Source organism: Apium graveolens, chromosome 10 (genome assembly GCF_009905375.1).
Source record: "Apium graveolens cultivar Ventura chromosome 10, ASM990537v1, whole genome shotgun sequence".
Taxonomy (NCBI): domain Eukaryota; kingdom Viridiplantae; phylum Streptophyta; class Magnoliopsida; order Apiales; family Apiaceae; genus Apium; species Apium graveolens.
This window is the reverse complement of record NC_133656.1, coordinates 6,753,563-6,825,651: the sequence shown is the minus strand read 5'-3', so window position 1 is coordinate 6,825,651 and position 72,089 is coordinate 6,753,563. Positions and strand designations below refer to the sequence as shown.

At 38.8% G+C, this 72,089-nt stretch overlaps 1 long non-coding RNA gene across 1 annotated transcript; it reads left to right on the top strand.

The window, feature by feature from the left end:
* The first annotated feature begins 33,061 nt into the window (after window positions 1-33,061).
* LOC141692377 (uncharacterized) lies at window positions 33,062-34,415 on the top strand. Its single transcript, XR_012562812.1, has 2 exons — window positions 33,062-33,310; window positions 33,397-34,415. It is a non-coding gene; the product is annotated as an uncharacterized LOC141692377 (long non-coding RNA).
* Window positions 34,416-72,089: the final 37,674 nt, after the last annotated feature.

Genomic DNA, 72,089 nt, shown 5'->3' with positions numbered 1-72,089 from the left:
TCTGGATCAGACCATTCATGCCTAGTCTTTGGAACTGATGGTTCATTCCCTGTAGTAGCTCTCATAGGGACATGAGGACCTCTTTCAATGCAGTCCACATAAGATTCATCTTGAGAGAGAAGATGTAGGTGCATTTTCACCTTCCAGTGGTGATAGTTGTCTTTGCCTAGAAATGTAATCTTTAATCCAACATCCTTCTTGTTCATCTTATTGATTTGTTGTGATCTTTACACTCTTTGTGCTTCAAAAGCTTGCTCTGATACCAATTATTATTCCCAAACAATACAACAAGAATTACAGAATGGGGGGTTAAATGTAATTCTTGCTACTTTTTGAGATTTTAAAAATGTTCTAACTTAATATATATAACAGTGTTTGATTTGCAGTAATGCGGAATAGAAGAATAATAGAAATTAAAACCCTAAGTAATAAAACACAAAGCTTTAAAACTTTCTTGTGGATTTGAATGTATCCACCAGATATATATATATATATATATATATATCAGATTGAGAACTCTGTGATGCTTTAAATAGCACACAACTGCTTTACAAGTGAACAAACAAACTACATAGAAATTCTTAACAAGTACAGCTTTATCTATCTCTTTGAAAAATATGCTTGCTTAGTTATTTGTTCTACTTGCTACTCTTGGTTTATATATCACCAAGTTATATGATAATAATACAAGACAATAAAATAAAATGAATCTAGTCTAATATCATGCTGCAACATTACTCTATCCAGCATCTTTGAATATCTTCACATTTGCATGGAAATGATAATGCTTCTTTATTCTCAAAATCCTGCTTAACAGGCTGCCACATTCCTTTCACAAACACCCGACACATGTGACTGTATTGTTACTATCAACAGCTATTTTGAATATGATCATCCGTCAAGATTATGTTAAACATCCGTCGGGAATATGTTGATCATCCGTCGAAAGCCTTATAGATCATCCGGTAGGAGTCTATCTGTCACTTGACTCCATTTCACTTATACAAAATTACAAGATATCTCATATTTACAATTAGTCAGCCTATTCTATATATCAATCTAGTAATCAACATGACATCGAGAATCCTACAAAATCTACTAAACTAAAACTTTGTTGTTTGTAGAAATGTGCTACAATACTTATTGTTACATAAGCTACACTCTCGATGGATGTTCAGTTGTCATCCGTTGTGACTGTAAAGTTCATCCGTCGGGACTTCAATAAAACATCCGTCGAGAGCTACAAAATTCACTAAGTTAAATCTACTAAGGTGTTTTGTTTAACTTATCATCAAGTTCACAACATATTCCTAACAAGTTGCCCTTATCATAAAGCTGACTGATACTCAACAAATTGTGCTTGAGTCCATCTACTAGGGCAACTTTCTCAATGATGATATTATCCTTTGAAATCAAGCCATATCCCACAGTATAACCCTTGTTGTCATCTCCAAAAGTGATACTTGGGCCAGCTCTCTCCTTAAACTCAGTGAGCAGGGTAGAATCTCCAGTCATGTGCCTTGAGTACCCACTATCCAAATACCAAAGATTCTTTATATTTCCCTGCACACAATAAAATCAAATCAAGTTGATTTTGGTACCCAAGTTTCCTTGGGTCCTGTTTGGTTAGCCTTTTTCTAAGATTTCTTAGGCTTGTCCTCATTTGACTTAGACATTTGAAGTTCATCCTTAGTCAGTTGAGTAGAGTCCTTAAAACCATTCATCATTGCAGAATTATCATGCACAGGTTGATTAACATGGAAAGTCATATTCTGTGCAAACATGTTATTCCAGTATGGCATGCTAAATAGAATTTGTGGCATACTAAATGCAGCATAGTAAGGATTTTGAGGAAATTGCATATTAGCAAATTGTGCATTCAAATTATGTGCAGGAATAACATTTACAGGTATTGTAGGCATGCTGAGAAATGAAGGTGGTGCAGACATAGCAAGTTTGCAATTAACAGACAAGTGATTAACACTAGCACACTTAACAAAAAATTTTCTTGGTGCATATTTATCATATGTGTAGTTGTTATGTTTGTTAATTCCAACTTTCCCATTTCTATTTTTTTCTTTTTAGATTCTGCTCTTACTTCAATTTTCACCAATCTGTCATTCAATTGCTTGATACACAGATGCCCTACATTGACTCTCTTATTCTTGTTCACTTGACTTGTTTCTCCTGGAACAAAGTACTTAGAAACTGATCCATATTTCTCATTTAGCTTAGCTAGTTTAGCTTTACTAATTGGCTTTTTCTCACTCAACGGATGTAATTCCTTGTCTTTCGACGGATGATCCTTTAGGTATTTCGAAGGATGACATTCATCATCCGTCGAATCCGCATCCGTAGAAAGTCCATCTACCAAATTAGAATCTAGTTTCTCCTTGCTCTTTTTCCTGGTTTCATCACAGAAGGATTCTAGACCTTGAACTTTAGTAACTTGAGCATGGACATCTCTAGATGATTTCCATGCCTTAATTATTTCATGTTCTTGTTCAAGCTGCTTTCTTAAAATCTCCTCTTTCTTTAAGGATTCAATTTGTTCATCTTTAGCAATCTTCATTCTATCTTTATTTTTTCAAACTCAACAAATTGAGTTTTTAACACAATATTTCTTTCACTTAAAAACAGATTGTTCTCTTTAAGTTTAGTGTTTTATTTAGTGAGAGACTTGAGTGCAACACGCAGATGATATAATTCAGTAGACGTGTCACTTATGTCATCATTACACTCAGCTTTAGATAAATGTTCTAGGTTAGTGGTGATTACCTGAATACTTGATAAACTGACCTCTGTTTCATATGATTTGGCCATAAGTTGTAGATTAACATAGCTTGTATCTTCATCCTCATCAAATCCATCTGCAGCCCAGTCATTTTCTTGTGTGATGAAAGCCCTTAAATTTTGTTTGAGCAACTCAAAGTATTTCTATTTGTAATCAAGAGACTCAAACTTCTTTTTACCATAATCAGACTTTCTGCAGTCACTATCAAAATGACCTGCCAAGCCACACTTGAAACATTTGATTCTAGACTTATCAACCATGTTTCTGTTTGACTTGGATGCTCCAAAATTCTTCTTGAATTTGAGCTTGGAAAATCTCCTTGATAGAAAAGCAAGATGCTCATCTATGTCATCCATGTCATCTGGACTAAGATTTTCTTTATGTTCAGCTACTAGCCCTTTTCCCTAGCCTTCACAAACTCTATGGTTTGGTGCATATTAAACAGCTTCAACCCTTGTCTCCTTCTCCTTTTCTTGCTCAACAACTAATGCAATGGATCCTCTTTTCTTTCTTCCTTTGTCCAGCTTCTCATATTTCTCTATTTCAAGCTCATAGTTCTTTAGAATCCCATACAGTCTATTCAAGGTGAATTCCTTGCAATCTTGAGAATTTCTCAATGGGACTGTCATAGGCTTCCATTCCTCTAGAAGGGATCTAAGGAAATTGAGGTTTGAGTTTATTATTCCCAAACAATCTAATCAAAAATTACAGAAGGGGGGTTTAATGGAATTTTGGCTTCTTTTAGATTTCAAGAACAGCTCTTCTACAAATAAATAATTGTATTTGATTTTGCAATAGTGCGGAATGAAAGTAAAGTAGAAATTAAAACACAAAGCATTTAAATACAAGTATTTAAAAACTTTCTGGTGGATTGAACTTTTTCACCAGAGATATATATTAAGTAGAGAACTCTATGTTATAAAATTGTACACAGCTGCTTACAAGTTGAAAAATAAGAACAGAGAAATTCTTTACAGATATTGCCTTATCTATTTCTCTGGTAAATGCTTAATAACTTGGATACTATTCAACTTGCTACCCTTGGTTTATATATCACCAAGTTACATGACTAAAAGACAAGACAATAAGATAAACTATATCTAGTCTAATTTCATACTGCTACACTTCTCTTTCCAGCATCTTTGAATATCTTCTGTTTAGCATGGAAATGGAAATGCTTTTTTTATTTTCTAAAACCTAAATTAGGCTGCCACATTCCATAGTCATACAATTAACGCATGTGACTGTCAAGTCACTATCAACTACTCTTTTGAATCTGATCATTCATTGAAACTTTGGTTGATCATCCGTTGAAACTATGTTTGATCATCCGTCGAGACTTATGTTGATCATCCGTTGAAGCTTTGTGAATCATCCGTTGAGACTGTCTTCTTGGCAGTTAACTCTATTTCATTTATACAAGATTACATGGCATCTAATATTTACAATTAACCATCCTATCTTGCATATCAATCTAGTAGACAAGATGACTTAAACATTCTACAACATCTAGTTCACTAAGCCATTTAAGTATGCAGAAATGTGCTACTAAATTTATTGTTACATAAGCTACTCTTTCAATGGATGTTGAAATGATCATCCGTTGAAAGCTACAAAATCACTTAACTAAAATCTACTAAGTGTTTTGTTCAAGTTATCATCAAGTACACAACATATTCCTAACAATCTCCCCCAATTTATGTCTACTGGAATTGTAGCCATAAATTAAGAGAAAGTTGATGATAACAAAACACTCTATGAATACATAATGAAATACAGTAAATTAATAATTTACAAGTGCTGTAGTTTATTGAAGAATCACACAAAGAAAGATTTGTAGAATGTCTTACAGATCATTTTCAAGGTGCTCCTCTAGATTGAGCAAATTTAGATCATTTCCTTGATTGCCTTGACTTCTTTCCCAGCTTCACATTATTTTCCTCAAATTGATTTTGGAGTTGTCTATAAAATTCAGATTCATCCTCATTTGTCTGATCCATCATTTCTTGCATCTCCATAAGAGTTTCATTGCTTGCAATCTTTAGCTGATCTTCCAATCTGAAGAATCTTCTAATGTTCTTTTCATCCTTGAACTCCATAATCCAGTATGGCCTCAAATGCACCCTATCTCCAGGAAAAGGAATTGTCAATACTCTTGGGAGTGCATTTGGTCCTCTCCAGTTATTCCTTATCTCCTCAATCTTGTTTAGTACCATTTTCTTGGCAACTATATTAAATCTAAAGTTTTTCTTGATTGTAGAGACAATGGTCACCAAAGTGGAATAACCTTCATTGAGAATTCTGTGAAGTGCCATGTAATCTCTTTACCACCCTTGTACCTGAAGGCTAGTCTCTCTGGAAGGTGCTTGTAGGCATCAATAGATCTAACTTCTTCTAGCTCATCCAGATAGAGGTTTATGTCTGAAAATTCTTTGATGTCACATATGTAGAGTTGATCTCCCTTGTTGACATTAGGTTTGGGTTTGGCCACTTGCTTGGATTTAAGCTTGACAGGCTTGACTCTTTTGACTACTCTTTCTTTTATCTTCCTTTGTTTGGAAAAGATTGGAAGATTTATATCAGGAAGAGGCAAGTTGTCCCAATCTATAGGTTCATCCTTGGGAATCACAGGTTCACCATAAAAGGTGATGTTAGGATCAACCTTGAATTCATCCCCCTTCATTGTACGTATGGCTAGTTGACTTGAAGTTGTAGATTTGACAGGCATGTAGTCTTCTTTTATCATTATTAAAATCTATCTTCCTCTTTGCATGGATCTTGTATCTAAACTTCCTCTTTGTCTGCTTTGGTTCTTCTTTCTTTCCTTCATCCAGATTTTCAGATGTCTCGGTTGGCAATACAGCTTCTGTGATTGCAGGATTCTTAGCTTGGTTCTTGGCATCTAAAGCAGCTTGCTTTTGGTGTTATTTGAGCCTCACCGTTTCTTCTTTCTTAGCCTCTGCAAACTGTGGATTTCCAGCCACAACAGAGATCAGTTTACCATTTCTGTAGATTTTAGAAATCCTTTTCTTTAGTACTGAGTCTCTGGGATCCTTGAAGAAAGCTATGGACCTTCCAAGCAGCTTCTTTTCATCTGGCTTAGGGGTTTCATATGATAGATCCAGTGGATTTTTGTCTGAGATCTTTGGATAATTTCTTTTTGGTTTAAAAATCACACTGGACTTTGGAGATTTGATTTTTGAGGGTTGACCCCTTTCTAAGTTCCCTAGGCTTATTTCATTAGCTGAAATTTGTCTCAATTGGCAGAAGTAAGAAAAGAACTTGTTTTGCTTCTCAATTGGACCAAATTTTTTCTTGATATTTTCATCAAGCTTCTTCCATTTTGCATCCAGCTCTTGCTCAACTGCTGCAACATCAAGTTTTTAAAATTTTTCATTGGATTTCAACTTAGCAGCTGTTATCTTGATCATATCACTGCTATTCAAGGCTGGTGGCTTAGTAAAAGAAATTGATGGAACAATCACCTTGCTAACTTGTATATTTAGCACTTTCTCCCCCTCACTTGTTGACTCCCCCTGGATAAATGAAACAATTGAGTCTTTCTCCCCCTTTTTGTTAGCATCAAGTTGAGTGGAGGTTGAAGTTTGTGCAGCCACCAGTTTCTGAAGTTGATAGGGACAAATAAATTATGATTGTATAATTAAATACTGCATTAATTGTACAAGCTGTGGGCTGCTAGGCCCAATAAAAATATATATGATACTCAGACCAGATAGGTTAAGCCTGATGGACCAGATCAGGCCTGATGGAATAAAAAAGGCCCAAAAGCCCTAATTATTAATTAATTTCGTAATTAATTAATAAGGGAAAAATCAGCCATTGAGAAGAGTCCCGATAAGGATATAAATCCTTATAGATTAGCCTCAAGGGGACCTAAAAGGATAAGGAATCAGCTTCCTACTTCCTAGGACTCCTAAGTCCATTCCTAATTATGAGGACTTGTCCACCAAGTCTCCTATACCAAGTCCAATTCAAGGACTCCCACATCTATATAAGGGGCCTCACCCCACAGCTCAGAACTACATTTTTTGGCTTGATTCTCTAATTCACAGAGATACGTAGGCATCTCGTAAAGGCAGAATTAAGCTTCTACACACGAGAGCAGCCATTAAAGGCCTTGAGCTCCCGAATCTTAGTAATAAATACAACAAATAATAACCTAGGCTTTTTATCCATAACATTTGGCGCCGTCTGTGGGAAGCACAACAACAACCATGGCGAGAACACGGAGAACAATTGGAGCTCTAGAGGAAGGAACACCATCAGAGACAACCCAGGTGATTTCATCAACCGTGGAGGTTCCTCCCCATTCAACTTATGCATCTACTCAGGAGGAAGCCCAGACAGGGGCAACTCAACCCCAGCTACAAGGGACAACTCCCCCGATTCAAGGTACGAATCCTCAAGTTCAACAAATACATATACCTGTGAATTCTCGACCCATCGGGTATGAATATTCAACTATTGTTACTACTAACCCCCCTTATGGGATGCCCCTTCACCCTGAGGTTGGAGGAAGCGGATATGCTGGGCGAAGCGAAGCACGAGGGCGGTCGCCCCCCTATATACGAGGTTTGGGTCCTATCCCTGAGGATCGGGAATTTTCTGGTCCATACACTGAGAGAGACTCCGAATCTTCGGATGATGAAGTGGCCCCGAGAAGGAGGCGTCCTGGAAAAGAGCCAATGGCCGATGGAAAGCAACGCCCCCAGAGCACCCCAGGGGCGAATCCCCAAGAAGTGCAGGAAAGGATCAGGGCTCATGAGGCTGAAATCCAAAGGCTGAGGCGTGATTTGGAGGCTCACCAGGCCACCAGACCCCAGATACCTCCTAGGGGGAGAAATCCTCCTCCTGTCATAGACCTGGATGGTCCGGTAAGAAGAAGGGCTGCTGTCCCAAGAACAGATCCAAGCAATCTCCTTCCCCTTGGAGATCCTGATGATCCAACTCCACCCTTCACAGAAGAGATAATGAAGCCCATATCTCGAGGAAATTCAAGATGCCCACTATCAAAGCCTATGATGGCATGGGAGATCCCGCTAATCATGTTAGGACATTCTCTAATGCACTGCTGCTGCAACCCGTGAATGATGCTATAAAGTGTCGGGCCTTCCCTCAAACCCTGTCGGGTATGGCTCAAAGATGGTACAGTCTCCTGCCCCCAAATTCTATTGGATCGTTCAGAGAATTAAGTCAGGCTTTTATTAAGCAATTCATCAGTGGAAGAGTCCATGAGAAAAGTTCAGCATCTCTTATGAGTCTTGTGCAGGGAGCTAAGGAATCCTTGAGAGATTACCTGAATCGTTTTACAAAGGAGGCTTTAAAAGTCCCAGACCTTGATGATAAGGTAGCCATGATAGCACTGCAACAAGGAACTAGGGATGAGTTTTTCAAGATGTCCTTGGCCAAACGTCCCCCTGAAAATATGTTGCAACTCCAAGAGAGGGCAGGGAAGTATATCAAGGTTGAAGAAAGCATGAGGAAGACCGTAGTGAGTAATGAGCCCACTGGAGGCAAGAAGCGAAAAACTGATCTGGAGTATATCGCTAAGGACAAATATCCTAGACCCGAACAAAACCCTGATTCAACCTCCAAGAAGGGAGGACCTGGGCAAAAGTTCACTGAATACGCTAAGCTGAGTGCTCCTAGAAGTCAGATTTTGATGGAGATTGAGAAAGATAGAGATATTCGCTGGCCTAAGCCCTTGAAGGCTGATCCCGCCAAGCTAGATAAGAGCAAGTATTGCAGGTTTCACAAGGATGTTGGCCATGACACCGATGAGTGTAGGCAATTGAAAGATGAAATTGAGTTTTTAATTCGAAAAGGAAGGTTGAACAAGTATACTGGAGATGGAGGGGACAGAAATAATAATGGAAGAAAGAATTTTAAAGATCGTAGGAGGGACCAAGATGATCAGGGGCGGAATCTCCAACCTAGAGGGCCGGTTATAAATGCAATTTTTGGAGGACCGCGACGCCCTCGAGGGCCAGAGATAAACACGATCTTTGGAGGTCCAACTGCTGCTGGATTGTCCAAAAATTCCAGAAAGGCATATACTAGGGAGGTTATGCATATTGTTGGAGAAGCCCCGAAGAGGGCCAGGACAGAAGTAACATTGGCTTTTGATGATTCCGACCTAGAGGGTGTGAAGTTTCCCCATGACGACCCGCTGGTCATAACACCGATAATAGGAAATAGCCCGGTTAAGAGGGTCTTTGTGGATAATGGTGCTTCTGTGGATATCTTGCTCCACGACACCTTTCTAAGAATGGGATATAACGACTCCCAGTTGACACCAACCGACATGCCGATATATGGATTTGCTGGAGTAGAATGTCCTGTGGAAGGGATAATCAAATTGCCAACCACCATAGGTACGGAACCAAGGCAAGCAACGCAGATGCTGGATTTCGTGGTGGTAAAGGCTAGTTCAACTTATAATGCTATCATGGGGAGAACAGGGATACATGCCTTCAAGGCAGTCCCCTCTTCCTACCATTCAGTCATGAAGTTTCCCACCCGAAACGGGATTGGAGAAGAGAGGAGTTCAAAAAATGGCTAGAAGCTGTTATGTGGCCTCTTTGAGGGCAGATGGAGTCGGGGGGCAGGTTCTTCCTATTGAAGATATGGATGTTCGAGAAAATGATGAGAATAGAGGAAGGCCAGCAGAAGAATTGGTTTCGGTTCCTTTAGACCCCGAGAATCCTGAGAGGATGACTTTCATTGGAGCCACATTAGAGGAGCCTCTTAGAGGGAAGTTAGTGAAATTTTTACAAGAAAATAGTGATGTGTTTGCATGGTCAGCAGCTGATATGCCAGGCATAGACCCGGAGTTAATTACTCACAAGCTAAACGTGGATCCAAGCCGGAAGACAGTGAAACAAAAGAAAAGAAATTTTGCCCTGGAAAGACAAGAGGCTATAAAATAGGAAGTAGAAAAGCTCTTAGAGGCTGGTTTCATTGAGGAGATTCAATTTCTGGAGTGGTTAGCAAACCCTGTAATGGTGAAGAAGGCTAATGGAAAGTGGAGGATGTGTATAGACTTCACTGATCTGAATGATGCATGCCCCAAAGACTGTTTCCCGCTGCCTAGAATTGATACTTTGATTGATGCCACTGCTGGACATGAGATGCTGAGTTTCATGGATGGATTTAGCGGATACAATCAGATCAAAATGCATAAGGATGACATTCCAAAGGTATCATTTATCACTGAATTTGGTGTTTATTGTTATCTTGTTATGGCGTTTGGTCTCAAGAATGCAGGAGCCACCTATCAGAGATTGGTGAATAAAATTTTTAAGGATCTTATTGGGAAGACTATGGAAGTCTATGTTGATGACATGCTAGTCAAGAGTCTAGTAAAGACTAATCATATAACCCATTTGAGGGAAGCTTTTGAGGTCCTAAGGTACCACAAGATGATGTTGAATCCAACGAAGTGTGCTTTCGGAGTAGGATCTGGAAAATTCTTGGGATTGATGGTCTCAAAGAGGGGAATTGAGGCCAACCCCGATAAAATAAAGGCAATCTTGGATATGGAACCACCAAAAACTGTCAAGGATGTACAGAAGCTCACAGGAAGGGTTGCGGCGCTAGGACGATTCATCTCCAAGTCAGGAGACAAGTGCTTGTCATTCTTCAAGTCATTAAAGAACATTAAAGACTTTGTATGGAGTGAGGAAAATTAGAAGGCATTTGAAGAGTTAAAGAAGTATATGGGCCAGGCCCCGTTGTTGGCCAAGCCAGTTCTGAGTGAAGTTTTATTCTTGTACTTGGCTGTTTCAGAGAGCGCCTTGAGCGCGGTGTTGGTTAAGGAGGAACTGAAAGTCCAGAAACCCGTATACTATGTCAGCAAAATCTTGCATGGTGCAGAGTTGAATTATTCAACTATTGAGAAATTCGCTTTAGCCTTGGTAATGGCTTCAAGAAAGCTGCGTCCTTATTTTCAAGCTCACCAGATTGAAGTGCTAACAAATCAGCCACTGAGAAACATCATTCACAGTCCCAAGGCAAGTGGGAGACTGATTAAGTGGGCAATAGAGTTGGGAGAGTTCGATCTCAAGTATAAGCCACGTACGGCCATAAAAGCCCAGGCACTAGCTGACTTCATGGTGGAATGTACCATACCCAACCAAGAAGTCGGGGGGCAGGAAGATACCATACCTCAAGACAAGGGAGTCGACAATGGGGACAAGGAGAAAGAATATTGGGTTCTCTATTTTGATGGAGCATCAAAAACAAATTCCAGTGGAGCAGGGTTGATTTTGCAAAGCCCTGATGGATTCTTAATTGAGTATGCTATGAAGCTAGACTTCCCAACCACAAACAATGAGGCAGAGTATGAAGCCCTGATTGCTGGCCTTGGTCTAGCTAGGACACTTAGAGTCAAAAACTTAAAGGTCCGTGGAGACTCGAAGCTGATCATATCCCAGGTAAAGGGAGAATTTGAGGCAAGGGATGATATGATGGCTAAGTATGTTCGCCTAGTAAGGGCAGTGATGACCCAATTTAATGAATGCCATGTTGAACACATTCCAAGGGAAGAAAATGCTAAAGCAGATGCGCTATCAAAGATTGCTTCATCTGAGATTGAAGAAAGTTCAGGAAGTGTGTACTTCCGTGTTTTGAAGACACGAAGCATAGATGTTAAGCTTGTGGCTCCCATAGGCTTAGGGACGTCATGGATTGATCCCATTAAGGCTCATATTCAGACCGGTTGGTTGCCAAGTGATGCAACTGAGGCACGGAAGTTAACTATTCGAGCACTAAGGTACTCCTTGATAGATGGAATTCTGTATAAGAGATCTTTCGTGGTTCCTTACTTGAGGTGTCTCAGGCCCGACGAGGCACGCTTGGCTCTTGAGGAAGTGCATGAAGGTATTTGTGGGCAACACTTGGGGGGCAGGGCCTTGGCTCATAAAATAACCCGTTTAGGCTTCTATTGGCCAGAAATGATGGCTGATGCCAAAGAATATGTGAAGAAGTGTGATCGCTGTCAGAAGCATGCACCAGTTGTTAGACAACCCCCCGAGATGCTGACCTCTATCAACTCGCCTATTCCCTTTGCCATGTGGGGGATGGATATTCTAGGGCCTTTTCCTATGGCCACGGCACAAAGGAAATTTCTGTTTGTAGCCATTGATTATTTCACCAAGTGGATCGAAGCCAAACCCTTGGCCAAAATCACAACTAAGCAGGTTGCACAATTCCTGTGGGAAAATATTATGTGCCGATATGGAATTCCCCGTATCCTCGTCACTGACAATGGAGCACAATTCAACAATGAGGAATTCAAGAAGTATTGTGAAGAAAATGAAATTGAATTACGATTCACCTCTGTGGCTCACCCGCAAGCCAATGGGCAAGCAGAAGTAGCAAATCGGATAATCCTGGATGGACTAAAGAAGAGGATCGAGAAGTCAAGAAATAATTGGGTGGATGAGATACTTCCCATATTATGGGCCTATAGGACTACCTGTAGAGTCACGACAGGAGCAACTCCTTTCATGTTGGCATATGGGGCAGAAGCAGTAGTTCCCGTGGAGATATCACATTCCTCTCCAAGGATTCAGGCTTTCAACGCAGAAGAAAATGAGGAAGGGTAGAGGTTAGCCCTGGATCTGATCGATGAAGTGCGAGATAAGGCACATGCAAAGATAGTAGAATATCAAAAAAAAGGCTTCATTCTACTACAACCTAAGGGTTAAAGAAAGGTTTTTTAAACAAGGCAATCTAGTCTTGAGGAAGATAGAAGCATCTGGTGTAGGACAAAAAGGGAAGCTTGCCCCAAATTGGGAAGGGCCGTACAGAGTCAAGAGTGTTCAAGGTAGAGGAACCTACAAGCTAGAGACTATGGATGGATTTGAAGTCCCGAGAACTTGGCATGCACAAAACCTGAAGGTTTACTATGTGTAGGGCAGCCAGATACGATTCTCACTCGTCAGGATGGCGAGTAGGTTGAAAAGCACCTTGAAGCTTTGCTTGCTTAGGATTTATATGTTTTAGTTTTATTACGAAGTTTATTATTACTTGTGTAAGGGACGAATCCCACACAATTTTACGAAATTCATGAGTTCTTCAAAGTATGTTTGTGGCCTAACAAATAAAAATCAAATGCATGGATGCAAGCATAGAAGGTGATAAATGAAATAGATCTGATAGATATTACAAAAATTCGATAAACAAAGTCTCGAAAATAGGATAAAAAACAACAAGCCACGCAGGGCTGAAAAAGCTCTAAGGAGCTGAAGTACCCTCGGCATCCATATCATCGTCCTCTCCGCTCTCGCTGGATGTCTCTGTCGTCTCGGAGGAGGAGGAAGAGCTATCGTCCTCAGCTGGTCTGGAAGAAGACTCCGGAGGAGGAAGGAGTGGATCCTGAGGAACATGGTCCGAGACAACTACTCGGGTACGAAATCTCTGTAGCAAAGCCTCGTCATCAGGGCAGATGTAGTCCGCCGGGTTAATATCAGGACAAGCCTCATTCACGGTCCCAAGGGCCGTGTCCCAACCAGTCCTAAAAAACCCGGGAAAGACTGAATCATCCCTAATCCTCATGGATTGGGCAAACTCCTCCGAGTCCAGATAGTTGTCTATAGCTTTATCCTTCTCCGCCCGAAGTACCACCAGCTCGGCGTTAGACTCTCCGAGTTCTTCCTCCTTGCGCTTGAGCTTTTTCTCCAGGGTAGCATACTTCTTCTGTTGCCTCCTGAGGGCATTATCGGCCTTATCAGAAGCCCGCTTCCATGATTCGGCTTGCCTCACAGCGCCTTGAAAGTAGGCATTAGACTGAAACAAAGCAATTAACAAAGTATAAGGCAAGAAAATGCTACAAGAACGAAAAATAAGTTCAAAAAAGAGAAGGCATACCAAAGCCAGAGACTGAGCTCCCATGAGCTTAATCCTCTCAAGATCAGGGGTGGCCACCACATCAGTAAAGTCCTTGGGAGTCACGCTATGGTAGGACCAATCCCAAGCATGTTTCGTGGAACCAACTACGGTGTCCCCTCGGCGAAATCCCCAGAGAGGCTGAAAGGCGCCTGTGGCAGCAGCAGTAGGGGCAGCAGCAGTGATAGGAGCACCGTGGCCTCCAACTCCTTCAGTTGAAGCCTCCCCTATAGGCTCTTTGTGCTTCTTCAAAAAGATAGGCTCCGTGGCCTTTCCCCGGGTGTCTAGGCCTGCGAGCCGAGCTTTCTTCATCCTAGCTGTTTCCTCAACCAAAGGAACATTGTCCTCGTTAATCTCCTTAGCAGCTGAAACAAAGCAAAGGATAAAATAAGTGATGTTAATAATGCATGAAATGAAGTAAGATTGAGAAGGGAAGAAAAATACCCTGTTGAGAAACAGAGGATAGTCCCACATGAATCAGGGAAAACTCCTCTAAGAGAGTCCAGCTGGTGGTGGTGCCATCATCCTGAGTAAGCCCATTATAAATAATAGTTTCTTCAGGAGTTAAGTGAATGGATTTGAGGCTACCATCACTGACCTTCCCGAAGGAAGATCGAAAAAGTGTGCCCCAGTCACCATTCTCCCAACGTAACCCAACGAAACTATTCCTCCAATTTTGATTATTATCAGGAATAGAGGCGCTGTTAAAGATATGTTTGCTTTTGGGCCTTTGCTTGACATAGACCCAGCCACAGATATTGGAAGAACTATTATAACACTGAAAGACCTTCCTAAAAACAGCTACAGAAAGAGGAAAGCCCTCCCTAAGACAACAAACCATAAAATATAGAATGTTCCTCCAGGCGTTTGGAGGAAGCTGACACGGGTTGATTTGTAAATCAGCCAAAAGATGAGGAATAAAAGGATGAAAAGGAAACCTAAGCCCAGCATTAAGGGCATCTGTGTAAATGAAGAGAGTGTCGGGTCTCCAGTGGCAAGTACGGTCACCACCAGAGACTGGAACTAATCTAAAAGGAGGAAGGACGTTATAACGAGCATTTAGTTTATTGAAATCAATGTTGTGCCAAGTGTTACAATGATTAAAAGAATCGAGATGTGCAGTAGAGGGATATTCATCCCCCTAGTGTTAATCATATCGATTAAAGACATGTACGAAGAACGGATCTCGATATCCTTACCTCGTTTTGAAGCCGAGGCAATCTTCGCCGCTCTCTCGGAATTCTTGTCAGCCATTAGTAAAGCCTAGAAAACCTGAAAGTCTTGAAGGGAGGAGTGGCCAAAAAAAAACCAAAGGAAGAGAAGAGGGAGAAATTTGTAGGATGAGTGGAGAAGTGAAATGAGAGGTGTGAGGAATCACACTCTCATCCCACCTTTTTATAGCCAAGAAGAAGGGGATTTGGGCCTCAAAAAAGCCCATATGGGCCCAAAAATGGAAGGATCTGGAATGTTCCAGATTATTTTAGAAAAATCTTAGAAAAATATGGAAAAATCTGGAATGATATAGAAATTCCAGAATATTCTGGAAGTCAGGCTTAAGAGTTAAAGCCCAATCCAAGTTTGAATGGGCTTTGGATATTAAAGCATGATAAAGGCCCAGGCCAAGAAAGCCCAGAAAGAGGGCCCAATTAGTTGACAGACAAAATCCCAGATTTAAGAAATGGGCCCTGGATGAAGACCCATTAAGAGGGTGGCCCAAGAAATCCAGGCCCAAATCAAGGACCCAAGAGAGTCCACCCCAGATGTATGGCCCAACTTCAAGGTAAAAAAAAAAGGGGGGAGCCTGACCCAATTCGATCAGAGCCTGCACCAAGATCCTAGTCGATTGCATTGAGGTCGATTTTCCTTCGACCAAGGCTGAAAAAAGGGGCTATTTCGGTCAAGAGAAGGATCCTGACCAGAAATTCCTGGTTGAAAAGGGGAAATGACTGTTTCATTCAACCAGAATGCCAGAACGTTTTTTGACCCTGTCGACCAGGAAGCAAAGTAAAATCCTGATCGAATGGACCCTGCCCGAATTTACGTCGACCTGGGCAACAAAAGATGGCTAATTCGGTCAAAAAGCATGAAATCCTGACCGAAATGAAATCCTGGTCGAAAAATTCTGCTTGAAATAAAAAAAATGGGGGAAAAATCCTGGCCGAAATTCGACCAGGATTCCTGATCGAAACCATCCTACCCGAAATCCTGTCGACCAGGGCAATATGAAGGTTAATTCGACCAGGATCCTGGTCGAATGGATTCCTGATCGAAATCTGTATAAAAAAAAGGAGAGAAAAGGAAGAAAAAAGAAGAAAAATGAGGGAAAAATTCCTGGAAAATTACAGAAAAATAAGGAAATTCCTTAAATAATTTCTGAAAAATACTAATATTTTCAGGAATAAGGAATAAATCCAGAAAATAAAGGATAAATCCCAGAAAATTAGGGAAAAATCCAGAAATTAAGGATAAATCCCAGAAAATTAAGGGAAAAATCCAGAAAATAAAGGATAAATCCCAGAAAATTAGGGAAAAATCCAGAAATTAAGGATAAATCCCATAAAATTAGGGAAAAATCCAGAAAATTAGGGAAAATCCCAGAAAATTAGGGAAAAATTCCTGGAAATTAAGATAATTCCTGAATAAAAGGAAGATTCATTGTAAATGTGTAGGTCGCTCCACACTTTACGGAAAAACGAAACCCTGTAAGGGAACGAATAAACTTAACTTCTACGAAACCTAATCAATGTTTCCCAAAAGTTGGGGGGCAAATGATAGGGATAAATAAATTATGATTGTATAATTAAATACTGCATTAATTGTACAAGTTGTGGGCTGCTAGGCCCAATAAAAAGATATATGATACTCAGACCAGAAAGGTTAAGCTTGATGGACCAGATCAGGCCTGATGGAATAAAAAAGGCCCAAAAGCCCTAATTATTAATTAATTTCATAATTAATTAATAAGGGAAAAATCAGCAATTGAGAAAAGTCCCGATAAGGATATAAATCCTTATAGATTAGCCTCAAGGGGACCTAAAAGGATAAGAAATCAACTTCCTACTTCCTAGGACTCCTAAGTCTATCCTAATTCAGAGGCTTGTCCACCAAGTCTCCTATACCAAGTCCAATTCAAGGACTCCCACATCTATATAAGGGGCCTCACCCCATAAATCAGAACTACGTTTTTTGGCTTGATTCTCTAATTCACAGAGATACGTAGGCATCTCGTAAAGGCAGAATTAAGCTACTACACACGAGAGCAGCCATTAAAGGCCTTGAGCTCCCGAATCTTAGTAATAAATACAGCAAATAATAACCTTAGCTTTTTATCCATAACAAATGGTAATCATTAATAATATTTGATCGTATGTAAAGTCTTAAATGAATCTTCGTAATAATATTCACTTACTATATAAAACTATCGAATAAATCTTATTCGGTTATTAGTTTTCGAAATTATACGTAACATACTCGGGAACATCGTCTCCCGGTTTAGAAGTACTATGCTCAAACTTGTATTCCCTATACTAAAGATATTCATAAAACATAACTTATCACAAGCATATGTATTATATAGGTCTTATGCTCAACTTTAAACAATCATACTTTAATATTGAAATATCATGATTTCGAAACAATATGCAAGCATATATATCATAGGAATTTAACTTCAAATCATACATGCATTTATATCACAAGATTTCATTTTCAAAACATTCATGCATTTATCTCAAGATATTGCATATACTTGTCACAACAACAATAATAGCGTTTCAAAACTTGCTTTATAAGAATCAATTATATTTTGATAAGCAAGATATAGTTGTAATAAATTTGCATATACAACAATAGTATATTTTATGATGTAAAATATAGGGTTAGGAAACTTGCATAACATACTTACATCTTATATTCAAAACAAAGATATAATATTTTGAAAATAGAGTACAAGGTTGGAAAACCTTTCCTGGAGTCCAGCTATATAGTCTCAAGGGTTCTCACAGTCCTTAATGTCCACAGAGCTCCACTCACTGCGGCTGGTTATATCAACGGATATAATAATCTAAGTTAGCTTCAATAGCTCCTAAACAACTAAGAAATATAATTAACTCCATTAACTCATTACTTGCCAAGACCTCGATACTAATCCATAAACTTATATCGAGTCCAGTAAACACAAGTACAACTTATACTTAATCCATGGTATTTACTCTCAATCTCTACACTAATATGTAGTCATGATAATCCTCAACAATTTCCATGTTTTAACTGATTCTAGACTACCCTTTTATCTTGGTCAGAACGGATGGTCAAAGTAGTGCCTCTATAGTTAACTAACCTGAGAATTACTATTAAATGACTCGCACTCTAACAATTTTAAGAAATCAAGGAACTCATATTTAAATACGAAACCACTTCCAAAATCTTCTTGGGTATTTGTAATATTTATCATAAAAGCTTTCATTTCAAAAATAAGAGTTTAACTATATGAAAAACATTTTAAAAGTTGTCTCCTACGGAGTTTTACTATTTGTGCCGCTTTTACTAAAACGACTGTTTCTCCTAAACCGTAAATCATCTTGACACAATATTTATATGGTTACAATCTACAAGACAATATATTTAGATTCATGACCGGTGGTTCTTGAAAATATGCAGTTTATAGTTTGGAAAGTGACAAAATACCCTAAAATGGATAACATTACGCGGACATTACGACGACTATAAATGGGACGTTTTCCATTTCTAAATTACTCTATAATCAATAAAAATCAATAACAAACTCAACATCCACCTATAATACCTCCACTCAGTCAAATTCTCCATTAAAACGCAAGAAAAATTCAAAATTCATCCTCCAAAACTCAACAACAACTCATCTTTAACATAAAACAACTAACTATAACATATACTAACATGGATGTTTTCATTTGCAATCATAAATAAAAACTCCATGAAAATTACTATTCATAAGCTCCTTTAACTTGATAAAAGATCATTATAGAGATGGTGGGTGTTGGAGAGGTTACCTTTAAAAGAAAGGGCTCGAGAAGACCTTCATTTCGAGTACTAGAACAGAAGAAATGATCATGCCTAGCTCCATCTTCTTCCTCCTCTTTTCTTTTCTTTCCTTCTTTCTTTCTTTCTTCTCTTCAAAAATTGGGAGGGGGCTGCTGATTGTGATTTGATAAGGTGGGGGTGTGTTTGGTTTTTATTTAGTTTAACAACTTTGCCAAATTGCAAGTTAACCCCTCGAGTTTGTTTAAGTTACAAAGTCTCCTAATCCCAATTCTATTGCATTCTCTTTTATCAATCATTCCTTTAATCCTTGCATTCATTTCCAATTTTTAATTGCCCAATTAATAACCATTTATAATTCTGGAACTTTTGCTGAAATATGGGATCGATCGGAGACCAATTTTTTTATTATTCATCGGGTACTATTCATCATATTTTTCAACTTGCTCATTTCCGAATTATGACGAACCCAACATACATTTATTTAATTCCTAGATTAAGAATATCTCTTTGTAAATCCATTTTTGAGGAATTAAATGTTTCTACACTTTTTAGGTTACCGAAACAGTTCGAGTTTTGGTCAAAATACAAGTTGCGAACCTTTGAGATCTGGCATGATTTACATACACTTATTTATAGCATGGATCACTAATACGGATTCTGAATTTCCTTTCGAGTCTTACAACATAGGTGGCACGATATATATTTACTTATACTGTAAAGTTACTATTCATTAACTTTACACCAGAAAAGACTCATCCTCAATTACCGATAAAATACGCATTCATTCGAATCCCTAGTTTTAACACCAATTGTTTAAAATCCTTAAAGCATTAATAGTACTGTGAATACAACTTCTATCTCCTTTATAATCCTTGGATTTAACTCCTTCAATCTTAATGCTTTATACTTAATTCCTTTGGTGTCTGGTCGATTTTCGGGAAAAATCAAAGTGCTCGTCTTCAACTTCTGACGACTTTTACATACACTCAAATTCATTACTGGACACTACTATGGACTCGGAATTCCAATAACAAAATATCTATATATGGTCGTCCGAAAGTATTCCAAATTATCAAAAACACTATTCATCAAAAGTTTTAAATTAATCCAAAATTTCAGGTTATTATAATTTCCTCACAGTGCAAGTGTGTGATTTCTGTTTAGTGATCTCACAATATGTTTCACTCTACTCTACACTTAAGTGTTTGTCACTCAGTCTCACAGTGTGTCACTCACTCAGAGATCCAAATATCCAAGTGCACCTGCAAGAAAATCCTTTTCATAGAAAAGTTGCCTTCCACCTTCAAGGATGACAACTCACAGTCAAGAGATTCAGAAATGTTCCTTCGAAGAGGGGAAATTTGGTTTCTTTTAAGTGGCAGAATTCCTGATATCCCCCAACTTCAATGAAGAAGTATACCTTATAAACTCATCAGATAATATCTGAGTCCTCATTTACAAGTTGCAATTTTGACAAAGTCAAAATCATTTCCAGATTTGAATTCTGGGAAGATAATCAATGATCAATGATATGCCATTAGGGATCAAATATTTCTTCTAAAGTTTGTGAAGACTTATCAAAGTTAACAATCCAGGAACATAAATCCATATTCATTATCAAGACATAGATAAATGTACCTAAGATCTTAAGATTTTTACCTTAATCCAAAACTCAAAGTATGAAGCTGGTAAAACCAGGATTTGAGGATTAAGATACAACTAAGTCCCGGAACATATTAGAATTAGTGTGAAGACTTCAAGAATTTTAAGTATAGCTGAATGGATATTATAGAAGACTTAACAGATGATTTTAGAGTTCATACTATGAAGGTCTGAGAGCGAAACTAGTCAATCTCTGAACCAAACCAATTGCACTAGGCGTTAGTGATCCGTGAAAGGAAACTAAGTATTATTCTCAGAAGAATTGTTAAGTGGTAAACATAATCTAGATTAATGTCAAAATATTTAATTATAAAGACCCGATGATTAGAAGATTAGAAGACAGAAGATTGAAGACTTGGAGATAACGAGAACTACATCTCAAGGTACATAAAAAGGAATTAAAGTCTTAATATTCAAAATACAAGTTCCTAGACTTTTATTATCGATTTCTAGAAATAAGATGGGTCTATTACTAGCCTTGCTTGGTTATATTGTTGATTTTTGCTTTCTAGGATATGTCTTATCACTATCAAGCACATGGGGGATGAGTGGACTAGAACTATATCTCCTTGTCTATTTTAGGGGATTAAAGCTTTTATTCTCGATTTGCAACACCCTTTGGTTGAGTAGTACATCCATTCAAGTCTACATGGTCGATTTTTACATGCAAAAGAAGAATTAAGTCGATTAGTAGCTTCAAGGGACCCATGTGATCGATTACTAGCCGTTAAAGAGGTCTACCGTGTCGTCATCCCAATCCGGGGTCTATATTGGGGAGTCAATACAATATTTACATACATATCATGGATATATCAATATAAATATTCAACCCCTTTTTAACCACAAGGATCTTAAACATGTTATGCTATGAAATAATTTACAACTACTAACGAACAATATAAATTTATTACAAACCCTTAATAAATAGCCATGGTTATAACTCTGACATGGAATTGTACAAAACAAACCCAATGGTACTGATAATATGATTTACATCAACATAGCTTACTCCCAACTACTATTCAAGCATGTCCCTTACAAGAGCTGGTATAACAATTCCAACAGTACGGAGGACCACTATTCTTAACAGTCGTGCCTAAGCCTGGCCATCTTCCTCATGCTTAACTGTCACGGTTTGATAAATAAAAAAATGAGCTACAAAAGCTCAAGTAAGATTAAATTATTTAACTGAATAAGATAGAGGCCAAGGTTACAAGGGTCTTAAAAGAGGTTCAAGAATATGTTCATTACAAGGTAATCATTTTAAAAACCAATACTTCATAAAATTTCTTTTCTCAAAACTTTTATAAAAAATTCTTTATCAATACATTTCCTTTAGAAATAGTTCTTTTCATCAGTACCTTACTTTCATTCATGAAATCATCAAATTTTCAAAAACAGATTATATCATCTGGACATTTTTTTGAATTAAACATCCTTAGTCAATTAGAGTGTATGACGCTCTAGATTGCACGGGTGATCAGCAACATACAATCCCCATAATGTACTTTATAGTCCCTCTAGACATGAATAAGGTACCCATAAGGCCATATATTTAGCCTTTCAAATGCAAGTCCTCACTGGTTTTCATAGTGTGCCAACCCTCATTGGTCTTCATAATTATTATTCACTACCAATGAACTTGGGTTAATTTCTAGAAGAGGGGGGGTTGAATACAAATTAAAATTTTTAAGTTCATTTATGCATGGGAAAGGAAGGATGAACACAGATGTTTATAATTTCAGGTGGGTTATTTTTGACTTGCCACCCGAGGTTTATTTTTAAAGAAATAATTTGTTACAATTACAAGAGTAGTCTCACAGCTGCGGTTTTCAGTGTTTCACTCAGAAGAGGATATATCTCTAAAGCCCTGTAAAAATGAAGAACCTATTTCTTGAGTGAAATACTGCTGCTACTTGGTTTATATATATTACCAATTTATAAAGCTTGCTAGACAATACATATTGCAGTCTTCAAGGTCCAGCATGGTTGCTTATTCATTCTCTTTCCCGTGATACTTGACAAATGAATAAAGATATTATCTTGATATACAGCCTTGAATATCTCTCAAAATTGCCATGCATGAAAAGGAATGTTTCTTCTTCTTCAAAATTCAAGATTACATGTAAAGTTTATTTTGGGTTCTCATCTTTTTTTCTGAGGTACCCATCGTGATGGGTTCCGATGCATAAAACGCACCGGATAAACGTAAATAAAACAAAAATTTTGAAACCCAAAAATAGGATCCATGTATAATTGTGGGCAGATTATGGAGATAACGAATTATACCTTTCAAGAGCTTGACTTTCATGAACTCAACGGAGATCCTAGCTATCACGCTTTGTGTCTACCTCTCGGAGAAACACCTCTATGGTATCCACACGAGCACCTCCAAGAACGTCTCATGAACTTGAATACGGAATGGATGTACTAGCCTCCTTCTTGACGATCTGAATTGCCTCTGCCTCTCTTTGCTGCTAGGGTTTTTTTCCAAAATGTTACCTCTCTCTTAACATATCATTATCTATATATAATGACTGATTAAAAGGCCTATAACAGCAAAGCCCAACCCTAGTACGTATAGGATTAAATAATAAAAATGAATTTCTATTATTTAATTAATAACTAAGTCATACTTAATTATTATGGGCAAAAACATTCCCTTTAATTCGAATTTATATTATCTCAATTAAGTCTTACTTAATTATAGTAAAATTCAAATAATCATCAATTAATTTAAATCCACAATTTAAATTAACTATTCCATTAAGTGCTCTATTTGTGTGACCCTATAGGCTATTATTTAATTGGCAATAATTTTATTCTCTAATAAAATTATAAACAATGAGCGGTATCTAGTAATACATCATTGTTGCCCAATTAAATAATAATTAAATCGTGATTAGATAAAACCTTTCTTGATTAATGTTTTTTCATGTAATATAATCCCTTTAACCATACATATTATAGATTAAACTCGAGGCATATATTTAGTCATCCTCTTCAACATTTAATCTGGGTTTACTTGATCCATGAGTAGACTATCAAGACAAATCATTATTTGAGCATGGCCATGCTTTTGATAATCTCACTCAATCAAGAGGCCAATAATATCTCTCCTAATTATAGGAGGGTTAAATCCTTTATCTATCATTCATATTTCTCATACGACTCATGATATACCCGATGTCCACTTTTATCATCACCCGATCAAAAGTAACTTCCTATCGTGCCACCTCTTCACCTTTTCCTTGTACATTTTGTTATTCTCGTACGCTTGAAGTCGAAATTCATCAAGTTCATTAAGCTGAAGCATTCTTTTCTTACCAGCTGCATCTAAATCCAGGTTCAACTTTTTCAACGCCCAGTAGGCCTTATGCTCAAGCTCCGCAGGTAAATGACATCCCTTACCGTACACCAACTGAAATGGGGACATACCAAGTGGAGTTTTGTATGATGTTCTGTAAGCCCAAACAGCTTCATCGAACTTTAAAGACCAATCCTTCCTTGACGGACAAACAACCTTCTCTAGAATGCGCTTGATCTCTCTGTTAGACACTTCCGCTTGACCATTTGTTTGCGGATGATAGGCAGTAGCAACTCGATGATTCACATTATAACGCTGCATCATAGAAGTGAACTTACGGTTGCAGAATTGCGACCCTTCATCACTTATGATTACCCGAGGTGTTCCAAACCTTGTGAAAATCTGCTTATGAAGAAAATTCAGCACTGCCTTTGCATTATTTGTCGATAAAGCTTTGACTTCTACCTATTTTGAGACATAATCGACTGCCAGCAAGATGTACTGATTATTGCAGGACGAGACAAAAGGCCCCACGAAATCGATTCCCCAAACATCAAAGACCTCGACTTCAAGCATCACATTTAACGGCATCTCATCCTTTCTCGTCAAATTTCCAACTCTTTGGCAATGATCACACCTTAAAACATACTGATGAGCATCCTTAAACAAAGTAGGCCAGAAAAAACCAGCTTGCAGAATACGAGCTGCCGTCTTCTCACCACCATAGTGTCCACCATAAACCGTGGAGTGGCAGTCTCGTAATATCCCCTCCGTCTCACAGAACGGGATATATCTCCTGATGATCTGGTCAGCTCCCTGTCTATACAAATATGGTTCATCCCACATATACCACTTCACCTCATGCAGAAACTTCTTCTTTTGAGCTGAGGTCAAATTAGGAGGCATTATATTGCTGACAAGATAGTTTACAATATCTGCAAACCATGGCTCTTCCTCCTGAACTGCGAACAACTGCTCATCCGGAAAAGATTCATTGATTAATGTCCTATCTTGTGAAGCAGACTCGGGATTCTCCAACCTAGAGAGATGGTCAGCTACTTGATTCTCAGTACCTTTTCCATCCTTGATCTCTAACTCAAATTCCTGAAGTAAGAGCACCCAACGAATGAGTCTCGGCTTCGAATCCTTCTTGGAAACCAAATAGCGAATGGTCGCATGATCAGTGAATACTGTTACTTTAGTCCCAAGCAGATAAGATCGAAATTTCTTGAAACCTAAGACTATAGCCAAGAGCTCATTCTCCGTAGTGGTGTAGTTCATTTGGGCCCCATTTAAGGTCTTACTCGCATAGTAGACCACATGAAAGAGATTATTCTTGCGCTGCCCCAGAACTGCACCTACCGCATAATCACTCGCATCACACATCATCTCAAACGGCTCTGTCCAATCTGGTGCTGTAATAACTGGTGCAGTGATCAAACTCTTCTTGAGAGTCTCGAATGCCGCTAAACATTCATCATCAAATTTGAAAGGCACACCTTTCTCAAGCAAATTGCACAACGGCTTAGATATCTTTGAAAAGTCCTTGATGAATCGCCGATAAAAACCCGCATGACCAAGAAAATTACGGATTCCCTTCACAGAAATAGGTGGTGGAAGATTTTCAATGACTCCCACCTTGGCCTTGTCCACCTCCAGACCCTTGCTAGAGACCTTATGCCCAAGAATAATGCCTTCACACATCATAAAATGACATTTCTCCCAATTGTGAACCAAATTAGTTTCCACGCACCTTTTGAGTACGGCGCGAAGATTATTCAAACATTCATCATACGAATGTCCAAAGACGGAGAAGTCGTCCATGAACACCTCGACATTATTTCCAATCATGTCAGAGAATATAGCAATCATACATCTCTGAAAAGTGGTCAGGGCACCACATAACCCAAATGAAACTCTGCGAAAAGCAAACGTGCCAAATGGACAAGTAAAGGTAGTCTTTTCCTGATCCTCTAGTGCAATACAAATCCGATTATACCCTGAATAGCCATCCAGAAGACAATAATACTCATGACCAGCCAACCTATCAAGCATCTGATCAATGAATGGAAGAGGGAAGTGATCCTTCCTCGTGGCTTTGTTCAACTTTCGATAATCCATGCATACTCTCCATCTTGTAACTGTTCGAGTGGGGATGAGCTCGTTCTTCTCATTTGCCACCACAGTGATACCTCCTTTCTTAGGTACACAATGTACGGGGCTCACCCAAGAACTGTCAGAAATAGGATAAATGATGCCTGCATCTAGCCATTTCAGAATTTCTTTCTTCACCACCTCCTTCATGATAGGATTAAGTATGCGTTGTTGTTCAACAGTCGGCTTACTACCTTCCTCTAGCAGAATTTTATGCATACAATATGAAGGGCTGATCCCCTTGATATCTGCTATGGTCCATCCAATAGCCGATTTGAATTTTCTCAAAATCCTTAAGAGCTTGTCTTCCTCACTACCTGAAAGGTCAGATGCAATAATAACAGGTAAAGTAGATGTATCTCCTAAAAAAGCATACCTCAAGTGTTCAGTTAATGGCTTGAGCTCCAAGGTAGGTGCTTCCTCTATTGATGGTTTGAGCTTTCCTTCAGCATTCTTGAGGTCAGAAGTACCAAGAGATTCAAACGGCATGTCCAGCTTTTGCTTCCAGGGAGAAGCATTCAGATATTGTAATTGCTCATTGCCATCTTCATCATCACTATCAAAATCCCCCACTAAGGCCTTTTCCAATACATCAGACATTAGCATGCGATCAAGTTCCGAAGTAACCGCAGAATCAATAACATCCACTTTTAAGCACTCCTCATCTTCTGTAGGGAATTTCATTGCCTTGAATACGTTGAAGGTCACATCCTGATCTTGTACCCGCATAGTAAGTTCACCTTTCTGCACATCTATCAAGGTACGGCCAGTAGCCAAGAAAGGTCTTCCCAAGATTATGAGAATCTTCTTATCTTCCTCAAAATCCAGAATAACAAAATCTGCAGGAAAGAAGAGCTTATCCACCTTGACTAGCACATCCTCCACTATGCCCCTTGGGTAAGTAATAGAACGATCAGCCAATTGTAGAGACATGTATGTGGGTTTTGGATCAGGCAAATCCAACTTTTTAAAGATCGACAACGGCATCAGATTGATGCTTGCTCCCAAATCATAAAGGCACTTGTCAAAAGTCAACTTGCCAATGGTACAAGGAATGGTGAAGCTACCTGGATCTTTCAGCTTTGGAGGTAACTTTTGCTACAGAACAGCGCTGCATTCTTCCGTGAGAGCAACGGTCTCAAGGTCATCCAGTTTCACCTTCCTTGAAAGAATACTCTTCATAAACTTAGCATAACTAGGCATTTGCTCCAGAGCCTCAGCGAAAGGTATATTGATGTGAAGTTTCGTGAAGACCTCCAGAAACTTACCGAACTGTCTATCCAGCTTTTGTTGCTGCAATCTCTTAGGAAAAGGTGGTGGAGGATAGAGTTGTTTCTCCCCTGTATTACCCTCAGGCAGAGTGTGTTCAACAGTAGTCTTCCTTGGTTCCACCGCTTTCTCCTTTTGCTTAGCTTCTTCATCTCTAACTTCAGCTTCTCCTTCTTTTGCCTTTTCAGCATCAGTAACTTTTCCAGACCTTAAGGTAATAGCCTTGACTTGCTCTTTAGCTTCCTTCCTGCCTGGTACTTCCGCGTCACTGGGAAGAGTGCCAGGTTGATGATTGAGCACTGCATTGGCTATTTGACCTATTTGGTTTTCCAAGGTCTTTATAGAAACCGCCTGACTTTTGTATAACAACTTAAGTTCCTCAAAATCAGTACTAGTAGGTGCAGCTACACTTCCCTATTGAGGATATGATTGCCTTTGAGCATACTGCTGTGTTTGCTGGAATCCAGGTGGATTAAACTGTTTACTCATACCTTGCTGATATGGTGGCTGAATAGCATTCTGATTATTACCCCAGCTGAAATTTGGATGATTTCTGTTATTAGGATGATAAGTAGCTGGCACAGGCTGCTGTTGTCGCTGATAATTATTCACATACTGAACGGATTCGTTGAAAAGAGAACACTGATTTGTAGCATGAGAACCTGCATAAAGCTCACAAACCATAGCTATTTGATTAACTCCATATGTAGCTAGAGAATCAACCTTCATTGACAGCGCTTGAAGCTGCGCTGCAATAGCGGTGGCTGTATCGACTTCCAGAATACCTGCTACCTTCCCAGGCATCATCCTCTGAGTTGGGTTTTGATGCTCATTTGCAGCCATAGTCTCGATAAGATTATAAGCCTCAGTATAGCTTTTAGCCCATAAGGCGCCTCCAGCTGCTTTATCGAGCATGGGCCGAGATTGGGCCCCCAAACCATTATAGAAATCAGTGATCACCATCCAATCGGGCATTCCATGATGTGGACACTTCCTCAACATTTCCTTGTAGCGTTCCCAAGCTTTGCACATAGATTCTGTAGGTTGTTGCGCAAACTGAGTAAGAGCACTCCTCATAGCAGTAGTCTTTGCCATCGGATAAAACTTCACCAGAAACTTTTGCGTAAGATCTTGCCAAGTAGTGATGGACCCAGCTGGTTCAGAATATAACCAGTCCTTAGCTTTGTCCCTCAGTGAGAATGGGAAAAGCCTCAGCTTGATAGCCTCATCAGTCACGCCATTATACTTGAAAGTGCTGCAGATCTCGACAAAATTCCTAATGTGCATGTTGGGGTCTTCAGTCGCAGCTCCTCCAAAAGAAACAGAATTCTGCACCATCTGAATAGTGCCCGGCTTGATTTCAAAGGTGTTAGCTTGAATAGCCGGATGAAGAATGCTTGACTGAATGTCATCAATTTTTGGCCGAGAAAAATCCATAAGAGCTGGATCAGCCTGAACAATACGATCACCCATGATTACTGGTTCTTTCCGCTCAGTTCCTGAATCCGAATCTTCAAAATCTAACTTCTCCGAAATATCAAGAACTTCGTCTATCTCCTCAGCTGTATCTAAAGTCCTCTTGCGAGTACGAGAACGAGTTTGCATAAACGCTCGCTAAAATATCTAAAACACAACCGGAAACAATAATTAACAACTACGTCCTAATCACTGAGTCCTAGTGACCAATGATGGTAAGTACATAAACTAAACAAATACGCCGAGTTCCCGGCAGCGGAGCCAAAAACTTGTTAGGGCGAAAACACGCGCTAATATTCACGCAAGTATACGCGTTTGCAAGTAATATAGAATACTTTCTAGTTCGTTCCCACAGAGACTCAGACTAATTATTGTCTAATTAAACTCACGCACCAATGTATGATTACTTCTCAATGTTAAGACACTAACACTTAGAATTGTTGACTAAATATTAACTACAATTAATTACTTAATTTATCATTTAATTAACACTTCAATTATCAATAGTAAAACACTCATGAGATCACAACTTCATTACTACTTCCTTCAATAGTTATTGTTATTACCTTTAGCATGTGACAGTGATGATATTAATCGAATAACACGAAACTGATAAAAGCCAACTTTCATTGTACTAATACCATTCTACCAAACATCCACAATTAAGATAGAAGTTGAATAGGCATCAATTATGTTGAGTTCCTATATGTCTACATAAATTGACAACACAACGATTTAAGCACAAGTTATTCCTTTTGATTACACAGGGCGAATAAAACTGTTAGAGTTACCCACTAATCATGCACATCATACATGAACCTATGCTAGCATGACAAGTTCTAAATCTCAAGATCCACCGTCGCTTCACAAGAGATTAACACCCTATCTTATATGTTCGCGACGCACATAAGACGAACACGCACAACCAATACTAGATATCATACAATCATCACACACTAAAGTATTAAACAATTAACTAAAGAATTCCATAGTAAATCCGTTGCAACCCCATGATCACGATTAGCCCATAATAGCACTTATCATCATCATGGGTTCATATGAAATCATGATAAATAGGTTCGAAGTAAGAAAACTAGCATCCAACGTTACAACAAAACAAGAATCACAAGAAAATATGCTTCCTCTTCATTGCTGTGTGCTAAAACGGTCTTCTTCCTTATCTCCTTCGCTCCTTGCTTAATACCACGATCCTCTCTCGTGAAAATGTCTCTAAATCTACTTATATAATAGTCCCATAAAACTCAGATTACATAGAAGTGGAAGCCAAACAGAAGTAGAAGTCTGAAAACAACTATTTAATTTCCCGACCCTGCGCGGCCGCTCAGCATAGCTGAGCGGGCGCTCAGCTTTCTGCGCGGCCGCTCAGCATTACTGAGCGGGCGCTCAGCATTGCTGAGCGGGCGCTCAGGACCCTACTGGAAAAATCCTGAGTTTGCTCCGTTTCTTCGCCGTAATCTGCCCCTTTCTTTCCTCTCTCAATGGTGAACACATGCCAAGGCTTATTCTTGATGATTACTCCTCCGAAATGCAACTAATACCCTAAAATACATAAACACTAGAAAAACGCATCAAATACACAAAATACTTGATTTCAAGGCACCAATTTAAGCCATTTTAAGATGTTCTAAGTGGTATAAAATGCCACTTATCAATGATAAAAAAAAAAACTCAACCAAAACCAAATCCCCCACCTGCACCAACCACAAACAAAATGAAAGGAATATGTCCTAAGTCAAATCATGTATTAGGATTTAGGAATAACTTTTATGTAATCTGTTTTGATTTCATTGATATTAATAAAGACTTGTTTTGTTTTTATTACGGGCTTTATCTATTTAAGTGTTTAAATAAGATATACCATAGTTTAGAGTAAAGCTTTTTATGGATTATGATGAGATCATAATAGTGAGACCTAAAAAGATGATAAATCTAAACTTAAATAGTTCCTGGCCATAGGATTACTAATTGGTAATTAATAATCCACAAAGATCGGTACATACTATGCTTGCTTCATTATAAAGGATGTCTGTTCTCATAGACATTTGTGTGGTGACACTATAGCTAGTATGTAGGTGCTTATTATGGAATAAGTTCACTGAACATAACTCGCACAGCTGAACAACTGATGGAGTTCACTCACGTGTCAGCAGTTGTTCACCTAGTGATAGTTGTACAAGTATCCTTAGACTTGAGGTCACCATAGTCATCTTGTGTACACTGAACTATGCTTTGGTTTAGTTCTTAGTCTCTAGGGACAATTATTAGGGCTCTTCTGGGTATAGGAATTTGTACACGAAGATAGTGTATGATCAAAAAAGGATCTACCCCTTCCAGTGAAGGAAGCGAATGTTCAAGGCTGATCCACTTATGCTAGTTCAGGAATCTCTGGCCAGAGTACATGAAATTAGAAAGGAGTTTCTAATTTGCATAGAACTACGCATAGTAAATGGTAAGCAAAGTGATTGAATTAGATAGGCTTGACACGAGATCCATGCCTTGTATTTAATCGGGACATTGTAGGGTAGAAGGAGTTTATTGTACGGTAACTATTCACTGAATAGGTTCTTGGTATTCTAAGCAGTGAATTCATATTATCCGGATAGTCGCGATATGCTGAGAAGTATCCCTCACGATGTAGAATAAATGTGATTAATTAATTAATTATATTTAATAAATTAGAGAATTTATATAAATAATGATAAAATAGTTTTATTATTATTTATTTCTACTACCGGCTTAATATTGAACCTACAGGGTCACACCATAAAAAGAGAATGATTTAATTCTGGAGGAATTAATTAATAATGGCTAATAATTATTTATTTATGAAATAAATAATTAATTGGCAAATTTAATAATTGATTAAATGAGATTTAATTGATTATAAATTAATTAAGAAAAGTTCTTAATATTATTAATTAAGGATTTAATTTTTGGAAATTAAATCAAGAGAGAGAATTATTTCTAAAGTGTTTAGAAAAAGGATTAATAATTAAAAGGTGTTTTAATTATTAATGAGAATAATAAATGGGATAATAATAATATTATTTATTGGAAAATTTCAGCTGAAAATTTTGCCTATAAATACACTATTATAGACCCTATTTTATTCTAACCCCATCGAACCCGAAAACCCAAAAAGTTTGGAAAACCCAATTCTCTCCACCTCCTTCCTCCTCCTTAACATCATTTTCTTGGTGGATACCGGTGGAGTGCTTCACACTTGAGGAGCAACTGCTAAGGATCTCTGATCATTGTCTCCGAATTATTTTAAAAGGTTAGATTCGATCCCTCGAATTTTTATTCACGATTTATATGCTTTTATTTGGATTTTATATGTGTAAAAGTGTTTTGCCATGACCCCGCTGCGTTAAAAATCCAACACAAAATACCACAATATGAGAAGATATGAGGCCATTAAGGTTCCAATCTTGAAGATTGATTTATATCCTATATGGAAGGTTTAGATGGATATGTTTCGGGAAGCTGCAACATATCCTGAATATTCGAACATGATTTATTATGGTCCTCACGGGCCCATGAAACTGGCTGTTGCGGTTCGTGGTCAAGAGGAAAAGATGGTTGATAAGGACAAAAAGGAGTATACTCTTGAGGATCATTTATCTATAATGAAAGATGTAAAAGTCAAACATCTTTTGTATAGCAGTCTAGATAATGTGATGTCCAATAGGGTGATTGGATGCAAAAAAACCAAAGAAATTTGGGGCACTTTGGAGGTTAAGTGTCAAGGCACAACTGCTATCTAGAAGAACAAAAGAACAATACTCATTCAGGAGTATGAGCACTTTAACTCAAAAGCTAATAAGTCTTTGACTTAAATCTATGAAAGATTTCAGAAATTGCTTAATAATATTTCACTTGTGGACAAAGAGTATGATCCAGAATATTCAAACTTGAAGTTTCTTCTTGCACTCCCTGAGAAGTGGGATGTTGGAATGTTTTCTTTTTTTTTCTTGGTGGCTTCAGAGACATAATCTGGTCTTTTAGATATACTGTCAATAGCCTTGATTTCCTCCACCTTAATTACAAAGATTTGAATTTGTAATCGTTGTGAGCAAGCAGGACTTGTGACTGATTAGAAACATGTTCAATTTCTTAAGCTACAGACTGTTCTGAATGACGTCAACCTTATTCCTCCGTTACCTGAACATTTTAATGAATTTCATATGAACTTCTGTTGACGTCTTGTTTACTGCATATACCAAGATCATTGTGTACATACCAAATCATCATTCTGAACAGATTTAAGTGGAATATAGATTATTTGCAAGTACTCATTCTATTTTGAGTTATCCAAACCAATATTGTTGATTTAAACATTCACCTTCAATCTTTCTCAACAGATAGTTAAATGTTAATATCATCAATTATTGAAATTATAACAATCAATACGTTATTTAATTCCTGAACTAAATTCATGTCATATTTGTTTCTATCAATTAGATAATTTGTTTTTCATACACCTTTAGAAATTATTTATACTTTTATGTATAGAAAACACACTTGACTACGAAAAATTCTAAGAGTTTAATATAGAGTAATGTTGTGTATTGGGAATGTGCGAGGTTGGGCTGTCCTGTGACCTTCTTCGTTTATATTTGCTATAAAATCTCTTGAGTGGTGTCAGTTGGGGGTTTATTGCCCCTTCTAGGGTTTTCCAGAGTGTATTCAAGGTAGGATTATCATTTTTCTAGGCTGATTTCGTTCTTTTTACATTCATGTTTGCTTACATTTTATGTATCTACTTAACGATCTATAGGTTTGCAGATGTCGATGTACAACGGGAGCCATGTGCTTGAGGTGACCGAGTAGGAGTTGACAGAGTTAAAAAGGAACGATTGGGATGCTTTTACGGATCTCCGATTCGAAACCTTGTATGCTCTTTTGAAGAAATAGAGAGAGAGAGAGTAGGATGAGGCAAAAAGGGAAGCCAAGAAAAAAGAAGATGAAGAGAAAAGGAGCCATTATAGTGACGGGGCCGAGCCGGCGGCGGCCTCGACATGATGGTGTTTTTAATTTTTATGTTTATTTTTTAAATTTCTCGACATAATTTCCTGCATATGGGTTGAACTTTTTCTGTGATAATGATATGGATATTTTGTTCTTTCGAGCTTTTGTTCGACATGTTTCTGTGTATATATTTGAATTGTATTCTTCTTGGAGGGATTGTGCATTTTTTTCTACTTTTTTTCTTTTTTTGTAGGAGAAAATATCTTAGGAAATGGGAGGCCCTTTGACTTCCTTGAAAAGCATTTGGAAGGGTTGAGACTTTTGGGTTTTCTTCCCTTTCTTGCGCCTGTAAAAGAAGCTTTCATTTTCTTCGTTCTTCATCATTTTTATCTTCTTTCTTTGCTTCCTTTTTCTTGATTCTTCATCTTTGTTTTTCCAGTGAATTGTCAGTACTATTTTTTTATTTCCTTATTTCTTGTCACGCTTATTGTAAACTCATCTATTTCTTCTTTTTTTTTAGCAATGGTCGGTCAATTGGAGATAGAGAGAAGATTGGAGGAATTGGACGAGCTGAAGAATAAGTTTCTTATGATCGTGAAAAAGCTTTCTACTGTTCGTGAGAAAATTCACAAGAAAGTTGAGGAGTTTAGCACCGCGGTGGATAACTTTGGGAACATGCTAGATGATCTCAGATGCGGGCGACATATGCCAGGACCTTTAGGCACGACTAACCTAGTTTGTAGGGTGTTGTAGCTTTTATAAGTTTTAATTTTTGTTTTGTTTTATGGTGTTGTATGGCCCTCTTGAAATGAATGAAATCTTTTTCTATTTTTCGTGTAATCTGTTTATATTTTGTTGCTTGTGCGGTATGTTGTGCCTCCAAGCATGGACGGTGATGATAGTGTGAGAGGTAAGAGTTTGTCAAAAGTCTGATGCTCCTACCCATCATTTGCATCGATGTTTGAGTTAGTTGGACTAAACTTTAAATTTAAGAAAATGATAGATTTGACATTAGAAGTGGACATAAAGGAAATATGGTGTGCCTTCTAGTGTTGATGGCGAAAATACTAAAAGGGAACTTAGAAAAAATATAGGAAATTTTCATGTACCCCGGTGACAATATTTAGAAGGACATAGCAAAAATTGATAAAAAAAATTTATGTGCCCCAGTGTTAACGGCGATAACACTTAGAGGGACATAGGAAAGATTGATAAAAATTTTGATCTCCTCCCCAGTGTTGAGGTGATAAGATGAAAATTTTGATGTGCCCCCTTGACGGTGACAACACTTAATGGGATTTAGCGAAAATTATTGAAGATTTGGATGTGCCCCTTTCTGTTGACGAGGACAATACTTAGAGGGACATATTGTGCAAATGAGTTATTTTTCTGATTAAAATAAAGAATTGGAATAAATTTTGATCAATTCTAATGATATCTTATTGTAATTATTTGAATAAAAAATGTAAGTATTGATCCAATGTGAGACGTTTGGTATTCTGGGAAAGAAAAAAGTAAAACATGTAAACTATTTTTTAATAGGAAAACCGTGGTTGCCTACAAAGAGTAGGAGTCGAAATAATGCGATTTAATAGGAGTTAAGTTTTTTCTAGGGCATGAATGCACGAGCCATTGACGGATCGCAACATGTTCTTGCAGTTAATATCCACCGAGTCCCAAATGTGTAGTATAAAAGGTAACATTTCTTTACTTTTCTTCATAAAAAATTATTTGTATCATTTTATACACTCTTGTTGTGATTTTGCTCGAAGTGAGATCTCGTGGACTTCAATTTCTGTCATTTTTGGTAATCCGGTAAGTTACTCGAGCCTTCCGCGTTATTTTTTTACATGTTTTTGCTTTGTGTGATGTTCTACATGTCCTCACTTTTTGTGCTCGGTTCTGTTCTTGATTTTTAGTATTCTTCTTTGTATTATCTTGTTTTTTATTTAGAGGTTTGGTTTGTTACTTCTTTCTTTTGTGCTTTTTCTCTTTTTATCCGAATTGTGGTCGATTATGAGCCTTGGTGGTGGTTTTACTATTTGGGTGTTGTGGTTGTTTTCGGTGGGGATGGCCAGAAAGATGTTATTGCTTTTGAGGGGGTTTTGTTGTATTATATATGTATGTATAAGTCTGGATTTGGTATTTTGGTGTTTGATTCATCATTTTATGGCTTTAGGTTTTGTTTGGATAGGTGGTGTTTGGCAACAAAATGTGTTTTTATTTTTGTGTCTGTGGTATGGTGCGATTTGTGTAACCACAATAATCTCGAGTAGTGGTTGTTGTGCTGCTTGGGGTGAGTGTATGGCTGCCTTTTGTCTAATAAATGTATTTTTTGTGCATGTTATATTTGGGATAATGGTAGAAGGATGTTCTAGAACGGTTACCAGACCAGCATTGATCGATGATAGAAGGTAGGTGGTTTGATACCACCGTCAATAACTATCTAGGTGTAGTCGATAGCGATGGATATTTGATATTTCAGAAATCTGAGGGGTTATATGCTGTTATTATTGTACCTCATACTCCTTTCCCCTACTCCTTTCGAAAAAAAGAAGATGAACAAAGAATTTGGTTGCTATCAGCCCCTATGTATGAAAAGTATGTTTGATGTAGAGACATGGGGTGGCCTTGTAAGTCATCTATTTCAGATAGATGGTTGTTATGAGTGGAGATCTACTCGGGATGATGAATGATTATAATCATGAGATGATTCCAGATATGTCTCCATCCTTGTAGTTCACCTGAAAGCTGGCCTGAGGTTCCCGACACATAAGTTTATGTCTGATTTGTTCAAGTATTACTTCCGCTGTACATTCGCTCAAATGTCGCTAAACGCGATAAGGACCATCTTGTGGTATATTGTGCGTGTACAAAAGATGTGAGGCATCCCACCTTTAAGGGGTTCTTTACCTTATTCTATATGAAGTTGATGGGGGTTAAACTGTTCTACAAAGTGAATTTGAATCATGCAAGTTTGATTAGAAAGCGTCTTGGGGATTATACTTTGTTTCGATTTTTGAAGGGCATGGCGGACTTGAAGGCGGAGCTTATCATGGTGAAAAAGGGTAACTTGCCTTATTTGTCCAACTTTGCATCGGAGGTAAAGCCTTCGTATCGTGTTGATAGGAAAGGAGTCAATGAGGAATTTGCTCAAAGGTTGTTGCAAACCTTGAAGTCGCTGGGAAGACATGGAATGAAACCAATATTTATGAAAATGTTATATTGATGGAGCATAACTATAAGTTTTCTATCTTTCTACATTTTAACTTTATAATTTGGTCTTGTAATCGTATTGTGATGGGTTATATCTTCTTCTTTTTTCTCCAATATTGGATCCCAGGAAACCTGAGTTGCCTTTACTGGAAGAACCTGGTTTGATGAGTCGTCTAGGCAGTTAGAGTTTCTGAATTTGATTTCACCATGTGTCCCACATGATAGAGTGGTGAGTAAAGCTGGAGACGCGAATATTATAGGGACTTCTCGTGTTAAGCTTGTTAGCTTGGCTAAGAAGAAGATCATGATAACCCATCTTATGGATAAGGAAGATTTCCCATTTGGAGCTGGGGATGATAGCGGGGAAACTCTGGTCGGCGTTGGTACCTCGGTGGCTCCTTAGGTGGTGAAGGTTGCTAGTGGTAGTAGCAAAATTGTGGAGGTAGTGTAGCCTTTTGGAAAGGAGGAAAATGCAGTTATTAGTGATGAGAGTGGTGGTGATGATAATGAATCGGAAATTTAGGAGAGCAGTGGTGATGATAGTGAGTCGGATAGTGATAGTGGTAGTGGCGGTCATGGCGGCGATGATATTGGGGGTGAGAATCTGATTTTTGCTGATTTTGAAGAGAGCCCCGTTTTGATGGACATGGAGATAACATAAAAATATGGGAAGGTTGCGACATATGACGTTATCCCCAATTCCATAAAGGATGTGGTCACGGATGCTAGAAATGTGGAGGGAGAAGAAGAAAAGGAGATCATATAGCTTGAAGTGGATGAGATTCCCCCAAAGGGCTTCAGAGTAAAGAAGAGGAAGAGAGACGGAGAGGTTGTTGTTCCTTTGTTGAAGAAAAGCCATTATTTTTACGAGACAGGGGAGTCAAGTGCAATGAGGCGGTCTCGAGGTAGAGCTAGGTGTATTAAGAAGGGTAAAGGTTTGAAATTTTTCTTTGACGTTCTGGTCATGCGAAGTCTGTAAGGATGAAGAGGGAGGTTAATGTTACTTATAGTAATAGTGACAAAGATGAGGATACGGATGTGGAAACGGACGAAAGGAGGCCGTATTATGGTTTGATGTTCAATAGAGATCCTGGCTCCTTCATTGTTGATTTTATGACCCGTGATGATTTCAGGAAGTTGAATAAACATAGCTGGTAAAATATGACGCGTTATTCAAGAAGAAATCATGCTAATGTAAACTTGTAGAGTTCCTATGATTATTTTATATATTTCTTATATTTTGTTGTATTGACTTGGTCATTATTGTTTATTTAGAGATGGGGTGTCATGATGATGGCTTATGGGCCAAGGGCACAGCTCTTCAGTTGGAGAATAAAGTTCTGCATGGTGAACTTGCTCGTCAAGAGCAGTTCAAGAGGAATATTGTCAAGTCGCTGAGGAGTGTGGAAGATGAAAAAAATAAGTTTTTGAGGAGAGATGTCATTTGTTAGAGGAATTGGATGTTGTGAAAAGGGAGAGAGATGATCTTGCGGTTGGAGTAGAAACCACAACTGTTGAGCGTGCATGGAAGACTGGTTAGCAGATGCATGAAACAGCTATAAAGTCTGAGAGGCAACATATTTTGAGGCCTAATGAGAAGGATGCTATTCAGAAGTATAAAGATAATGTTTCTTATAAAGAGGATTTAGGAAGGCAGGAAAAAATCATAACTGATCGGGAAGTGGTTGGTTGGGTTGCTGATTTATTGATGGTTTGGTCTAGGCTTCAGCCAATAAGCAGGTGGGGGCGAGGTTGGAGGCCACTAAGTCTAAGTGCAAAGTGTTGGATAAAAAGGCTGAAGGGAGACTTGAGGAAGCTAAAATGATGAAAAAAGAAGCTACATCAAAAAGAAAGAAATACATGAAATTAAAAGAAAAGCTTGTTACTTCTGTTAGTGGGGTGTGATTTCCAGTGCTGGAGTTGGTGCTGGTGGCGGACACACGGAGGTCGCTGTAGGTGATGGAATCGATATTGATATTAATGTAGAGGTCGAGGATGATGTTGAGGATACCGAGGTTGAGAGAGATGGGACAATTACTGTTGATGTTGAGACTGTGGATGTTTTTGATGAGATGGAGGGCCTCCGTGTTGGTAAAGTTGGTGAGGATGTACAAATTTGGAGAGCGTGATGGATGATATTGATGAAACAGGCGGGGTTGTGGAGGAGGTTACCACCGGGGGTAAGTTGCAAAAAGAATCTTTACTAATTGAGGTAGGTCACAAAAATCCAAGTATAGTGGTTGATACTGGGAGAGAGGATGTGGGGTTGTCTACCGAGTCAGGTGCTTGTGTCCAGCCGGTGGTCGATACTGAGGAACACGAGGAGGATATTGATATGGATGATGTTGCTCAAGATTTAGATGAGGAGTTTTTGGATGATAAATGTCATACCTTTTAATTTTGTTTGGATAGATGTTATTTTGTGTTTTTTAATGACTAGTCGCCATGTGCTTGGCTGGGGATTTATAAAAAATAGTGGGTTAGTTTCGTTTGTAGTCGAGTTTTCTCGTGAAATGTCTACTTTTTTCTTCGTATGATATAATTCTTCATTTGCTAAGAAAGAAATGTTTATTTACCCATATGAAATGTAGTGAGATGGTGATAGACTATTTTGTAAGTAATTTTTCTTGATCTATTGTGATGGGAACATTTATCATATCCTTGTGTCATAACGTTTACTTTAAAATTTTCATTTCTGCTTGGCAAAAGATTCCTTTTTGCTTTAATATCATTGTGTTAGGCCCTTAATCAGCTGTAGAGGGGGGTGAATACAGTTAATCCAATCAATTTGAAAAAGCTTCAATAGAATCAATAGTTTTTATATTAATTGATAAAAACTTATTACAAACATACCCTCTCGAAAGGATAAACAAATATCCTTGAGAGCTGATAGGTTATGTGAAAGATATAACAATGTCGCAATGCATATAGCATGAATCTAATTTGTTCTTTATATAGAGCACAACTACATACTATATAAGGAATCATATTATATCAACAACAAGGAAACCTATACAATGCTTCTAAGATAAAGTCCTTTACCGCCTTGAGTTCCTGTTTCCTTTTCCTTATCAAAGATCAACTAATGTGATAAATATTGATTACATCATCCATTGGCATCATCATCCGTCGATATCATCATCCGTCGATGTCCTTATCCGTTGATGTCATCATCCGTCGATGTCCTTATCCATATCCGTTGATATAAATTCTAATGTAAACTTCTAATAGTTTCTACTTGATATCATCAATTGATCCTAACAATCTCCCCTAACTTATTCATTAGGGAAATATGGACAAGTTCAAATTCATGATGTCAAAACTATCTAAATCCCAGAATCAAGTATGCATATTAAATCTTGCTTCAGTGAATATCAGACTTTACTCTTCTTCCTGAACTGCTTCTTTAGCTTTGAGGAATTTTAGAGGTTCATTCCAGTTCTTCAGCTTCAATAAGCTTCATTAATCTTCCTTATTTGACGATTTCTTCTTTTTCACATTTTTCTTCAGTATCATAAGCTTGTACTACTGTATAGATTGGATTTATCAGTATTTGAGATTTAGTTTCCTTAGGTACTATTTTCTTCTTCGCAACAACTTTGGATTTAGAATTTGAAATCTTTGACTTCTCTCCTATCTTCTCTTTTCCTTTAAGCTTCATGTCAGCATTTACAGTAACTTGTGATCTGAGATCTTCTGCCTGACTGATTTCCCTAATAACTATACCTCTGGTTGGTCTGTTAGAATGATCATCTTCATAAAGTACTTGAGAAATAACATCAATATCAGCATTTGTTGTCTTCATGGTTTTCTTGAAGTTTTCCTCCATTTTCCTTAGCTGTTCAAGATCAACTCCGGGATTTTCTTTTACAAATATTCTTCTACTCACCTCAGAGTCAAATAATTGAATCTTTGTATTCTTGTAGAATAGGGTTGTCGTTCTTCCTTTAACTTTCAGAGATTGAAGAAATTGACTTGCTTCAGCACCAGCTTCTATCTCCAGAATACCTTGGTCTTCTTCGTCAGTTGTGACTTGTGAAGAATTTTGCATTTTTGAACTCACAGTCAAATCTTCTACTCTTCTTTCATTCCTCTTACTTTCTCCACCTTGTCTGGATTGAAATCTAGTGATTACTTTTGATGAACCACTAACTCCAACTAGCTCTTTACCTTTTCTCCTTTCACTTACCTTCTGTCCCCACTTATTACATCCATCAGAATTTTCATCAACAGTACTTGTCAATGTCAGTTGTTTGCATTTAGATCTAACAATTTTCTCCCCCTTTTTGGCATCATCACCAAGCAGTAGAGAAAGAATCAGCTCCATTGAATTTGGTACTTCTGTAAGTTGAGCAGACATTTTAGCTTGTTTAGGTTCCAATCTAGCTTGACTAGCTTCAATTGCAGTTTTCCTGACAACTATTGGTGAAATTTGTTTTTGAATTTCCTGATGAGTAGTTAGCTTTGAAGCAATCAAAGATTCTTTAATCTGGTTGATTTGAGTAGTAGTTGCTTCATGAGCTGTGTGTAAGGATCTGACAACTAAAGTTGATGCTTGCAGATGATTGAGTATATCAGGATTTGTAATCTTCTGTTTTGCTATTTCCAGATGTGCAACAGCTTTTGCTCCAGAAATAGGATATGTATCATCTTTCCAAAGAGCATTCCAGAGATGATCAAAATAATCCCTTTCTTTCGTAGCATATAACTCTTTCAGTTTCTGTTTTCTCACATGCATAAGCATATCTTCAGGGAAGAAAAGATCATCCTCAGGATCTATAATAGCATTAGAAACATTAGCTTCTTCACCATCATTAGATTCTTCAACAGCAACCGGATTTTGCACTAATTGCTAAACTTCATCACCAGCTTCAACATGTAGAATAGAATTAGAAATTGGTGCAGTATGTGATCCACTAGCTTTAGAAGGTTCACACCTTCAGCAGTTAACTCCACATCTTCAAGTATTGAAGATAAATGAATTGGAGCTTCGAGATTAACTTCCAGAACTTCAGTTCCTGTAACATGTTGTGGTGATTCTGAAAAGGATGAAACTGTGTGAGTGGACTGTTGTGCTACTACATCTTCAACAACAACAGGGATTATCTCAGGTGCTGGTAAAGTAGAGTAAATGGACTGTTTTTCAACAAAAACAGGGATTGTCTCATGTGGTGGAATAGTAGAATGTATGGACTACAAGAAAGTATCAGTACTTAGACTTGCAGGGAGATTAATAGACCTTGGTACATCAGAGTTCTCTTGATGTTCAACAGACTATTGTTCCACATCTGTTTCTTTGGTACTCTGAGCACCTGCAAACATATAGCAATTAAAACATAATTTCTCTATTCTTTTAAAGTAGTCTCACTACTCCTCACACCACACATCTCATGACTTTCAATTGTCAGAGCTTCCTCACAAGGATTACTAAATCCTATCTCTCATCTAACTCTCCTTTTTCCAGGAAGGATCCCGCCTCTCTTAAATTCTGTTTTTCTCTCAATCTTTTCACACATCTCACGGAAAAAGGCTCAGAAAGATTGTCCTACAGAAATAACAGGTGGCTAAAGAAGGGTGATATGTGGTCATACAACTAGAGGTAGTCCTTAAATAAAGTCTAGAAGTAATCATGCCAACAAGATTTATATCATTAAAAATAAATGTTGAAAAGACTGAAACAGTATTTAGAATAAATGCTAATAAAGTAATAACGGTATTTATACCTTGTGAATCTGAAGATGCAGAATCCGTGCAAACATTCAGTTGTGGTACCTATAAAATATCTGTCGATAGTTGTGACGGATGAACTCTGCCTTCAGCATCTATAATAAGATTCACTGCAGCAGAAGTAAGGCTCGCATTGCAACTTTGATGCAACGGTTCTGTTGTAGCTGGAGAATCAGGAGTTGCTGGATGACTTTGACAACCAAGTTCTTGTGTACCCTTCTCCATAATTGCAGTATTAGACTCCTGAGCAGTTTCAACCACAGGCTCTTGCTTTTCAATATCTGTTGCACCACTTTGAGGTACAGGTTCTTGTGGGATTGGATCAGGAGATATAGCTCTTGTACCCCTTTGAGATACAGGTTCTTGTGTGCTTGATTCTGGAAAAAGTCCTTTCCCTTGCAACCTCTTGACATTAGCTTCTGCATGCTCCTGAGAGACTTCCCTCGCTCTCTTGTAATATTGTATGACTGTAGTTTCAGACAGTTCTACAAGTGCCTCAGCAGTAGACTGGATGTCAGAATTTGGATTTGATGCACTCTGTGTCTTCTTAGCAATTCATCTTTAATCTAGAGCAAGTGTTGATTGTAATAAGCTTTGACCAATATTCTTTTCTTTGGTCTGGGATTTATGCCAGTATCAGCAGCTGTGTCTTTTTCAGTTGATGAAATAATTGGTCTTGGAGAAAAGTTAGATGAAAGGTTTGGAAATCTGGAAGATAAGGTAGCATTTTCCTCATTTGAATATGATTTTAATCCATCAAGTACAAGTTTCTGATAGGAATAAATAAATTATGATTAAATACTGCAAGGTGTGGGCTGCTAGGCCCAATAAAAAGATATATGATACTCAGACCGGAAAGGTTAAGCCTGATAGACCAGGTCAGGTCTGATGGAATAAAGAAGGCCCAAAAGCCCTGATTATTAATTAATTTTGTAATTAATTAATAAGGTAAAAATCAGCTATTGAGAAGAGTCCCGATAAGGATATAAATCCTTATAGATTATCCTCAAGGGGATCTAAAAGGATAAGGAATCAGTTTCCTACTATTTAGGACTCCTAAGTCCATTCTAATTATGAGACTTGCCCACCAAGTCTCCTATACCAAGTCCAATTCAAGGACTCCCAACATCTATATAAGGGGCCTCACCCCACAGATCAAAACTACGTTTTTTGACTTGATCCTTGGCAATCAGCAAGGTACGTAGGCATCTTGTTAAAGGCAGATTGAGTCACGAAACATAAGAGCAGTCAAATCGAGCCTTGAAGCTCACGTTCCTTAGTACTAAATACAGCAATTATATATATTAGTTTTTTATCCATAACATTTGGCGCCATCTGTGGGAAGAGAGAACAACAACCATGGCGAGAACACGGAGAACAACCAGCACTCTGGAGGAGGGAACACCATCAGGGACAACTCAGGTGATTTCGTCAACCGTGGAGATTCCTCCCCACTCAACTTATGCATCTACTCAAGCGGAGACCCAGATAAGGGCAACTCAATCTCAGCCACAAGGAACGACTCCCCCGACTATTCAAGGTACGAATCCTCGAGTTCAACAAGTACATATACCTGTGAATTCTCGACCCGTCGGGTATGAATATTCAACTGTTGTTACCACTAACCCCCCTTATGGGATGCCCCTTCACCCTGAGGTTGGAGGAAGCGGATATGCTGGGCGAAGCGAAGCACGAGGGCAGTCGCCCCCTATATACGAGGTCTGGGTCCTATCCCTGAGGATCGGGAATTTTCTGGTCCTTACACTGAGAGAGACTCTGAATCTTCGGATGATGAAGTGGCCCCAAGAAGGAGGCATCCTGGAAAAGAGTCAATGGCCGATGGAAGGCAACGCCCCCAAAGCACCCCAGGGGCGAATCCCCTAGAAGTGCAGGAAAGGATCAGGGCTCGTGAGGCTGAAATCCAAAGGCTGAGGCGTGATTTGGAGGCTCACCAGACCCCAGATACCTCCTAGGGGGAGAAATCCTCCTCCTGTCATAGACCTCGATGGTCCGGTAAGAAGAAGGGCTGCTGTCCCAAGAACTGATCCAAGCAATCTCCTTCCCCTTGGAGATCCTGATGATCCAACTCCACCCTTCATAGAAGAGATAATGAATGCCCATATCTCAAGGAAATTCAAGATGCCCACTATCAAAGCCTATGATGGCACGGGAGACCCCGCTAATCATGTTAGGACATTCTCTAATGCACTGCTGCTGCAACCCGTGAATGATGCTATAAAGTGTCGGGCCTTCCCTCAAACCCTGTCGGGTATGGCTCAAAGATGGTACAGTCGCCTGCCCCCAAATTCTATTGGATCGTTCAGAGAATTAAGCCAGGCTTTTATTAAGCAATTCATCAGTGGAAGAGTTCATGAGAAAAGTTCAGCATCTCTTATGAGTCTTGTACAGGGAGCTAAGGAATCCTTGAGAGATTACCTGAATCATTTTACAAAGGAGGCTTTAAAAGTCCCAGACCTTGATGATAAGGTAGCCATGATAGCACTGCAACAAGGAACCAGGGATGAGTTTTTCAAGATGTCATTGGCCAAACGTCCCCCTGAAAACATGTTGCAACTCCAAGAGAGGGCAGGGAAGTATATCAAGGTTGAAGAAAGCATGAGGAAGACCGTAGTAAGTAATGAGCCCACTGGAGGCAAGAAATGAAAAACTGATCTGGAGTATATCGCTAAGGACAAATATCCTAGAACCGAACAAAACCCTGATTCAACCCCCAAGAAGGGAGGACCTGGGCAAAAGTTCACTGAATACGCTAAGCTGAGTGCTCCTAGAAGTCAGATTTTGATGGAGATTGAGAAAGATAGAGATATTCGCTGGCCTAAGCCCTTGAAGGCTGATCCCGCCAAGCTAGATAAGAGCAAGTATTGCAGGTTTCACAAAGATGTTGGCCATGACACTGATGAGTGTAGACAATTGAAAGATGAAATTGAGTTTTTGATTCAAAAAGGAAGGTTGAACAAGTATACTGGAGATGGAGGAAACAATAATAGAAGGAAGAACTTTGAAGATCGTAGGAGGGACCAAGACGATCAGGGGCGGAATCCCCAACCTAGAGGACCGGTTATAAATGCAATTTTTGGAGGACCACGACGTCCTCGAGGACCTGTGATAAACACGATCTTTGGAGGTCCAACTGCTGCTGGATTGTCCAAAAATTCCAGAAGGGCATACACCAGGGAGGTTATGCATATTGTTGGAGAAGCCCCGAAGAGGGTCAGGACAGAAGTAACATTGGCTTTTGATGATTCCGACCTAGAGGGTGTGAAGTTTCCCCATGACGACCCGCTGGTCATAACACCGATAATAGGAAATAGCCCGGTTAAGAGGGTCCTTGTGGATAATGGTGCTTCTGTGGATATCTTGCTCCATGACACCTTTCTAAGGATGGGGTATAACGACTCCCAGTTGACGCCTACCGACATGCCGATATATGGATTTGCTGGAGTAGAATGTCCTGTGGAAGGGATAATCAAATTACCGACCACCATAGGTACGGAGCCAAGGCAAGCAACGCAGATGCTGGATTTCGTGGTGGTAAAGGCTAGTTCGACTTATAATGCTATCATGGGGAGAACAGGGATACATGCCTTCAAGGCAGTCCCCTCTTCCTACCATTCAGTCATGAAGTTTCCCACCCGAAACGGGATTGGAGAAGAGAGAGGAGATCAAAAAATGGCTAGAAGCTGTTATGTGGCCTCTTTGAGGGCAGATGGATTCGGGGGGCAGGTTCTTCCTATTGAAGATATGGATGTCAGAGAAAATGACGAGAAGAGAGGAAAGCCAGCAGAAGATTTGGTTTCGATTCCTTTAGACCCCAAGAATCCTGAGAGGATGACTTTCATTGGAGCCACATTAGAGGAGCCCCTTAGAGGGAAGTTGATGAAATTTTTGCAAGAAAATAGTGATGTGTTTGCATGGTCAGCTGCTGATATGCCAGGTATAGACCCGGAACTGATTACTCACAAGTTAAACGTGGATCCAAGCCGTAAAACCGTGAAACAAAAGAAAAGAAATTTTGCCCCGGAAAGACAAGAAGCTATAAAACAGGAGGTAGAAAAACTCTTAGAGGCTGGTTTTATCGAGGAGATTCAATTTCCGGAATGGTTAGCAAACCCGGTAATGGTGAAGAAGGCTAATGGAAAGTGGAGGATGTGTATAGACTTCACTGATCTGAATGATGCATGCCCCAAAGACTGTTTTCCGCTGCCTAGAATTGATACTTTGATTGATGCCACTGCTGGACATGAGATGCTGAGTTTCATGGATGGATTTAGCGGATATAACCAGATCAAAATGTATAAGGATGATATTCCAAAGGTATCATTTATCACTGACTTTGGTGTTTATTGTTATCTTGTTATGGCATTTGGTCTCAAGAACGCAGGAGCCACCTATCAAAGGTTGGTGAATAGAATTTTTAAGGATCTTATTAGTAAGACTATGGAAGTCTATGTTGACGACATGTTAGTCAAGAGTCTAGTAAAGACTGATCATATAGCCCATTTAAGGGAAGCTTTTGAGGTCCTGAGGTACCACAAGATGATGTTGAATCCTACGAAGTGTGCTTTCGGAGTAGGATCTGGAAAATTCTTGGGATTGATGGTCTCAAAAAGAGGAATTGAGGCTAACCCCGATAAAATAAAGGCGATCCTGGACATGGAACCACCAAAAACTATCAAGGATGTTCAGAAGCTCACAGGAAGGGTTGCTGCGCTAGGACGATTCATCTCCAAGTCAGGAGACAAGTGCTTGTCATTCTTCAAGTCACTAAAGAACATTAAAGATTTCGTATGGAGTGAGGAAAATCAGAAGGCATTTGAAGAGTTAAAGAAATATATGGGCCAGGCCCCGTTGTTGGCCAAGCCAGTTCTGAGTGAAGTTTTATTCTTGTACTTGGCTGTTTTAGAGAGCGCCTTGAGCGCGGTGTTGGTTAAGGAGGAACTGAAAGTCCAGAAACCCGTATACTATGTCAGCAAAATCTTGCATGGTGCTGAGTTGAATTATTCAACTATTGAAAAATTCGCTTTAGCCTTGGTAATGGCTTCAAGAAAGCTGCGTCCTTATTTTCAAGCTCACCAGATTGAAGTACTAACAAATCAGCCACTGAGAAACATCATTCACAGTCCCAAGGCAAGTGGAAGATTGATTAAGTGGGCAATAGAGTTGGGAGAGTTCGATCTCAAGTATAAGCCGCGCACGGCTATAAAAGCCCAGGCACTAGCTGACTTCGTGGTGGAATGTACCATACCCAACCAAGAAGTCGGGGGGCAGGAAGATATCATACCTCAAGACAAGGGAGTCGACAATGGGGACAAAGAAAAGGATGATAAAGAATATTGGGTTCTCTATTTTGATGGGGCATCAAAAACAAACTCCAGTGGAGCAGGATTGGTTTTGCAAAGCCCTGATGGATTCTTAATTGAGTATGCTATGAAGCTAGACTTCCCAACCACAAACAATGAGGCAGAGTATGAAGCCCTGATTGCTGGCCTTGGTCTAGCTGGGACACTTAGAGTCAAAAACTTAAAGGTCCGTGGAGACTCGAAGCTGATCATATCCCAGGTAAAGGGAGAATTTGAGGCAAGGGATGATACGATGGCTAAATATGTTCGCCTAGTAAGGGCTGTGATGACCCAATTTAATGAATGCCATGTTGAACACATTCCAAGGGAAGAAAATGCTAAAGCAGATGCGCTATCAAAGTTTGCTTCATCTGAGATTGAAGAAAGTTCAGGAAGTGTGTACTTCCGTGTTTTGAAGACACGAAGCATAGATGTTAAGCTTGTGGCTCCCGTAGGCCTGGGGGCGTCATGGATCGATCCCATTAAGGCTCACATTCAAACTGGATGGTTGTCAAGCGATGCAACTGAAGCACGAAAGTTAACTGTTCGAGCCCTAAGGTACTCTTTGATAGATGGGATTCTGTATAAAAGATCTTTTGTGGTTCCTTACTTGAGGTGTCTCAGGCCCGATGAGGCACGCTTGGCTCTTGAGGAAGTACATGAAGGTATTTGTGGACAACACTTGGGGGGCAGGGCCTTAGCTCATAAGATAACCCGTTTAGGCTTTTATTGGCTAGAAATGATGGCTGATGCCAAACAATATGTAAAGAAGTGTGATCGCTGTCAGAAGCATGCACCAGTTGTTAGACAACCCCCCGAGATGCTGACCTCTATCAACTCGCCTATTCCCTTTGCTATGTGGGGGATGGATATTCTAGGGCCTTTTCCTATGGCCACGACACAAAGGAAATTTCTGATTGTAGCCATTGGTTATTTCACCAAGTGGATCGAAGCCAAACCCTTGGCCAAAATTACAACTAAGCAGGTTGCACAATTCCTGTGGGAAAATATTATGTGCCGATATGGAATTCCCCGTATCCTCGTCACTGACAATGGAGCACAATTCAACAACGAGGAATTCAAGAAGTATTGTGAAGAAAATGAAATTGAGTTACGATTCACCTCTGTGGCTCTCCCGCAAGCCAATGGGCAAGTAGAGGTAGCAAATCGGATAATCCTGGATGGACTCAAGAAGAGGATCGAGAAGTCAAGAAATAATTGGGTGGATGAAATACTCCCAATACTATGGGCCTACAGGACTACCTGTAGAGTCACGACAGGAGCAACCCCCTTCATGTTGGCATATGGGGCAGAAGTAGTAGTTCCAGTAGAGATATCACATTCCTCTCCAAGGATTCGAGCTTTCAATTCAGAAGAAAATGAGGAAGGGCAGAGGTTAGCCCTGGATTTAATCGATGAAGTGCGAGATAAAGCACATGCAAAGATAGTAGAATATCAGAAAAAGGCTTCATTCTACTACAACCTAAGGGTTAAAGAGAGGTTTTTCAAACAAGGTGACCTAGTCTTGAGAAAAATAGAGGCTTCTGGTGTCGGACAGAAAGGAAAGCTTGCCCCAAATTGGAAAGGGCCGTATAGAGTCAAGAGCGTTCAGGGTAGAGGAACCTACAAGCTGGAGACTATGGATGGTTTTGAAGTCCCAAGAACCTGGCATGCACAAAACCTGAAGGTTTACTACGTGTAAGATGGTCAAAGTACGATTCTCACTTGTCATTATGACAAGTAGGTTTAAAAGCACCTTGAAGCTTTGTTTGTATAGGATTTTTATTATAGATCAGGGTCGAACCCATATTATGTAAGGTTTTGGAAAACCAGACTTGAAATTGAAGAGTTCGAAATTATTTCAACCTATGGATGTTTGAGTTGTGATAATACTTGTGTGGCCCATTAAGCCAAGTTTGAATATTAAAGTATCGGAAAAATGAAGGAGAGAATGCAAATAAGGAAAGTAGCATATAAAATATCCCCGGAGGGTAATAAGTTTTAATACAAACAAAAGTCCAGGCATAAGTTAAGGATAAAATTACAGAATAGAAAACTTCTCCTCCATGCGGGAGCCTTCATTCTCTTTCTCCTTATCAGCGCCTTCAGCGTCCTTCGTAGGAGAAGCGGGAGGAGAAGCAGTGTTAGGATCCAAGATGCGATCATCTGGCTGAGGGGAGTTGAAGAGGGCGTCTATGCTGTCCTCCGACTCAGCCTGCTCGGGACTTATAAAGTCCTTAGGGTCGACCAAGCCCGGGTGCTTCTCAGAAACCGCCTTTACGGCCGCATCCCATCCCTGAGTAAACTGTAGGGAATAAAGACCATCATCATGAATCTCCATGAGATTCTTAAACTTGTCAGAATCCATGTAGTCATCAATGAGCTTATCCTTATCGCTCCTAAGTTTCACCAGCTCGGAATGAGCCTTAGCCAGCTCCTCTTTCTTCGTGTCCAGCTTCTTCTCCAGGACCTTGGCTCTCTCCTCCCACTTCTTCATCTCCTTCTCAAAATCATCAGAGTTACCCTTCCAGGATCTAGCCTGATGTAGGGCCGCCTGGAAATAGGTATTACTCTGCAAAGAAATATGTATGAGTTAACACAAATTCATTGGGATACAAGAAAAGTTGAAATTCACAAAAGGAAGAGAAGAAAAAAGAAAATTACCGCAGCTTGGGCTTGAGAACCCAGAAGCTCAATAGTCTCGATATCACTCCCCGTAACAATGTCAGTGAAATCGTGGGGAGTGATGGAATGGTACGACCAATCTTTGGCATGTTTGGTGGATCCAACCACCGTATCGCTCCTCCTGAAGCCCCAATTAGGCCTGAAGGAATGTGCCTTAAGTGGAGGATCCACATCGTCCCCCAGCTCGACCACCGGGACGTGGGGCTTAAGGAAAGAAGGACCGTCAGGTTTGCTCCTGGGGTCCCTGTTTAACTTGGCCCTCTTCTGGCGGCCAGATTCCCCCTCCTTGGGCCTATTGACATTATTAATAGCCTCACAAGCTGAAAGGAAAAGTAGAAGGAATATTAAAATTCAGAAAAAAGAAAAAGTGCGATTAAAGAGAAGGAAAATAATTACGCAGGTATAAATTTACCCTTATCACTGGCCTGGGAGAGACCAACTTTCTTCAAGGAAAACTCCTCTAAAAGGGTCCAGGTGTCTGTTTTCCCATCGTCTGAAATTAAGGCTTGGTAGGCCACCTCCTCCTCATCAGTTAATCTGATGCTACCAGGACTACCATCTGATACTTTGCAAAATGGCCTACGGAAGAGTGTGGCCCAATCACCCCCAGCCCAGGTCAGCCTGACAAACTCATCCCTCCATTTAGGGTTGTTCTCGACTATAGAGTTACTATCAAAGATATGGGGAATTTTGGGCCGTTGGCGAATTAAAACCTAGCCCGGCTGACTCATGAAACTATTATAGAATTGGAAAACTTTCCTAAAGACAGCTACGGAAAGAGGGAAGCTATTCCTGAGACAAAGGACCATAAAACAGATAATGTTCCTCCAGGCGTTAGGAGGGAGTTGACAAGGGTTGATTCGTACATCGGCTAGTAAACGAGGAATAAATTCGTGGAATGGGAACCTAAGACCTGCGGTCAGGGCTCCTCGATAAATGAACAGGGTATCCCCCTCCCAATTACAAGTCCTATCCCCAGGGGCGGCTGGAGTGATCCTAAGGTGGGGTGGAAGTCTGTACAGGGTGTTCATAGACTCTATCCTACCATCTAACTCATGAAAAGTGTTACCATGATTATACGAATCTAACTCAGATAGAGAAGGATATTCATCACCATCTAACTCTATCCTTGAATGTTTGTACCTCTTTTAGAGACATTCATCTTCTGCAAACGAGCCAGGTCACGGTCTGCCATTGATATGCTTCGGTTGAAGGCTTGAAACCCAGAAATACTTGAGAATGGTGGAGCTGCGGTGGCTTTGGTCGCCGGAAATCGCCTTCTCAAAGGGAGAACTCTAGAGAAAATTGTGAGAGAAAATGAGAAGTGGGAAGTGAAGTGAGGATTCTCACTCCACACTACACTTATATAGGCGAAAAGCTCGGAATACGAGGCGTTTTTAGGCCCATTTAGCCAGGCCCAACCTAGAGGCCCATCTACAAGAAGTATCAGGAACAATCTAGAAGCTCCTGTGGAATTTAAAAAGTCAAAAATTGACCAGAACCTTAATATGGTTCGATCAGAGTCCTGATCGATGCAAAAGAGGATCCTGATCAATATATTATTCGAACAGGAGGGAAGAAATCCCCTAAGATCGATCAGAGTCCTGATCGACGCAGAAGAGAGTCCTGATCGATATTCCATTCGATCAGAATGGTCAAGAGCCACTTAATTCGATCAGAGTCCTGATCGACACAGAAGAGAGTCCTGATCGATATCTTATTCGAACAGGAGGGAAGAAATCCCCTAAGATCGATCAGAGTCCTGATCGACACAGAAGAGAGTCCTGATCGATATTCCATTCGATCAGAATGGTCGAGAGCCACTTAATTCGATCAGAGTCCTGATCGAAATCGATCAGGAATCCTGGTCGATTAAGCCCGTGTAACAATCGACTAGGGTGTCACTTTGAAGGCCAATTCGGTCAGAATCCTGATCGAAATCGATCAGGAATCCTGTCGACCAGAGTGTAAGATCCTGAGCTAATTCGATCAGGATCCTGATCGATTTTGGCTGCATCCTGATCGATTTTGTCTGCATCCTGATCGATTTTGAATGCATTCTGATCGATTTTAAGCCAGAAAATTAAGGATAAGTCCCGGGAAATTAGGGAAAAATCCAGAAAATTAAGGATAAGTCCCGAGAAATTAGGGAAAAATCCAGAAAATTAAGGATAAGTCCCGGGAAATTAGGGAAAAATCCATAAAATTAAGGATAAATCCCAGAAAATTAGGGAAAAATCCAGAAATTAAAGGATAAATCCCAGAAAATTAGGGAAAAATCCAGAAATTAAAGGAAAAATTCCAGAAAATTAGGGAAAATCCCGGAAATAAGGGAAAAATTCCTGGAATTAAGATAATTCCTGAATAAAAGGAAGATTCATTGTAAATGTGTAGGTCGCTCCACACTTTACGCAAAAACGAAACCCTGTAAGGGAATAAACAGACTTAACTTCTGCGAAACCTAATCAATGTTTGCCAAAAGTTGGGGGGCAAATGATAGGAATAAATAAATTATGATTAAATACTGCAAGGTGTGGGCTGCTAGGCCCAATAAAAAGATATATGATACTCAGACCGGAAAGGTTAAGCCTGATAGACCAGGTCAGGTCTGATGGAATAAAGAAGGCCCAAAAGCCCTGATTATTAATTAATTTCGTAATTAATTAATAAGGTAAAAATCAGCTATTGAGAAGAGTCCCGATAAGGATATAAATCCTTATAGATTATCCTCAAGGGGATCTAAAAGGATAAGGAATCAGTTTCCTACTATTTAGGACTCCTAAGTCCATTCTAATTATGAGACTTGCCCACCAAGTCTCCTATACCAAGTCCAATTCAAGGACTCCCAACATCTATATAAGGGGCCTCACCCCACAGATCAGAACTACGTTTTTTGACTTGATCCTTGGCAATCAGCAAGGTACGTAGGCATCTTGTTAAAGGTAGATTGAGTCACGAAACACAAGAGCAGTCAAATCGAGCCTTGAAGCTCACGTTCCTTAGTACTAAATACAGCAATTATATATATTAGTTTTTTATCCATAACAGTTTCCTATTTACAATTTCTAAAAGTTTTGAAAAATGAGGAACTTGAGATGCTTCATATTTTGGCTTAGCTACAACATGATTTGTAGCTCTTTTAGCCAATTTTTTCTTTCTTTTTACAACAAGTGTCTTTTGAGAGACACTTGAGGTGTCTTCTTTTTGAGATTGTTTTGGTGGTTGAGTTTGTGTTTGAATTTATGTTTTAGTTGTTGTGCTGGGGTGAACTACAGACGGGTTTCCAATGGTGATTTCTTGTAGCTTAGCACTCTGGCTGTTAAGCAAACCAAAAGTCTTAGGAAACCTTGCTAAAAGCAAGTTTCTTGCAACTAGTGGTAACCTCAAAGGAGCTAAATTCAACAACTTTCATCTTGTGAAATTAATTCGGTAAAATCCCTTTTTGTCAATTTAAACACTGACACTATTTGATTAGAGGGGATAGGGATATTGGGAAAACAAGCATTGAAAATCAACTGACAGAATCTAGCATAATATACTATATTTCTATCAGCATTTATCCTATCACCAATAAAATACAAAACTACTCTACCATAATTATAATGTGAACCATGATTTAGAGAGTTCCCTATCTGCTGTGTCATAATTAGCAAGGCATCAAAATTCAAAGATATGTTGTTGAAGGCCTTTCTGATGTAATCAAAGAAGAAATTCCATTCCTTCCTTAGCCCGTTCCTTTTTAGTTGACCAAGGTTCTTCAAGTCCTTGTCATAGCCAATCTCAGTAAATAATCTCCTCATCACAATATCACCTATCGGTCTTGTGTAGGAGGCATGAGTAGGTAACTGTAATGCATCCCTTACATTTTGAGGAGTTAAAATCCTTGTTGTATTATAAAATTCAAATACAAGGCTTAGAGATCCATTAGCTCCTCCATCATCAAACACTCCAGTCCTCCATATAGCAAGAACCTGGTCACCAGAGATTGTGGGTGGAGCTGTGAGAGCAAACCCAATCTCGCTGGATCTAAGAAAGTCCTTAAAAAAGTGAAAATCAACTTTCACGTTGTTGTTAGTCAGAATAGCTGAATAGTTGTTAGTCACAAACTTTGCACCACCATAATCAGATGGTTTAGAAGCAGCAGGTGAAGTCATAGTTAATTTTTCAAGAAAGAATTATGAACAGTGTTTAGGGTTTCAGAGTTTACAGCTTTGAGAAAGGTAAAGTAGCGGAGAGAAGAAAATGAATATAAGTAAAGTATTATCTAAAATCAAAATTTGATTTTATACAACACTTTTCTCCACTAATTTAGTCACATTCAGTTTAATAGGACATATGAAAATATATGATTGACTTTAAAAGTAATCAAGTAAACGTGTGTTACTGTATGCACAGTTCCCGAGAATAAATTTATGCATTAAACAAACGTGTTCCAAATCCTTACTGAACGTGTAACCATGAAAAATTATCCATCTGAGGTGAACTTCAACCTTGTAATTACAATACTGACTAAAAAAATATCTTCATAAAAATAGCCAATCAAAGGTTGACCATTATCAGCATGTAATCACAAATATCAGGACTTATCAGTCAAAACTAGTTTGACCAATATCAAAATTTATCAACTACTGACAGAACCTATTAGTCAAAAAAGTTTAACTAATAACAGAGCATGTAAGCATAATCAGTAGTTGTTATGGATCAAAAAATAAGGTATACTAATTGCTGTGTTTATTACTAGGGAATGTGAGCTTCGAGGCTCGATTTGACTGCTCTTGTGTTTCGTGACTCAATCTGCCTTTCAAGATGACTACGTACCTTGCTGATTGTCAAGGATCAAGTCAAAAAATGTAGTTTTGATTTGTGGGGTGAGGCCCCTTATATAGATGTTGGGTGTCCTTGAATTGGACTTGGGTTAGGAGACTTGGTGGGAAAGTCTCAGAATTAGATTAGACTTTTAAGTCCTAAGAAGTAGGAAGCTAATTCCTTATCCCACCAGGTTCCTTGGAGGCAAATCTAAAAGGATTTATTTCTCCACTAGGACTCATCTTATCAGCTGACTTATCCCTTATTAATTAATTATGAAATTAATTAATATTCAGGGTTTTGGGCCTTCTTTCTTCCATCAGGCCTGATTTGGTCCATCAGGTCTGATCAATGTGTTAACCTTTTTGGTTTGAATGTCATACATCTTCTTATTGGGCCTTGTAGCCCAAATCATGTGTAATTAATGCAATATTAATTACGTAATCAGGATTTATTTATTCCCTATCATTTGCCCCCCAACTTTTGGGAAACAGTGACTAGGTTTCGCAAAAGTTAAGTTCATCCGTTCCCTTATAGGGTATCGTTTTGCGTAAAGTGTGGAGTGACCTACACATTTACAACGATTTTCTTTAATCCCTATTATTTAGGAACTATCTTAATTTCCAGGAATTTTCCCTGAATTCTAGGATTTTTCCTTAATTTTCTGGATTTTTCCCTTAGTTCTGGGATTTTTCCTTAAAAAATCTGGATTTTTCCCTTAATTCTGGGATTTTTTCTTAATTTTCTGGTTTTCCCTTAATTTTGGGATTTTTCCTTGAAATTTCTGGATTTTAACCTTAATTCTGGGATTTTTCTTTAATTTTCTGGATTTTTCCCTTAATTCTGGGATTTTTCCTTAATTTTCTAGATTTAGTCCTCATTTTCTGAAAATATTTATTTTTTCAGAAAATATTTTAAGGAATTTCCATCTTTTTCTTTTTTTCTTTCTTTTCTTTTTCTTTCTTTTTTTATACCTGGTTCGACCAGGAATCCTGTTTGACCAGGAATCCTGTTCGACCAGGAATCCTGTTCGACCGGGATCCTGGTCGACCGGGATCCTGGTCGAATTAGCCCTCTAATTGCCCTGGTCGACAGGTTTTCGAGCAGGATCATTCGACCTCACTTCCTGGTTGAATTTCGACCAGGATTTTATATTATATATATATATATTAAAATTCTCCCCTTTTCGACCAGGAATTTTTGGTCAGGATTCATTTTTTGACCGAATTAACTCTCTTTGTTAGCCCTGATCGAAGCCACTTCGATATCAAGCAATTCGACCAAAATTTCTATATGATTTCTGGTCGAATTGGGTCAGGTTTTGATAATTTTATCCCACTTTTTCATCCCTGGTCGTAGTCATTTTCGACCTGAATTGTTCGACCAAAAATCCAATTAAAATCCTGATCGAATTGGATCAGGATTTTTATTACTATATAATCTCCTTTTTGAGCCCATTTACTTCCTGGGCTTTTTGGACCAACCCTTTACTGGGCTTCTTTTAATGAGCCCCCCCCCCCTTTTTTTATTGGACCATTATTCATGATCTGGGCCCTTAGCCTTTAGCCTGGGGTTTTTTGTGAACTAAATGGGCCTTTAGCCTTCAATTCAAATATTTGGGCCCTTCTCTGGGCTTGATATATTTTCTAGGCCCAAAAGGTTTGGGTTTATGTATTTTCTGTCATGGGCCCTTATACTGGGCTTTTCATATCCTTAGGCCCACTAAAATTTGGGTTGGGCCTTCATTCTTAAGCCCAATTTCCAAAATTTTCTAGAATTTCCAAGGGTTTTCCTTATGTTTTTAGATTTTTCTGGATACGTCCAAAATGTTCTCAAACATATATTTTAAATCAAAATTCTTCTAAAACTCTCTAGATCATTCCGGAACTTTCTTGATATTAGGCCCAAATGGGCATTTCCAGGCCCAATATGCCTTTCATGTGCCTATATAAGAGGGAGGTGGAAGTGTGACTCTCCACACTTCTCATTTCACTCCTCATTTCCTCTCAAACACTTTCTACTCTCCAAAACTTTCCTTCTCTTTACTCTCCTCTCTCCAGCCTTCAAAACTCTTCCCTCTCTAGGGATTTTCCGGCCTTCTTCCAAGCTTCCAAGCCTTCCTCATTCTCCATTAATGGAAGACAAAGGTGCTGAGAGAGCGGCCAAGATTGCCTCGGCTTGAAAACAAGGTAAGGATGTTGAGATCCGCTTTTTTTACATGTCTTTGATAGATATGATTAATACTAGGGGGGACGAATATCCTTCCACTGCACATCTCGACTCTTTTAATCATTGCAACACATGGCACAATATAGATTACGATAAGTTAAATGCACGTTATAATGTTCGTCCTCCCCTTAGGCTAGTTCCAGTTTCTGGTGGTGACCGTACTTGCCACTGGAAACCTGATACTTTTTTCATTTACACAGATGCCCTAGATGTTGGGCTTAGGTTTCCTTTTCATCCCTTCATTCCTCACCTTCTAGCTGATTTGCAAATTAACCCTGACAGCTTCCTCCAAATGCCTGGAGGAACATTTTATGTTTCATGGTTTATTATCATAGGAGAGGTTTTCCCTTATCTGTAGCTATTTTCAGGAAGGTTTTTCAATGTTACAATAGTTCTTCGGGTAATTATGGTTGGGTCTATGTTAAATAAAGGCCCAAGTATAAGCATATTTTTAACAGCGCCTCCATTTCCGACAATAACCAAAATTGGAGAAATAGTTTTTTCGGGTTAAGGTGGGAGAATGGTGACTGGGGCACCCTATTCAGATCTTCCTTCGGGAAGGTTAGTGATGGTAGGCTCAAATCCATTCACCTAACCCCCGAGAAAACTATCATTTATGATGAGCTTACTCGGGATTATGGTGCCACTATCAGCTGGACTCTTTTAGAGGAGTTCTCCCTCATCCATGTGGGACTATCCTCTGTTTCTCAACAGGGTATTTTTCTTCCCTTCTCGTTTTTACTTTTTTTTCATGCATTATTGTCACCACTTATTTTTTTTTCTCTTGTTTTGCAGCTGCTAAGGAAATCAACGAGGAAAATGTGCCTCTCGTTGAGGAGACTTCCAGGATGAAGAATGCTCGCCTTGCGGGTCTGGATACACGAGGAAAGGCTACAGAGCCTAGCTTCCTAAGGAAGCACAAGGAGCCCATGGTGGAGGTTCCAGCTGAGGGAGCTGATGCCCACAGTGCCTCTATCACTGCTGTTGCTCCTGCCTCTGTTGCTACGGGTGCCTTTCAGCCACTTTGGGGTTTCCGCCGAGGGGATACCGTGGTTGGATCCACAAAGCACGCTTGGGATTGGTCCTACCACGGCATGACCCCCAAGGACTTTACTTACGTGGTTGCCACCCCTGACTTGGAGAGGATAAAGCTCATGGGAGCTCAGTCCTGGCCTCGGTATGACCCTTCCTTGAAATTTTTCTTTATTTTTACTTGTAGCATTTTCTTGCCTTATTATATCCTCGTTTATTATTTCGTTTCAGTCTAACGCCTACTTTCAAGGCACTATGAGGCAAGCTGAATCATGGAAGAGGGCTTCTAACAAAGCTGATAATGCCCTCAGGAGGCAGCAGAAGAAGTACACCGCTTTGGAGCGGAAGCTGAAGCGTAAGGAGGAGGAGCTCGGAGAGTCTAACGCTGAGCTGGTGGTGCTACGGGCCGAGAAGGAAAAGGCGATTGACAACTACTTGGACTCGGAGGAGTTTACCCAGTCCATGAGGGTGAGGGATGACTCAGTCTTCCCTGGGTTTTTTAGGACTGGTTGGGATACGGCCCTTGAGACCGTGAACGAGGCCTGTCCTGATATTAACCCGGCGGATATTATTTGCCCTGATGACGAGGCTTTGCTGTAGAGGTTTCGTACCCGAGTAGTTGTCTCGGATCGTATCCCCCAGGATCCGCTTCTTCCTCCTCCCGAGTCGTCTTCGAGTCCTACTATGGATGATAGCTCTTCCTCCTCCGGGACGACTAAGACTTTCAGCGAGAGCGGAGGAGATGATGATATGGATGCCGAGGGCACCTCTGCTCCTTAGAGCTTTTCTAGCCCTGCGTGGCTTATTTATTTTATCTTGTCTTCGAGACTTTGTTTATCAGACTTTGTACTATTTATTCGAACTAGTTTTATTTATCGAACTTTATGCTTTCATCTTATGCACTTAGTTTACTTGTCTTGTTACTGGAACATATTTTGAAAACTTCCCGAATTTCACAAATTATTGGGATCCATCCCTTACACCAGTCTTAATAAACCTCAAAACAAAACTAAAATATATAAATCCTAAGCAAGCAAAGCTTCATGGTGCTTATAAACCTACTTGTCATCTTGACAAGTGAGAATCGTGCTCAACCGCTTCACATATAGTAAATCTTCAGGTTTTTTGCATGCCAAGTTCTCGGGACTTCAAAACCAACCATAGTCTCAAGCTTGTAGGTTTCTCTACCCTGAACACTCTTGACCTTGTTTGGCCCTTCCCAATTTGAGGCAAGTTTCCCTTTCGGCCCTAGACCAGAAGCTTCCACCTTCCTCAAGACTAAGTCACCCTGTTTGAAGAACCTTTCCTTAACCCTTAGGTTGTAATAGAATGAAGCCTTTTTCTGATATTCCACTATCTTCGCATGTGCCTCATCTCGTACTTCGTCGATTAGATCCAGGGCTAACCTTTACCCTTCCTCATTCTCTTCAGCATTGAAAGCTTGAATCCTGGGAGAGGAATGTGATATTTCTACAGGAACAACCATTTCTGCCCCATATGTTAACATGAAAGGAGTTGCTCCAGTCGTGACTCTACAGGTAGTCCTATAGGCCCATAGTATTGGGAGTATTTCATCCACCCAGTTATTCCTTGACTTCTCGATCCTCTTCTTTAGTCCATCCAGGATTATCCGATTTGCGACTTCTGCTTGCCCATTGGCTTGCGGGTGAGCCACAGAGGTGAATCGTAATTCAATTTCATTTTCATCACAATACTTCTTGAATTCCTCATTGTTGAATTGTGCTCCATTGTCAGTGATGAGGATACGGGGAATTCCATAGCGGCACATAATATTTTCCCACAGGAATTGTGCAACCTGCTTAGTTGTGATTTTGGCCAAGGGTTTGGCTTCGATCCACTTGGTGAAATAATCAATGGCTACAAACAGAAATTTCCTTTGTGCCGTGGCCATAGGAAAAGGCCCTAGAATATCCATCCCCCACATGGCAAAGGGAATGGGCGAGTTGATGGAGGTCAGCATCTCGGGGGGTTGTCTAACAACTGGTGCATGCTTCTGACAGCGATCATACTTCTTCACATATTCTTTGGCATCAGCCATCATTTCTGGCCAATAGAAGCCTAAACGGGTTATCTTATGAGCTAGTGCTCTTACCCCCAAGTGTTGCCCACAGATACCTTCATGCATTTCTTCGAGAGCCAAGTGTGCCTCATCGGGCCTGAGACATCTTAGGTAAGGTACTACATAAGATCTTTTATACAAAATCCCATCTATCAAGGAGTATCTTAATGCTCGAACAACCAACTTCCGTGCTTTAGTAGCATTATTTGGCAACCAATCGGTTTGAATATGAGTCTTAATGGGATCTATCCATGACGTCCTCAGCCCTTTAGGAGCTACAAGCTTAACATCAATGCTTCGTGTCTTCAAAATGCGGAAGTATACACTTCTTGAACTTTCCTCTATCTCAAATGAAGCAAACTTTGATAAGGCATCTGCCTTAGTATTTTCCTCCCTTGGAATGTGCTCAACATGGAATTCATCGAATTGGGTCATCACAGCCCTTACTAGGCGGACATATTTAGCCATCGTATCATCCCTTGCCTCAAACTATCCCTTAACCTGGGATATGACCAACTTCGAGTCTCCACAGACCTTCAAGTTCTTGACTCTCAGTGTCCCTGCTAGGCCGAGACCAGTTATCAGAGCTTCATATTCGGCCTCATTATTGGTGGTCGGGAAGTCTAACTTCATGGCATACTCAATTAAGAACCCGTTAGGGCTTTGTAAAACCAAACCTGCTCCACTTGAATTTATTTTTGATGCTCCATCAAAATAGAGAACCCAATATTCGTTCTCCTTATCATCCTTTTCTTTGTCCCCCTTATCAACTTCCTTGTTTTGAGGCGTGGTATCTTCCTCCTTTTCTTTGTCCACCTTATCAACTTCCTTGTCTTGAGGCGTGGTATCTTCCTGCCCCCCGACTTCTTGGTTGGGTATGGTACATTCCACCATGAAGTCAGCCAATGCTTGGGCTTTTATTGCCATTCGTGGCTTATACTTGATATCAAATTCTCCCAACTCTATTGCCCATTTGATCAGTCTCCCACTAGCCTTGGGACTATGAATTATATTTCTCAAGGGCTGGTTTGTTAGTACCTCAATTTGATGAGCCTGAAAGTAAGGACGTCACTTTTTTGAAGCCATCACCAAGGCTAAAATAAACTTCTCAATAGTTGAATAATTCAACTCAGCTCCATGCAGAATTTTGCTAACATAGTATACGGGTTTCTGGATTTTCAGTTCCTCCTTAACCAATACAGCACTCAAGGCACTCTCTGAAACGGCCAAGTACAAGTATAAAACTTCATTCAAAGCTGGCTTGGCCAACAACGGGGCCTGAGCCATATATTTCTTTAATTCCTCGAATGCCTTCTGGCTTTCCTCACTCCATACAAAATCCTTAACCTTCTTTAAGGACTTGAAGATCAACAAGCACTTGTCTCCAGACTTGGAGATGAATCGTCCCAATGCAGCAACCCTTCCAGTGAGCTTTTGAACATCTTTGATAGTTTTTGGTGGCTCCATGTCCAGGATTGCCTTTATTTTATCGGGATTGGCCTCGATTCCTCTCTTGGAGACCATCAATCCCAAAAAATTTCCAGACCCTACTACGAAAGCACACTTCGTAGGATTTAACATCATCTTAAAGTATCTCAGGACCTCAAAAGCTTCCCTCAAATGGGTTATATGGTCAGTCTTTACTAGACTCTTGACTAACATGTCATCAACATAGACTTCCATGGTCTTGCTAATAAGATCCTTAAAAATTTTATTTACCAGCCTTTGATAGGTGGCTCCTGCATTCTTGAGACCAAATGCCATAACAAGATAACAATAAACACCAAAGTCAGTGATGAATGATACTTTTGGGATGTCGTCCTTGTGCATCTTGATCTGATTGTATCCACTAAATCCATCCATGAAGCTCAGCATCTCATGTCCAGCAGTGGCATCTATGAAAGTATCTATCATTGGCAACGGGAAACAGTTCTTAGTACATGCGTCATTCAGATCAGTGAAGTCCACACACATCCTCCATTTTCCATTGGCCTTCTTCACCATTACAAGGTTTGCTAACCATTCTGGAAATTGTATCTCCTCGATGAAACCAGCCTCTAAGAGCTTCTCTACTTCTTGTTTTATAGCTTCTTGCCTCTCTGGAGCAAAACTTATTTTCTTTTGCTTCACTGTCTTCCGATTTGGATCCACATTCAGCTTGTGAGTAATCAGTTCCGGGTCTATACCTGGCATATCAGCTGCTGACCATGCAAACACGTCACTATTCTCTTGTAAAAATTTCACCAACTTCCCTCTAAGGGGCTCCTCTAGTGTGGCTCCAACAAAAGCCACCTTCTCAGGATCCTCGGTAGCTAAAGGAATCGAAACTAAGTCTTCTTCTGGTGGAAAACTTCATAACTGAATGGTAGGAAGAAGGGACTACCTTAAAGGCATGTATCCCTGTTCTCCCCATGATAGCATTGTAAGTTGAACTAGCCTTCACTACCACAAAGTCCAACATCTGTGTTGCTTGCCTTGGTTCCTGTCCTATGGTTGTTGGCAACTTGATTATCCATTCCATGGGGCACTCCACTCCCGTAAATCCATATATCGGCATGTCGGTTGGGGTCAATTGGGAATCATTATAACCCATCCTTAAAAAGGTGTCATGGAGCAAGATATCCACTAAAGCACCATTATCCACTTAACCGGGCTGTTTCCAATTATAGGTGTTATGACCAGCGGGTCGTCATGAGGAAATTTCACACCCTCTAGGTCAAAATCATCAAAAGCCATTGTTACTCCTGTCCTGGCCCTCTTCGGGGCTTCTCCAGCAATATGCATAACCTCCCTGGCATATGTTTTCCTGGAGTTCTTGGATAATCCAGCAGCAGTTGGTCCTCCAAAAATCATGTTTATCACAGGTCCTCGGGGACGTGGTCCTCCAAAGATTGTATTTATGATTGGTCCCCAAGGCTGGGGATTCCGCCCCTGATTGTCTTGGTCCCTCCTACGATCTTCAAAATTCTTTCTCCCATTATTATTCCTCTCTCTTCCTTCCCCAGTGTACTTGTTCAATCTTCCTTTCCGAATGAGGAACTCTATTTCATCTTTCAGTTGCCTACACTCATCGGTGTCATGACCAACATCTTTGTGAAATCTACAATATTTGCTCTTGTCTAGCTTGGCAGGATATGCCTTCAAGGGTTTAGGCCAACGAATATCTTGGTCTTTCTCGATTTCCATCAAGATCTGGCTTCTAGGAGCATTCAACTTAGTGTATTCAGCGAACTTTTGTCCAGGTCCTCCTTTCTTAGGGGTTGAATCAGGGTTTTGCTCAGTTCTAGGCTACTTGTCCTTAGCGATATAATCCAGATCAGTTTTCCGCTTCTTGCCTCCAGCAGGCTTGTTGCTCACCACGGTCTTCCACATGCTCTCTTCCACCTTGATGTACTTCCCGACCCTGTCTTGGTGCTGCAACATGCTCTCAGGGGGGGCGCTTGGCCAAGGACATCTTGAAGAACTCATCCCTAGTTCCCTGTTGCATTGCTATCATTGCTACCTTATCATCAAGGTCCGGGACTTTTAAAGCTTCCTTCGTGAAATGATTCAGGTAGTCTCTCAAGGATTCCTTCGCTCCCTGCACAATGCTCTTGAGGGATGCTGAACTTTTCTATGCGAAAACCCACCGCACGTTCTATGTGAGAGACTCACATAGAACCACTGCAATATATTGTTCTCAATATTCAATGCATAATAAGATCTTAGTGTTTAAATGTTTAACACTCGCACAAGCATGATAGCATCACACATAGATAATGCTAAACTAGTTTACTAGATTATTTTCTGGTACTTAGGATTGATGTTTAACTCGTGCATGTTACTCTAGATGATCTTAAATATGTGTTTGAATATTTGTTGAACATGATTAATTGCTATAGTGAGGTATATGTCTTTCCAGCATATAAGACCTTTGTTTATGTGTACTCTCTGTATCCTATTACAATATGATTTATTCATTTGATCAGAATTGTTTGTTAAGATGTATTAGTTTATATTTGGATTGAGATAGCTAGATGAGATACATCAACATGATTGGACTAGATAGAATAAGTGATTTACTTGTTAATTCTGTTTGTTCCATATCATGCCTATCTTGCTTAATTCTTATGTGTAATGCTTCTGAATGAATGCCATGTATTCTCAATGCAATGCTTGTTTATTTCTATTCCATGATTGCATCTCTTACTACTTGCATTAATTGTAGAAAAAACATGTTTTAGGATTACAATAGGGCAAAGACTGCTAGTCCTCCTTATGTAAGGTTAGAATAATATTTTCTCTAGCCTAGAGACAATTCTGTCAAGGGTATCAAAATGGATAAATGGTCAGTCAAATATAAGAATTAGCATGATAAGGTTGCAGCTGTTGTTATCTTTGTTTATAATAATATCTCTAATCCATCTGGACCCAAACTGATAAGTTGGGTACCAAGATCTGTTAATCCATTTGTGAGTGCAGGACATAACAGGTCAATTGATTCTTATGTATTCTTGGTAATTCATACTCAAGGCATACGATCAAAGAAAGAGCCTCACAATCAAATGTGATTGACAAAAGCTATTCCGTCAATAATCTTTGGAGATAACAACAAAGGTTTTCATCACGGGATAAAGTATACAGAAAAGGGATGTCATCATGGACTCAACAATTGCTATCACTGATAAGAACTAATTATTGGAGTCATTGATAACAGTCGAAGCATCTTTCTTGCTGAAGAATCAAGGCACAAATCCTCTTATCAGTCAGTTCTGCATCAAAGGACAAAATGTCAATTTAAAGAAGGATTAGTGTCTCGTCTGAAGCAAGAAGGTTGAGAAGCTTGCTCTTCTTAGAGTAAGGAAAGGAAATGCTCGTGGCTAGACCGAAATCTCAGGAAAGGTGAAGTCAATGGTTTCTACTGTAAAGCTTCATCTGACAAAAGTTCAGTTATGGCAATAGAAGCTCTCACCCTTGAAAATGAACTCAAGGAACTCTTTTGTGAAAAGGGGTTAGTGAGAGGACTGCCTCACCTGGAATTCAGAAGATGATAAATGTGAGGCATGTCAGAAAGAGGAGTCAAAGACAACATCACATCAAAGTAAAGATATACCTTAGTGATGGTGGTTGACTACTCTTATTAAATAAAGTTGTTGTTCATGCATTATCAATACAAGACATCACAGATGGTGATTGATCATATCAGGAGATCAAGCTGGAAGCAACTATAAAAGAAATGATTGTGTGGTCAGATAATGGGACAAAATTCAAAAAGCAGTTCTTATTAATATATGTAACATCAAGAATATTTTTAGACATATTCAGCACTGGGAGCTCCGTGTCAGAATGGAGTGGTACAAAGAAAAACCCAAACTTGATTAAAGCTACAAGGGAAATGTCAAGCTCATCAAGACTTTCTAAATACCAAAGGGTTGGAGCAGTCAATGCAGTTTGCTACATGTAAGATCAAGCCTTGATCAGGATGTATACATCAAGACCACTAATGAGTTAATGGCCAACAGAAGCAAACTAGGAAATTTTTTCAGTTGTTTGAAGATCTTGGCATTTGCAGCTAAGACTTGTTAGGATATTTTTCATGGCTACTCGGTGGAGTATACAACCTACAGGGCATTTGTGGTTGATCAACAGAAGATGGTTGAAAGTCTAAGTGCACAGTTCAACAACTCCACGCTCCAAGCTGTTAAAGGAGAAATTTATGGTATTGATGATTCATATCCAAACAGTGGAATGGCAGTGTATAACAAAACTCATTATTTCAATTATGCCAATCAGCAAGGGTAAGGATTTTCAGAAATTCCCAGCAACAGCTTAGGGGGAGCAATAGAAGGATCAACTAGTCAAACACAACACCACATTAAAAATTCAGAAGACATAACAAGAACATATCTGTTGAGACAAAGGGTTTGACGTCAAATCTATTCCCAGAGTCTAGTTCTTAAGTGATCCAGATGGTGGTGTAATGATTAGCAGGGCTACTAAGTGCAAATGATTATTTCTCTAGTTTTTTATCTGAAGAAGAAACAAAGAAAGTTACAGAAGCTTTGATAGATCTGTAATGGTTGGGTGATTGCAAAGCAAAATGAACTCAATCAGTAAGCAAGCAGATCGTAGGGAAGCTGGTATTCAAACCAAATGACAATATTGTAATTGGTACAGGGATAACCAGAAGTCAAACTGGATAACAATGACATTATTACGAGGGACAAGGCCAAACTGGATGCTAGGTTATTATTAGGAAGCAGTATCTAAAAAATACCACCTGTGATGAGACTTAAGGATATTACGACATATCAGGCACCTGATGTACATTACACTTGGAATTGGACTCTAGTAGATGTGTACAAGTGCACTCCTGGTTGGTGAGTGAAAAGAGGAAGTCAATGCACAACAGTTCATGGACTTTGCAGTTGCAGAACTATTGGACTACGTATATATCTTCTTCACAAGCTCACTTCAGGTTGGTATGAACTAGTATACTACTCAAGCAATCATCAAGGACATGGTATGGCACTCTAACTGAAGTTACAGTTAAATATGAACTAGTAGAGTCGTCATATTAATAACTCTCTTATCACCAGGCACGGACATAATGTTATATATGTGCAGTGATATCATGATAATGTTATATGTTCGTCTACTAAAAAAAACTTTTGCAAGATTATTTGCTAAGTAATTGCAGAGTAGGTATAGAGGAGCGTGTTGGAAAGGTTGTAATTTTTTTTGGGATTAGTTAAGCAAGCCATTAGAATAATTCTTTTAGGAGCTCAAGCAAGCCAAAAGAACAATTATTTTCGGAGCACAAGTAAACCAAAAGAATGATGGCAATAAAAGTAAGTTAAGGTTATTTTGAAGATGTAAAATTTGGAAGATTCTGAACATGCCAAGACTACTTACCAACAGAAACCACTAAAGCTTGATCAGTGTAACTCAGGTAAAATGACAAGCTATAGAGTTATGACAAGCTCACTCTTTTACTCAAATGCTAATAGAAACCATGTAAGGTTCTCAAGATGCCAAAGTGCAAGGTTCCAAGTGGATCCTAGAGAATCCAATCGTATAGCTATTAATAAGATTATTAGATATCTTAAGGGACTACCAACTCTTGGAGTAAAGTACCCTAAAGATATTTTGCTTAACATGTTTGGCTATATAGATATAGATTACGCAGGTTAAAAGAAAGACAGGAGAAGCATCTCTGAAGCTGTCAACCTAAGTGACAGGAGAAGCATCTCAAGAAGCTGTCAACTTCTTGAAAGAAGATTGATTTCTTATTATGATAAGAAACAACCTCAAATCCAACAACTCTGTGAACACTCTATGACAAGGCACCTTCATATCAGGTATCATTTATTCGAGAGTCTGTCTCTTAGTCAAATAGTCACTTGCAGAAAAACTTATTAAATCACTTGTCAAAATTAATCTTTCAAGACTAGTTTGTAAGTGTGGGATATCATTAATTGCATATTAGTTGGACATCACATCTGTAAGGAATTCTTCATATAAGCTCACAAGTATTAAATCTTCAATATTTAAAGGACTTGTGAATTTATCAGTAATCCAGTACCTCGTACTTAGTGCTACTATCTTGATTATCATGATTACAATGTCATATATGTTTGTGGTAGTTAAATATTATAGCATTAAGTTTGAATATTATTTTAATTGATTTAAATTATGACTGTAGACAATTCTACTCCATATCAGTCTCATAATTTAAATTATGTTAAAATAATATGTAGCATAGTTTTTTGTATCTTGTACGAATAATTGTTACACTTTTAGTATTAGTGATATTATTTAGAATTTTTGTTCTAAGTAATCAATGCTTATTTCTAAAATCATTGATATTGAAAGTTGAAGTATTTTCTAAGTCATGTGTATAAAACTCTCAATATTTTATATGCTTAGAAAGTATTTCTAAAATTACTAATTATCCAAAGAGTGATTGCCATGTATATAAGTCATATATCCTATTGGTGCTTACTCAAGGATAATTATAAATATTTAAGTGCTAGTATCTAACTCATAGGTATTTTGTATTTATTTATTTAATATTTATTTTGGGTAGTTTGGATTACGGAATTTGAAGCAATTCAATGATTTTATTTGATCCATAATTCAAACTAACTTAAAATAAATGAGCAACATGATTGATTATAACTAAATTTGTCAACAATTGATATATAGAATATTGATTGTAACTTATGTGTTATAATTATGAGATTTTGGTTTTAGTGAATTTAACAATATTTACATCTCAAGAATTCACTGAAATCAGAATATAATTGTAGCATGATTAGTTGTGTATAATTTATTGACTTATATCAGTTAATGATATTAGGTTAAGAGTTTAACTATGAACTAATTGTGAAGTATTAGTATTTGTGACATTACTTAGAACTCCTCTAAGTAATCAATGCTTATCTTCAGTCACTTATACTAATATAGAAAGTGTAGAAATTTTTCTTAAGTACAACTATGGTTAAAATGTTTGATTGCATTATTAGAAGTAACCATATGTTGTCAAGATTAGAATAATTTTTATACTTACTTACAAATTCCTAAACACTTTGATATAGATGCAATATGTTGGATTTTTAACGCAGCGGGGTCATGGCAAAACACTTTTACACATACAAAATCCAAATAAAAGCATATAAATCGTGAACAAAAATTCGAGGGATCGAATCTAACCTTTAAAAATAATTAGGAGACAACGATCAGAGATCCTTAGCAGTTGCTCCTCAAGTGTGAAGCACTCCACCGGTATCCACCAAGAAAACGATGTTAAGAAGGAGGAAGGAGGTGGAGAGAATTGGGTTTTCCAAACTTTTTGGGTTTTTGGGTTCGATGTGGGTTAGAATAAAATAGGGTCTATAATAGTGTATTTATAGGCAAAATTTTCAGCTGAAATTTTCCCATAAATAATATTATTATTATCCCATTTATTATTCTCATTAATAATTAAAACACCTTTTAATTATTAATCCTTTTTCTAAACACTTTAGAAATAATTCTCTCTTGATTTAATTTCCAAAAATGAAATCCTTTAATTAATAATATTAAGAACTTTTCTTAATTAATTTATAATCAATTAAATCTCATTTAATCAATTATTAAATTTGCCAATTAATTATTTATTTCACAAATAAATAATTATTTAGCCATTATTAATTAATTCCTCCACCATTAAATCATTCTCTTTTTATGGTGTGACCCTGTAGGTTCAATATTAAGCCGGTAGTAGAAATAAATAATAATAAAACTATTTTATCATTATTTATATAAATTCTCTAATTTATTAAATATGATTAATTAATTAATCACATTTATTCTACATCTTGAGGGATACTTCTCAGCATATCGCGACTATCCGGATAATATGAATTCACTGCTTAGAATACCAAGAACCTATTCAGTGAATAGTTACCGTACAATAAACTCCTTCTACCCTACAATGTCCCGATTAAATACAAGGCATGGATCTCGTGTCAAGCCTATCTAATTTAATCACTTGCTTACCATTTACTATGCGTAGTTCTATGCAAATTAGAAACTCCTTTCTAATTTCATTCACTCTGGCCAGAGATTCCTGAACTAGCATAAGTGGATCAGCCTTGAACATTCGCTTCCTTCACTGGAAGGGGTAGATCCTTTATTGATCATACACTATCTTCGTGTACAAATTCCTATACCCAGAAGAGCCCTAATAATTATCCCTGGAGACTAAGAACTAAACCAAAGCATAGTTCAGTGTACACAAGATGACTATGATGACCTCAAGTCTAAGGATACTTGTACAACTATCACTATGTGAACAACTGCTGACACGTGAGTGAACTCCATCAGTTGTTCAGTTGTGCGGGTCATGTTTAGTGAACTTATTCTATAATAAGTACCTACATACTAGCTATAGTGTCACCACACAAATGTCTATGAGAACAGACATCCTTCATAATGAAGCAAGCATAGTATGTACCAATCTTTGCGGATTATTAATTACCAGTTAGTAATCCTATGACCAGGAACTATTTAAGTTTAGAGTTATCATCTTTTTAGGTCTCACTATTATGATCTCATCATAATCCATAAAAAGCTTTACTTTAAACTATGGTATATCTTATTTAAACACTTAAATAGATAAAGCCCGTAATAAAAACAAAACAAGTCTTTTATTAATATCAATGAAATCAAAACAGATTACATAAAGAGTTATTCCTAAATCCTAATTCATGATTGGACTTAGGACATATTCCTTTCACAATACTCATTGGATCAAAGTATATGGAACTTAGAATATTTTTCTAAGATTGCAAACAAGACAATGTTGGTTAATGTTGCTTTATTTATCGAACCAATATTGTTTGAGATATTACAGTTGTTAGGAGTTAACAATTGTACGATATATGAAATTGAATGTTGATGTCTTTTTGATAGACAATTGGTATTTAATTCATTGATATCTTATTTTAATATTTAAAATAGGATGCAATATAATTCATGGTATCTAAAGTACTTGACATGTATCAGTCAATGGTATGTTGTCAATCTTTTGTTGCAGATAATTGTGAGATTTTAAGTTCTAGTGTATTTATATGAGTTGCTATATCTGAAAGATTCATGATAATTTGAAATTAACAGCATAGTCAGTCTTCTTAAGATTATTTATCAATAAAAAATATTGTTGGTAATAATTTTATAAAGATATATTATGGAGCTTTGGATATGAATGAGAATTGCTTAGACTTTACCCTAAGTGATCAATGCTTTTACAAAAAAAACTCATTCAAATTGAAAGACAAAATCTTTCTTTCTCTTCTTAATACTGCTAGGTAATCGGTCTGTGTCTTATCAAATCATTTATCTTTTTAGGCATAAAAACAAACTTGTGCACTCGACAATTTAAGGAGAAAATCAAACTTCTTTCTACATTGGTGATTACTTATTTCATTAAAATCTTTGTGAAATCACTATTGTACATCATTTCTCTCAAAATATTAAATGCATAATTTTCATTCATTATAGATCTTAAGTGCATTTTATCTCTATATTGCCATATGCTCTATGATACAGGTTCATCCTCCAATGGCCTCCTTTCATTTGATAGTCACGAGGTTCTCACAACTTTTATCCCAGACTGTAAAGACAAACACAGAAACAGACCCAACCAACACTCTCTTACCACTAAAATGAATTATGAATGAGCGTGAGGGAGAAAGTGCCTTAGTGCACCACATAAGGAAGGTTCTGAAGTCAACCCAGCAGCTATGTCTCCTTCAAAGTTGAGATATATTTAAACAGAGACAACTGCTAGCCCCCATACATCTTCTCAAAAAGATGTAATGGCTGAAAAGACACAAAAACAGT